Source organism: Chelon labrosus (assembly GCF_963514085.1).
Source record: "Chelon labrosus genome assembly, chromosome: 15".
Lineage (NCBI taxonomy): Eukaryota > Metazoa > Chordata > Actinopteri > Mugiliformes > Mugilidae > Chelon > Chelon labrosus.
Window position 1 is genome coordinate 29131223 of NC_140348.1, and position 72089 is coordinate 29203311.

General features: G+C 41.3%; 3 protein-coding genes across 5 annotated transcripts; all 3 read left to right on the top strand.

Annotated features, from left to right (window-relative positions):
• Positions 1-1010: 1010 nt before the first annotated feature.
• Positions 1011-2522, top strand: LOC311500430 (voltage-gated potassium channel regulatory subunit KCNG3-like; the record flags this gene model as incomplete). Its single annotated transcript, XM_084561838.1, has 2 exons — positions 1011-1776; positions 1877-2522. The coding sequence occupies exons 1-2, from the start codon at positions 1202-1204 to the stop codon at positions 2520-2522; spliced, it is 1221 nt and encodes a 406-aa protein (XP_084417964.1). The 5' UTR covers positions 1011-1201.
• A 10147-nt stretch (positions 2523-12669) lies between these two features.
• On the top strand, positions 12670-28736 carry tspan14 (tetraspanin 14). Of its 3 annotated transcripts, XR_014699484.1 has the most exons (10): positions 12691-12838; positions 13337-13417; positions 25298-25348; positions 25423-25569; positions 25642-25812; positions 26101-26226; positions 26313-26363; positions 26470-26583; positions 26678-28184; positions 28375-28736. XR_014699484.1 is itself a non-coding variant. In XM_084561843.1 (9 exons), exons 2-9 carry the CDS (start codon positions 13337-13339, stop codon positions 26741-26743), a joined length of 804 nt encoding a protein of 267 aa, XP_084417969.1. In that variant the 5' UTR covers positions 12670-12838; the 3' UTR covers positions 26744-28736. The 3 variants fall into 3 exon arrangements, 2 of the variants coding, with proteins under 2 accessions (XP_084417969.1, XP_084417968.1); XM_084561843.1 differs by having other exon boundaries at positions 12670-12838; positions 26473-26583; positions 26678-28736; XM_084561842.1 differs by having other exon boundaries at positions 26678-28736.
• A 297-nt stretch (positions 28737-29033) lies between these two features.
• On the top strand, positions 29034-46960 carry eml4 (EMAP like 4). The gene is made up of 24 exons (XM_084561824.1): positions 29034-29267; positions 31453-31635; positions 31745-31865; positions 32134-32331; positions 33180-33320; positions 33525-33550; positions 33769-33804; positions 34401-34524; positions 35986-36135; positions 36212-36281; positions 37596-37706; positions 37795-37890; positions 37982-38116; positions 38259-38394; positions 39268-39416; positions 39763-39888; positions 40925-41056; positions 41146-41213; positions 41287-41375; positions 41465-41562; positions 42197-42284; positions 43453-43551; positions 43631-43761; positions 45142-46960. The coding sequence occupies exons 1-24, from the start codon at positions 29243-29245 to the stop codon at positions 45595-45597; spliced, it is 2988 nt and encodes a 995-aa protein (XP_084417950.1). The 5' UTR covers positions 29034-29242; the 3' UTR covers positions 45598-46960.
• Positions 46961-72089: the final 25129 nt, after the last annotated feature.

Sequence of the window (72089 nt, forward strand, 5' to 3'; positions counted from 1 at the left end):
TCATTTGGCCAGCAGTTCACTCAATAAAGAATCCTGATGATTCAAAACTTCTTCAGTTTCACAGTTATTGGCTTCACTGAGTTCTTGGAGCGCTCAGAGATTCAGAAACGTTTCTTTCACGACTTCATGGTTCAGGTTTGGTTGTTCAGTAAAAAGACTGTTGCATCTTACCTTAACAGTTGTGTCTTTCTGTCCAGTCAAATTGGCACAGGTGGAATCAGGTAAAGACCAAGATAAATCCAACAAACCTGGAGAATCTATAACATATTTATTAATTATAAAATACTGAGTTGAGGTTGACGAGAACCCATTCCTGTTCTTGTTTTTGTGATTCATGTAAACGTTAAAGAAATAAAAAGGTTTCACTTACTCCAGCAGAGGGAACCATTTCTACAGAATTAAGTCTGGGGGTTAGTAATGAATTAATAAAATCATTATTTATATCAGGCTTTGACGTTCACTCAAACATAAAAATCATAATTAAGTTGATTAAATGTTTAATTAGAGATGATGGAGGTGAAGCAGAAGGATGAGGAGAGGTTGAAGAAAATTCTGTTTCTGAATCATAGTATGCAGACTGAATCATCGACGGATCAACCTCCAGTCAGACAGGAGGAGGAGGAGGAGGAGGAAGAGGATGAGGAAGAGGATGAGGAGGGGGAGGAGGAGGAGGAGGATGTTCTGCTCCTGTTGACTCTCAGATTCAGTCGTGAAAAGAAAAGAAGCAGAAGTCAAACAGAATCTGTGGAGGTGATTTATTCTGTGGGTGGATTTAAATGTTGGAGCTTCATGTTCAACGCTGATTTCTGGTGAGTGTTTAAACTGCAGCTCAGAGATGAAAATGTGATTCAGTGTCTCCAGTTTGACCGAGAATATATAAAGATGATCGTTTCAACCAGACATAAATCTACCTCGTGTTGTTGGTTCTGACACATTTTATTTGCATTATAGAGCTGAAGATGTTTGGAAGCAGATGATGTTTTTGCAGGAAGATTAAAATGTGACTTTTTATTCGGGATGAATGCTAGAGTCAGAAAACAGAGTTAAACAGCTGTAACAGCTGTAGCTAAAGGTTGGAGCTTCTCCAACAGAAGACACCTGAGGACTAACCCTAACCCTAGACTGGTGGCTGAGTCTCTAACCTCTGAACTTTAAACCAGCGCAATCTTAAATTTGGAGGCAGCTTTTAAATGACAGTGAGATGAAGGTTGGAAGCAGTCTTTGCACCCTGAACGTTGGTGGTCGCAGGTTTTCCTTCTCTCCGGAGCTGATGAAACACCTTCCTCTCAGCAGACTCAGTCGGCTGCATCGCTGCGGGTCAGAGAGCGAGCTGTTGGAGCTCTGCGATGACTACGACCGAGACAGAAACGAATTCTTCTTCGACCGCCATGCCGAGGCCTTCAGCTTCATCATGCTGTACCTGCAGCACGGGAAGCTGCGCTTTGTGCCGCACATGTGTGAACTGTCCTTCTACAATGAGATGTTGTACTGGGGCCTGGAGAGCTCTGACCTGCTGCCCTGCTGCCAGCGTCGCCTCGATGACCGCATGTCCGACTGCTTCGTTCACTTCTTCCCTGAGGAGGAGCCTCGGGGCACCGAGGAGCCCCAGAGTCGCTGGCTGGAGAAGATGAGGAGGACATTTGAGGAGCCCACATCCTCGCTAGCGGCACAGATACTAGCATCGGTGTCAGTTCTGTTCGTGGTCATTTCCATGGTTATGCTGTGTGCTAGCACCTTACCGGACTGGAAGGCTTCAGAGACCATGGATCAACACAGGTGAGGACCCATATACGTTTAACAGTTGACTGACATCTCCAGCTGTAATTGGTCTAGTCCATGTATGAGATCTGTCCTCTGATTGGCTTCCCCTCTGCAGGATCATCGAGGCTGTGTGTATTGGCTGGTTCACCGCTGAGTGTATCGTCCGTTTCCTTGTGTCTCGGGATAAATGTGAGTTTGTGCGTCGTCCTCTGAATCTCATCGACCTGTTGGCCATCATGCCATACTACATCTCTGTTACCGTGACGATCCTGACGGGGGAGAACTCCCAGCTTCAGCGGGCTGGAGTCATGCTGCGCATCCTGCGCATGATGCGCATCTTCTGGGTGATCAAGTTGGCGCGTCACTTTTTGGGTCTGCAGACTCTCGGCCTGACGTTACGCCGCTGCTACCGTGAGATGATGATGCTGTTGGTCTTCATCTGTGTTGCCATGGTGATCTTCAGCGCACTGGCCCAGCTGCTGGAGCATGGCCTGGACCTAGAGGCCAGAAACCAGGACTACGCCAGCATCCCCGCCGCCTGCTGGTGGGTCATCATTTCCATGACGACGGTGGGATACGGGGACATGTACCCGGTGACAGTAGCGGGCCGCGTGTTGGGCGCCATCTGTGTAGTGAGCGGCATCGTGCTGCTGGCGCTGCCCATCACTTTTATCTACCACAGCTTCGTCCAGTGCTACCACGAGCTCAAGGTTCGCTCTGTTCGCTGCAGCCACAGCCTTTCGGCCGAATTCATCGACTGACCCAACTCTGCTACTGCAGAAGAACCGATTCAAACAATGACTGTAAACATGAAGAATCGGTCCAAACAATCCAAACCACGACTCTAACCGGGAAGAAATTGTCTTAGTTTCATTCATGGATGACCTTCAAAATAAATTCATGTTCAAAAGGTTTCAGTGATAGGTTCCGGACCAGGACTCATGTCTGGTTTACATGTATGCATCAGTTCTGTTTGTTTGAAACCTACAATCCACAGAACGAAGAAGCTAGCTAACTTAGCTGTTGTCTTGGTGACAGTGTTACACCTATCAACCTAAATACAGTCATGAGTCAGTGTCAGCATGAGAAGTATTCACTGATGTTGAAAGATGAATTGATTAATTAGTTAAAGCAGATAAACAGTTTTAATACATGAACCAGCTCCAGTCAGTCTGTCCTTCGACCATTCTGTTCCCCAGGGCATGGACACCAACCTCGGTTTCCATGACAACATTAGACTCAGAGACTGGAAGTTAAAGTGTTAGAAACACTTGGTTTGAATGTCAAGACAGAGCAGTGTGGAATATCTCACTTCTTCTGTGGTGTGGAAAAGTGGTAGGAAAAAAAACTTCTGTCTTTCTGTTTCCTTCTTTTCTTTTCAGTGTCTTTGTTCTGGGCAGCACAGTGCGAGGTGGTTAGCACTGATGCCTCACAGCACGAAGATCCCAGGTTCGAATCCACAGGCCGACTGGTTCCTTTCTGTGTGTAGTCTGCATGTTCTCCCTGTGTCTGCATGGGTTCTCTCCAGGTTCTCCAGCTTCCTCCCACCGTCCAAAGACATGCTGGTTAGGTTCATTGGTGATTCTAAATTGGCCGTAGGTGTGAGTGTCTCTCTGTGTTAGCCCTGTGATAGACTGGAGACCTGTCCGGGGTGGACCCCCCCTCTAGACCAATGACAGCTGGGATAGGCTCCAGCAGACAGGAACACAGAAGATGAATGAATGAATGTCTTTGTTCTCATTTCATCAATAAATCAGGTTTCCAGCTGTTTTTCATGTTAAATGTGTCCTGGGGTTCAGGGTCATGTCCGTTGAGATTTAAGTTGATCAGGACAGAAACACAGTCTATTGTTATCACATTAAATTAAAGATATCTTTGACAAACCCGGAGGACCGGATTTTTTATTTTATCATAAAAGAGAAAAGCACCAGTTTCTAAAGTATATTCGGTTTCAGGCCGGGTTTTTGTAAAGCGTCTTGAGACGATTTGTATTGTTATTGACGCTATATAAATAAAATTGAATTGAATTGAATGTATGTGTGGATCAAACATGAGTGGATAAAAAAACTAATAATGTTAATAATGTCACTAAGAGACGCTCCAAACCTTTAAAACATCAGCCCAAACAAAATAAAGTGCTGATAAACTACAAACTTAAATTCTTATTAAAGTCCTCATGTATTAAATTATAAAATATTAAATTATAAAGTATAATATTTAATTATATTCCCCATCACCTCTGACCTATAGTGTTGATTATCCTATGGGGAGCAGGTGTGGGTCTCAGGTGTTAGAGGTATGGTCAAACATGATCAATAACTGATCAATAACTGTCTCAGATGTTGTCACAGGGATGGATCTGATCGACAGGTTTTTATTTGTCACATGCACAGTTATACATAGTACAATGCACAGTGAAATATATTCTTGTACCTGCAGCCAGTAGTAAAAAATAAGTACTACAGTAAAACAGCAGTCATTGCAAATGTCTTAACACACAAGGTAAACAATATAAGTGTAAATGTACACTGAGAAAAATAGAATAAAATATAGACTGTAATATAGAATAAAATATAGACGGTAAACTCAAGTGTAAACGTAGGGGGCGGGGTTTGTATATATACACACATTTATATTGAGCAGCTATGTGAGTAAAGTGCAGTGGTGCAGTGATATTTAAGTCCAGTTAAGGCTCAGAGTTGAGCAGGTGGATGGCATGAGGATTAAAACTCTTCTTCAGCCTCTCAGTCTTTGTCCTCAGGCAACGGAAACGCCGACCTGATGGCAGTAGAGAGAAGAGAGAGTGTCCGGGGTGACTGGGCTGTTTCAGGATCTTCTTGGCCCTTAACCTGCAACGTTTGGTGTAAATGTCCTGCAGGTTGGGGAGGGGGGTTCTGATGGTCCGCTCTGCTGAACGGACCACCCTTTTGAGGGCCAGGAAGTCCTGCCTGGTGCAGTCACTCCCAGGTATCTGAAGGTGTCCACTCTTTCCACCTCAGAGCCACAGATCATGAATCATGTCCTGGATCCGGACAAACAGAACTGACAGACAGTGGGTAGTTCACCAGATACTTGTCCATCCCTGATACACTCCATGATTGCAGTGTCGTCTGAGAACTTCTGCATGTGACATGTACAGGGTGAATAGGACGGGGGAGAGCACAGTCTCGTGTGGTGGTCCAGTGCTGCTGACGATAGTTCCCCAACCTGATATACTGAGGTCTCCCAGTGACTGTCATGGTTTGTGCTTAGTTTTCCTGGGTTTCTGTTTCCTGTTTTATTTTGTTAAGTTTCCTGTCTTGTGTTACACCCTGTGTTTTCCCCTTTTGATTGTCATTGGTTTCTCCTTGTGTGCTCCGCCTTGGATTTGTTTCACCTGTGTCTCATCACCCCTTTGTCCCTTGTGTATATATATAGCCCTGCTTTCCCCTTTATTTGCTGTCATATCATACTCATCGTTTGTCTCATAGTTTAATGTCGTCATGATTAGTTCACTTGTCCGTATACTTGTCACCAGTGTTGGGTATAGTTACTTTGGAAAGTAGTTAGTTAGGTTACAACGTTACCATCAATTAAAGGTAATCCGTTACGTTACAGCGTTACCTATAAATAAAAGTAACGCGTTAGAGTACTCATACGTTACCAGAAATTAAAAGCCGTTTGCAGCGCCTCGCACATGCTGCAACTCAGTGACACACAGCCTCCTTTAAATGCACCGAGAAGTCCTGACAGTGAATAACGTCATTCATCCAACCAAATTAACTCTACAGGATAACAATACCAGGGTGATAGAGTGGTGCTTCTTGGATACAAGATGGTTTTTTAAATTGGAAGTGGAATTTTTTGCGATCAACAGAAGCTTTTCACCCACGCAGAGTGAGCATTTTACCGTTATGTTGTTCTTGTCCTTTTCGCTGGCGAATTGAAAATAATGTGCGTACTTCCACGATTCAAAAGCTGTCCTCTCTGCGATCAACACACACACACACACACGCACACACACAGGTAACATAGGTCAGCAGGGCACAGACGCATCACCTCCTCCGCTGACACATCTGCAGGTGGCACAGTACTGTCTGACAAAAAGCAGCTGTAGTGGGAATTTTTCTTTCCTTATCCGGAGAAATTAAAGTAACGGATTACTTTTTTAAAAAAAATAACGAAGTTACTGAAACTAATGCGTTACGTTACAAGTTACACGAAAAAAGTAATTAGAGTACTCCACACCACTGCTTGTCACCCTGCCATGTTCATGTCTTGTAGTTTTGTCTCATCATGTTCAGATTACCTGCCGTCTCTGCAGCGTTTTTTGTTTAGTCATGTTTCTGTTCATTAAATACTTTTTTGCCAACTCCTGCCTCAGCCGCTCTGTCCTCCATTTGGGTCCAACCCCCATATCTGGCAAACCTTCTTGACGGTGAGATAGTCCACTATCCAGGAAGTGAGGTGTGAGTCCACTCCCATCTCAGTTAGTGTGTCTTTCAGCAGGAGTGGATGGATGATGTTGAACAAGTAGAAAGTTGGACAGGATCCCTTCAGTGTATTTTATATATATATTGGTGTTTACTAGAGTCTGGACTGCCACTGGTGATGAGGAGAAAACTGATTTAAATGTAAAAGAGTCCTGAGCTTAACACCAACATTATTGTCTTGGTCCCAGCAGGATACTCATGGATCTCTGAGGATTATCTGTTCTCTCTGACTCCAGCTTTTATAATCTGTTTTTAGATTTATTTATTAGTTCAGGTCTTCCACTCACTACTGATAATAATGAACAATAGCAACAGCCCAGTAACGTTGTTACGTTGGTCTTTACAGGAAATCAGCATGGAGGACTGTGATTGGTTGGGTGTCAACATCATAGGTAACATTTATAAAGTTCATGTTTCTCTGGTGGTGGGTTTGTTTTCCTCACCCAAACCGAAAAATAAAAATTGATTTAAAACCAACTGTTTCTATCTCTGTGAGGACCTTCCACTGACAAAATGCATTCAATGACCATAACCCTCTGATCCCCCCAGTCCTAAAGCCCCCCCAGAGCCCCCAACTCCAACCCTAACAATGCCACTCTCAAGTTCATTCATTCATTCATTCATCTTCTGTACCTGCTTATTCCTGGTAAGGGTCGCGGAGTCTGCTGGAGCCTATCCCAGCTGTCATCGGGCGAGAGGCTGTCCACCCTGGACAGGTCTCTAGTCTATCACAGGGCTTCTACACCAAGTTTGAAATCCAAATAAATAAATAAATAAATGTAATAGGTCAACAGAACACAGTGAAAAAAATGACTCCTCCTGAGTCATTAAGAACAAAAATGTCCATGTAAAAAAACTGCTATAAAAACTTAACTGATACATTTTTTTCAGCTTTGCCTGCACACATATCTTAAACCACTTCAGCATTTTACAAAACTACCAGAAATACCAGGAGAAGTGCAGTAAGAAGGGGCCCATGTTTTTATTTTCTTGAAAGAGTGCATGTGTGGTTGTGAATACACACACAGACCTTAAAATAACCTGCTAAGCTCAATAACACCAGCACAAAAACTAATGAAATAACAAACATTTATTCATAGGTCCTATAATGGGGAAATGGCTGACTTTAGTGTTGAACACTAAACATGACAAATTTGACCATTTTTCTCATAAATGAAACCCTGATATTGCAGACTGAATGTTTTATTATGTCATGGCTGAGAGATTAAAAATGATGGTTATAATGGGAGTCAGTTTGACTTTTTGTCCGCTAAGGTCACAAGAGGGTAGTACATTTTAAATCGGATGCTACACAAAAACTAATAATAAGGCAATCAAGTCAATATTTTAGATAATTGTGGTCATATCCAAGACTGATTTAAAAAAAAAAAAACAGCCTCCCAACATTAGTTTTATGGAAAATAAAAACAACAGTGACTTTAAGTAATCAAACTGGCTTTTAAAAGGTTAAAATCCTCAAAATGATTGAATTTTTGGTAGTTTTGTAAAGTGCTGAAGTGGGAGTTAAGTTTTTATAACATTTTTTTTTTGTCCTTAATGACTCAAGAGGATAGTGAATGAAACTGATACCTGAGGGTTAAGAACATGTGATGATCAATACTTCACATTCTGTGTTGGATGTCAGGCTTGTCCATCTTTATGGGGACTCTGGTCCTCTTATCCATCTTTATGGGGACTCTGGTCCTCTCAAGTTCATGAACTTTACTGTGTTCTTACTAAAACTCACACTGATGAGACAGTGCCATATTACTGGCTCTGTTACCATGGAGATAGTGATGGGATGCTTGAGGTAGTGTCACGGTAACGGATCACACACACACGAAGGCTCACTGTGTCGTTGTTATTTTTGTCAAACTCTTTGTTGACAGTTATTTGTTCTGTAGGTCATGTGACCTTGTCTTGCTCTCTGATTGGCTGCAGCCTTTATTTAATTTCACCTCAGTCTGAATCATCTGGACTTTGTTTATGTCCAGCTGATTTTCACTGACCCAGAATCCAGTTTCATCATCACCATGGTGACAGAGAACATCAGGTTGCTGTCCCCATGGAAACAGCAGGGTTAAGGTTACCGTGGCAACAGTGATAAACTGTGATCCTGTGACCCGGCTCCTCACTTTGTCAACAGCATCTCAGAGCAGTGATTGGCTGTTGTCACGGTAACACAATCGGTCATCACAAGATTAGAGAGCCATCCATTGATCAATACCTTCCCTCACTGATCGTCCAGGAGTTAGTCCAACATGGAGTCAAAGAAACTCAACACATGGAAGTCTGTCGCCCTCTAGTCGTTCATCGAGGTAACTACAACTATCAGACAGATCAGGCTGCAGCTGTGGACGCTAATACACCTGAAAACTGACTTCAAGCAGCGCAGCTTGCATTAATAAATGTATTTAATTATTAAGATGCATTATTTATAATCACATAGATATATTTATAATGATATATAAAGCATTCATGATTGTATATATACACGAGGAAGTGTGATGGTCTGGGGCTGTTCTGCTGGATCCAGGGTCGGTGACTTGTACAGAGTGAGAGGCATCCTGAACCAAAACGGCTACCACAGCATTCTGCAGCGCCATGCCCACAGCAAGATAATGACCCAACACACAAGTCCAAGCTCTGCCAGAACTACCTCAGGAAAAAGGAACAAGATGGTCAGCTTGAAAACATGGAGTGGCCAGAACAGTCTCCAGACTTAAACCCCATGGAGCTGGTTTGGGATGAACTGGACAGAAGAGTGAAAGCCAAGCAACCTACAAGAGCCAAACATGTATGAGAACTTCTGCAACAGACTTGGGAAGAACTTTCTGGAGAATATGTGATTTCTATTGTAGAAAGAAAGCCACGAGTGTGTTCAGCTGTTATATCTGCCAAAGGTGGCTACTCTGATGAGTCAAAGGTTTAGAAAACATTTTGGTCTATAAATTGATTTCATGATTTCTTTTTCAACTCAAATTGCTTATTTGTTTTATGCTTTCATTTCAGAGTGCAATGATACACTAAACTGAATAATTTTCAGTAAAATGGAAATGGAAAAAGTGTGGTGTTCTAAAACTTTTGACTGTTAGTATATATATACACTCCTGATCAAAATTTTAAGACCAGTTGAAAAATTGCAAGAATTTACATTTTGCACTGTTGGATCTTAAGAAGGTTCTAAGTAGTGCTTCAAAATGCAAAAAGAAGAAATGGGAGTGAGACAAGAAAAAAATTTGAGTAAGCAATTTATTGCAAACAACCATTAAACTGAAATAGACTGTTCATCAGCTGATCAAAAGTTTAAGACCACTTCTCAAAGAAAACCCAAAACCCCCTAAAACAGAAATAAAATTTTCAAAAAAGGACTCAGTAATGAGTAGCTGCTCCATTCGTGTTAATCACCTCAAAAATTCGTTTCGGCATGCTTGATGCTAGTGTTTCCAGGAGGCTAGTGGGAATGTTGCTGCAAGTGGTGAAGATGGCTTCACGGAGGGCATCTACTGTCTGGAACTGGTGTCCATTTTTGTAAACTTCCCTTGCCATCCAACCCCAAATGTTCTCAATTGGATTTAGATCAGGGGAACATGCAGGATGGTTCAAAAGAGTGATGTTATTTCTCTGGAAGAAGTCCTTTGTCAGGCGGGCATTGTGACCTGCAGCGTTGTCCTGTTGAAAAACCCAGTCATTACCACACAGACGATGGCCTTCAGTCATGAGGGATGCCCCCTGCAACATCTCCACATAGCCAGCTGCCGTTTGACGCCTCTGCACAACCTGAAGCTCCATTGTTCCATTGAAGGAAAAAGCCCCCCAGATCATGATGGCGCCCCCTCCACTGTGCCGTGTAGAAAACATCTCAGGTGGGATCTTCTTGTCATGCCAGTAACGTTGGAAGCCATCAGGACCGTCAAGGTTAAATTTTTTTCTCATCAGAGAATAAAACTTTCTTCCACCTTTCAATGTCCCATGTTTGGTGCTCTCGTGCAAACTCCAAACGGGCAATTTTGTGCCACTGAAGGAGACGAGGTCTTTGAAGACGTTTTTGTTCTTAAAACCCTTCTCTCACAGATGCCGTCTAATGGTTATGGGACTGCAGTTGGCACCAGTGACAAGCTTAATTTGGGCCGAGGATCGTCCCGTGTCTTGACGGACAGCCAATTGGAACCTCCGGCTCAGGGACGGTGACATTTTTTTGGGTCTACCACTTGGACTTTTTTTTCCCCATAACCCTCAGGATCTTTTAAGAAGTTTAAAATGACTGTCTTACTGCGTCCAACCTCAGCAGCAATGGCACGCTGCGAGAGGCCTTGCTGATGCAGCTCAACAATCCGACCGCGTTCAAAGAGAGAAAGCTTTTTTTGCTTTTGCCATCAGGAGGTCATGACAGTGTGGGTACCTGACAGAAAATGACACTGAATTCACATTTTTGCGAAGATTTGGGCTTCTAAAGGCTGTGGTCTTAAACTTTTGATCAGCTGATGAACAGTCTATTTCAGTTTAATGGTTGTTTGCAATAAATTGCTTACTCAAATTTTTTTTTTGTCTCACTCCCATTTCTTCTTTTTGCATTCTGAAGCACTACTTAGAACCTTCTTAAGATCCAACAGTGCAAAATGTAAATTCTTGCAATTTTTCAACTGGTCTTAAAATTTTGATCAGGAGTGTATACACATACTATAGCATGCCGTTCAGGAAATTAATCTTTGAATATATGGAATGAAACTTTGAATATATGGAATGAAACTTGAATATATTGAATGAAACTTTGAATATACTGAATGAAACTTGACTGACGTCAGACTTCACGGCAGTGCCTGCGGCCATCTTGTTTAATGTGTGGATGCTGCAGCAAAAAGTGACAGAGTGACAATGAGTCAGGCCGCTCGCAATCTCATTACAGCAATATTAAACAATGAGGACATGATCAACACACTGGCGAATGCGTGTACGGGCCAAAATCCTCCCGATACCCCTGCCCAATACCCTGCCCGTTCTTCTAAGAAGTTTGCTCCTTTTTAACCGTGGCAGAGCTACAACAGGCCAGGCAGCTGTTTATCAGGCCAACGTCAGCATGCCTTCAACCTCACAGGAGTGTCCCACAACAGCCCCTGTGTACAATCTCTGCCCGTACACAAGAAAGGGCCCAAGACTCAAGATGTAAGAATAGCTAGGCTTTATTTAAAACTAGATGAGGGCTCTCAGTAGAGTGCATATAAAGATATAGATCATATTCTATATCTCGGTGCAGCTATGATGAGCCCTGGTAACAGGGCGTCTCCTTCATAAAAAGCAGAACTATTAACGGACCACTCTGCTGTGTGTAGAGGTCTGTATGTAGGTCTGTATGGTTAGCTTGATATAGTTTTCAGGTGATTTAATGAAGGTAAAACACAGTGAATGGCCGTGCGTAACGGCACTGCGCTCCGACGCGGCTCTTCTCCGGGACTGGAGAAGCTGCTGCGGCTACAGGGATTTTGTGAACTGAAAGAGAAGCTCTTCATATATTGTTTAGATGCAATAAGAATCACCCACATTCATAGACCAATGCAGGCTGAATATTTAGTTTAGTATTGAACGTATTTGATGATCGGCGACACATTGTCACCTTTGGGCACGTTACTCACACAGGGGACTGCAAAAAGGAGCAAACTTCTTAGAAGAACGGGCAGGGTATTGGGCAGGGGTTTCGGGAGGATTTTGGCCCGTACACGCATTCGCCAGTGTGTTTATCATGTCCTCATTGTTTAATATTGCTGTAATGAGATTGCGAGCGGCCTGACTCATTGTCACTCTGTCACTTTTTGCTGCAGCATCCACACATTAAACAAGATGGCCGCAGGCACTGCCGTGAAGTTTGACGTCAGTCAACTTTCATTCAATATATTCAAAGTTTCATTCCATATATTCAAAGATTAATTTCCTGAACGGCATGCCATAATATACATATATACATATAGAATTAGAAATTAAGTCCTGTCCCACCATCACTAGTTTTAAAAAAAAATTAAAGACCCATCTATTTTCTTTGGCCTAAAATGTCCATTAATTTCTCCCCTTGTTTGTTTATTTATCTTATTTCTATTTCTTTTCAGTATTATATTAACTGGCATCTTTAACTTTACTGTACATTCTTTCTCTAGTAGTAATAGTTTCAGTAACCATATGTTTTTAATCTACAATCATAATCTGTTTATTATTATTATTATTATTATTATTTTGTATTTTCATTTATTTTATGTTTTATTTATTTTATTTTTTGTCATTTATAATTTTGTTTTTATTACTGTATACATTTTATTTCTGTGAGCACCTTGGGTCAATTACATTGCGTTTAAGTGTGCTATATAAATAAACGTGACTTGACTATATATTTTAAATTCTAGATATTCCTAATGGCTCTTTAACTCGGGACCGTTCCTCCAACGCAGCAGGCGGCGCTAACTCTCCTCTAACTGTTGAACCAGCTGCCATTAAGCGACAGACGAAGAAGAAAAAGTATCAGCTGCCTGTGAAGAAGAAGAAGTTTCGTTTTGAGCTGGGTGTGTTGTTGTGGTTCAGGATTCGGAAGAACCAGAACCTGTTGATCCGACGGATCTGAGGTGAGTCGGACCGTCTGCTGATCTGGTACCGTTTGATTCGGTTCGTCTCAGTCCGCTGGTTCCGCTTCATCTCCGTTTATCCACTTGTTGTTACTCGATTAGCTTCAGACTGCTAGCCTAGCATTAGCCACTTCCTGTTCGCTCCGGTTCGAAGAAAACAAGCGGCTCAATAACTGATCAGTGTCAGAACCAATAAGAGAAGACATCGATTATTGATTGACTCGAAACCATCCAGCTGATACGACTGATCCGGATCAGACTCATCGATACTGCGTCTCTGCATCAGCTGTTGTTGTTGTTGTTCTGTTTTTATTGTGTGTTTATTGTAGGTTTGTTGTGTTTATCGTGTGTTTATCGTGTTTATTGTCTATATCATGTGTTTATCGTGTGTTTATCGTGTTTATTGTCTATATCATGTGTTTATCGTGTGTTTATTGTGTGTTTATCGTGTGTTTATCGTGTGTTTATCGTGTGTTGACCGTGTGCTCCCTGTCACAGATGTACTACTACCGCTATGAAAACACTGAGGTCAGCTGTTGCTACAAATACCTCATGTTCAGCTACAACATCATCTTCTGGGTGAGTCGTCTTTGAACATACATGAACACATGAACATACATGAACACATGAACATACATGAATACATGAACATACATGAACATACATGAACACATGAACATACATGAACATACATGAACACATGAACACATGAACACATGAACATACATGAATACATGAACATACATGAACATACATGAACACATGAACATACATGAACATACATGAACACATGAACACATGAACATACATGAACCCATGAAAACATGAACATACATGAACATACATGAACACATGAAAACATGAACACATGAACACATGAAAACATGAACATACATGAACACATGAACATACATGAACACATGAAAACATGAACATACATGAACATACATGAACATACATGAACACATGAACATACATGAACACATGAATACATGAACACACATGAACACATGAACATACATGAACACACATGAACATACATGAACACATGAAAACATGAAAACATGAACACATGAACACATGAACATACATGAACACATGAACACATGAAAACATGAACACATGAACACATGAACACATGAAAACATGTACATACATGAACACATGAACACACATGAACACATGAAAACATGACCATACATGAACACATGAACACATGAACACATGAAAACATGAACACATGAACACATGAACATACATGAACACATGAACATACATGAACATACATGAACACATGAACATACATGAACACATGAACACATGAACACATGAACATACATGAACACATGAACATACATGAACACATGAACATACATGAACATACCTGAACACATGAACATACATGAACATACATGAACATACATGAACACATGAACATACATGAACATACCTGAACACATGAACACATGAACATACATGAACATACATGAACACACATGAACACATGAATACACCTGAACATACATGAACTCAGAGACAACCTGCAGCGATGGAGAGATCAGAGCATCCAGAGGTAAAGAGGAAGTATAGTCACTACTTTAACCTCATTGATGAAGTATAATCACAACTTTAACCTTACTGATGAAGTATAATCACAACTTTAACCTCATTGATGAAGTATAATCACTACTTTAACCTCACTGATGAAGTATAGTCACTACTTTAACCTCATTGATGAAGTATAATCACAACTTTAACCTCACTGATGAAGTATAATCACAACTTTAACCTCATTGATGAAGTATAGTCACTACTTTAACCTCACTGATGAAGTATAGTCACTACTTTAACCTCATTGATGAAGTATAATCACAACTTTAACCTCATCGATGAAGTATAGTCACTACTTTAACCTCACTGATGAAGTATAATCACAACTTTAACCTCATTGATGAAGTATAGTCACTACTTTAACCTCATCGATGAAGTATAATCACAACTTTAACCTCATTGATGAAGTATAGTCACTACTTTAACCTCACTGATGAAGTATAGTCACTACTTTAACCTCATTGATGAAGTATAATCACTACTTTAACCTCATTGATGAAGTATAATCACTACTTTAACCTCACTGATGAAGTATAATCACAACTTTAACCTCATTGATGAAGTATAGTCACTACTTTAACCTCACTGATGAAGTATAGTCACTACTTTAACCTCATTGATGAAGTATAATCACAACTTTAACCTCACTGATGAAGTATAGTCACTACTTTAACCTCATTGATGAAGTATAATCACAACTTTAACCTCATCGATGAAGTATAGTCACTACTTTAACCTCACTGATGAAGTATAATCACAACTTTAACCTCATTGATGAAGTATAGTCACTACTTTAACCTCATTGATGAAGTATAGTCACTACTTTAACCTCACTGATGAAGTATAGTCACTACTTTAACCTCATTGATGAAGTATAATCACAACTTTAACCTCATCGATGAAGTATAGTCACTACTTTAACCTCACTGATGAAGTATAATCACAACTTTAACCTCATTGATGAAGTATAGTCACTACTTTAACCTCATCGATGAAGTATAATCACAACTTTAACCTCATTGATGAAGTATAGTCACTACTTTAACCTCACTGATGAAGTATAGTCACTACTTTAACCTCATTGATGAAGTATAATCACAACTTTAACCTCATCGATGAAGTATAGTCACTACTTTAACCTCACTGATGAAGTATAATCACAACTTTAACCTCATTGATGAAGTATAGTCACTACTTTAACCTCACTGATGAAGTATAATCACTACTTTAACCTCACTGATGAAGTATAATCACAACTTTAACCTCATTGATGAAGTATAGTCACTACTTTAACCTCACTGATGAAGTATAGTCACTACTTTAACCTCACTGATGAAGTATAGTCACTACTTTAACCTCACTGATGAAGTATAATCACTACTTTAACCTCACTGATGAAGTATAATCACTACTTTAACCTCACTGATGAAGTATAATCACAACTTTAACCTCATCAATGAAGTATAGTCACTACTTTAACCTCACTGATGAAGTATAATCACTACTTTAACCTCATCGATGAAGTATAGTCACTACTTTAACCTCACTGATGAAGTATAGTCACTACTTTAACCTCACTGATGAAGTATAGTCACTACTTTAACCTCACTGATGAAGTATAGTCACTACTTTAACCTCACTGATGAAGTATAGTCACAACTTTAACCTCACTGATGAAGTATAGTCACTACTTTAACCTCACTGATGAAGTATAATCACTACTTTAACCTCACTGATGAAGTATAGTCACTACTTTAACCTCACTGATGAAGTATAATCACTACTTTAACCTTACTGATGAAGTATAATCACTACTTTAACCTCATCGATGAAGTATAATCACTACTTTAACCTCACTGATGAAGTATAGTCACTACTTTAACCTCACAGATGAAGTATAGTCACTACTTTAACCTCACTGATGAAGTATAGTCACTACTTTAACCTCACTGATGAAGTATAATCACTACTTTAACCTCATCGATGAAGTATAGTCACTACTTTAACCTCACTGATGAAGTATAATCACTACTTTAACCTCACTGATGAAGTATAATCACTACTTTAACCTCATTGATGAAGTATAGTCACTACTTTAACCTCACTGATGAAGTATAGTCACTACTTTAACCTCACTGATGAAGTATAATCACTACTTTAACCTCATCGATGAAGTATAATCACTACTTTAACCTCACTGATGAAGTATAATCACTACTTTAACCTCACTGATGAAGTATAATCACAACTTTAACCTCACTGATGAAGTATAATCACTACTTTAACCTCATCGATGAAGTATAGTCACTACTTTAACCTCACTGATGAAGTATAATCACAACTTTAACCTCACTGATGAAGTATAGTCACTACTTTAACCTCACTGATGAAGTATAGTCACTACTTTAACCTCATTGATGAAGTATAGTCACTACTTTAACCTCACTGATGAAGTATAATCACTACTTTAACCTCACTGATGAAGTATAATCACTACTTTAACCTCATTGATGAAGTATAGTCACTACTTTAACCTCACTGATGAAGTATAATCACTACTTTAACCTCACTGATGAAGTATAATCACTACTTTAACCTCATCGATGAAGTATAGTCACTACTTTAACCTCATTGATGAAGTATAATCACTACTTTAACCTCACTGATGAAGTATAATCACTACTTTAACCTCATCGATGAAGTATAGTCACTACTTTAACCTCACTGATGAAGTATAATCACTACTTTAACCTCACTGATGAAGTATAATCACTACTTTAACCTCATCGATGAAGCATAATCACTACTTTAACCTCATTGATGAAGTATAGTCACTACTTTAACCTCATTGATGAAGTATAGGTTAAAGTAGTAGTATAGTAGTATAGTCACTACTTTAATCACTACTTTAATCACTACTTTAACCTCATCGATGAAGTATAGTCACTACTTTAACCTCATCGATGAAGTATAATCACTACTTTAACCTCACTGATGAAGTATAATCACTACTTTTTTTTTTTTTAAACTCTTTATTTAGTCGTTTTTGTATATATATATACATATTTTTGTAAACGGCATGAACCGGGGCAGTACTTAACATCAAAAAAAAAAAAAAAAAAAGTCAAATAATACAAGAGGGGGCATACATATTTTCATTGAGTTGAGTGAGCATTGTCTTTGTCCTTGAATAATGTCCATTTTCTCCAGTTTTGTGTAAAGTCACCTGCTTTGATTCGCAGATGGAAGGTCATTTTCTCCATCGCGTAAATCTCCTCCATAATGTCCATCCAATGTCCTGTTTGTGGAGCGTCACTCTTCAGCCAGTTTCTTGTAATGGCCTTCTTATAGGCAACTGTCATTATTTTGAAGAGGTACCTATCTTCTTTCATGACAACTCCTTCTGGGATCAATCCCAGATACAGAACCCGTGGGTCCCTAGGGACCTTATAATTTAAAATGACCTCCAAAAGTGTAATATTGTCTTCCCAGAAAGATTGTAATTTGGCACATGACCAGAAAATGTGACTGTGATTGGCGTTATAGCTTCCACATTGTCTCCAACATTTTTGTTGTAGTCCAGTCTGTTTGCTTTTAATTTGAGGCGTGACAAAGAAACGCGTCAGATTTTTCCATCCAAATTCTCTCCAACGTTTGGAGCTTGTAGAGCTATGTTGTGTTTTGCATATTAAGTTCCAATCACACTCTGAAATTTCGGTCTGTAATTCACCTTCCCATTTAGATTTTATATACCATGAAGTGTTACCATTACATTTCTGTAGACATGTGTATAGTTTGGAGACAGCTTTGGAGGGCATTTCCTTGTAGGCATCCGTCATCATTTTAATCAACACATTACTCTCTGATGATATAACAGTTTTTACCTTTGTATCAAAAAAGTGTCTTAGTTGTAAGAAGCGAAACAAGTCTTTGTTTTCTAGTTCAAATTCTTTTTTAACCCTTTCAAATGATTTAAAGATATTACCTTCTGTCAGGGTGCATATGGCTGTAATACCTCTATCTGTCCATGTTGTAAAGGTTTTGTCAGTTTGTCCTGGTCTGAAAAGAGTTGTCCGTGAAGGCCATAGCAATAACCTACAGTCTCCTTCAAGTTTATATTTCCTGACTATATCCGTCCATGTTTTTAGTGTTTCGGAAACCGTGAAGTTGTCATCTTCCTGGTGTCTGTAGTGTTTTTCTCCTAACCTGGTCTGAGGTAGACTTTTGCTCTGGATGAGCTCTATATTCTTCCATTTAGCATAGTATTCTGGAGAACACCAACATACCATGTATTTCAGCTGAGCAGCGTAAAAGTATTCTCTTAAATTGGGTAGCGCAAGGCCTCCGTTTAGTTTCTCCAATTGAAGTGTTTTGAATTTGACTCTGGGTCTTTTGCCTTCCCAAATGAATCGAGATATCTGCCTATCCCATGTTGTAAATTGAGAGTCTGGGATCCGAACAGGTAGGGAGAGGAATAGGTATAACAGTCTTGGTAGTATATTCAGCTTTATTGCCTCAATTTTTGAACTGAAATCTAAGGTTATTAATAACCATCTTGACAGGTCTTTCTGTATGTTGTTGTTGATTTTATGGTAATTTATCTCATAGAGCTCATCCAGGTCTCGTGTAATAAAGACTCCAAGATATTTCATATTACCCAAATCCCATGTTAATTTATATTTCTGTCTGATGGAGCTGCTCGGTGTGTAGTTCACACACAGGACCTGTGTTTTATTTATATTAAGTTTGTACCCCGATTTCTGGCCGAAATTATCCAGGATTGACAGAAGTTTAGGAAATGTTGAGTCTGGGTTCTTTAAGTATATGACGATATCGTCAGCAAATAATCCTATTTTATGTTCTTCTTGTGCTATCATAATTCCTTTAAGTTCCTCATTTTGTCTAATTTCCTGGGCCAGCGGTTCCATGAAAAGAGCGAATAGAGTGGGGCTCAGACAGCATCCCTGCCGGGTGCCTCTGTAAAGTGTAAAATTATCTGTTAAGGTGCCGTTGATCTTAATTCTAGCAGTTGGCTCATTATAGAGGGCTTGGATACATTTAATGAATTGACTGCTGAAGCCCATCCTCTCCAACACAGAGAAAAGAAAGGGCCAGCTGACACGATCAAAGGCCTTCTCTGCGTCGAGGCTGATTAAGACTGCACTTGTTTTTTGTTTATTAATTGTATCTATTAATTGTATTGTCCTTCTAATATTATCTTGGGTTTGTCGACCTTTTATGAAACCTGTCTGGTCTTCATCCACCAGCTCTGGCAGTAGATGTTCCAACCTTTTGGAAATTATCGAAGTAAATAATTTGTAATCGACATTGAGGACAGAGATTGGTCGGTACGACTCACAGTACTCTTTATTTCTACCTTCCTTAGGGATTACGGATATGACCGCTTCGTTCCAGGAAGGGGGGATTTCAGCGTGTTTGAGTGTCCAGTTAAAAGACTCCAACAGTAAAGAGGAGATCTCCTGCCTAAAGATTCTATACCACTCATTTGGGTATCCATCGCTCCCGGGGCTTTTATTGGTCTTTAGTTTACTGATGGCCTTGTCTAGTTCTTCTTTTGTTATAGGACAGGTTAGAGCTCCGTTTTGGTTAGTACCTATGGAGGGAAGATCTAGTTTTAACAAATAGTTTTTAATCTCCATCTCGTTTATATTCTCAGGCGGCGAGTACAGCATTTTGTAGTAATCTTTGAAGGTTTTTTGAATTATGTCTGGTTCATATATTATTTCATTACCGGTTGGTTCCCTGATTTTATGTATTGAGTGTTTAATTTTTTGTGTTCTGAGGCGCTTTGCCAGGATCTTTGTGGCTTTGGGTCCGGATTCATAGAATATTTGTTTTGTAAATCGTAATTTCTTCTCCTCTTCTTCAGATGCCATATTATTTATGTCTTTTTTAACTATTTTTATTTGTTCTGCCAGCTCGTCGCTATGGTCGGTTTGTTGCTGTTTTTCTAATTTCCTTAATTGTTGTTGTAATTTGTCATATTTAAGCCTTTTCATTTTGTTTATATAGGATGTCCTTGAGATCAGGCGACCTCTTATTACTGCTTTGACAGTATCCCAGACTATTGTTGGGGCAACCTCATTGTCTCTATTTATGTTAATACATTCTTTTAATTCTCTCTTTATATCTTCCACATTTGTCGTATTGTTTAGAATTCCTAAATTCAATCTCCATAGAGTTTTTTTATTTATGTTGTCCAGGTGTATGGTTAAATAGATTGCGCTATGGTCCGATATGTCTGCAGTCCCTATGTTACATTCTTTAATCCTGTGTCTATCTGTGGTATTCATCAGAAAATAATCTATTCTGGAGTGTACTTTGTGAGTTGCTGAATAGTGTGTAAAGTCCCTCTCTAGTGGATGCAGGTCCCTCCACACGTCAAACAGACTGGATTCCTTAATTAGCTTGTTCAGGCTTTTGGACAGGTTGTGTTTGTGTCTTCTACTACTTGTTGTATCCATATTATAGTTTAAAATAACGTTCCAGTCTCCTGCACAGATTATGATTCCCTCACTCACTGATTCAATTTTATCAAAAATAGATTTTAGAAATGTTCTGTCGCTCTCCGGTGGAGCGTATATATTAATTAGGGAGACTAAAACACTGTCTATCCTACCCTTGACCATCACGTATCTGCCCTCTCCATCGGTTTCTTCTTTGATTAATTCAAAATTAACATAGTTGGGTATCAATGTTATTACCCCTCTTCTTCTACTATTCTTACATGAGCTGTGAAAGGAGTTCACATATCCCAACTTTTTAAACTTTTCATGTTCTTTTTTTGATAAATGTGTTTCTTGCAGAAACACTACACTTGGTTTGGCCTTTCTCAGTTTTGCTATAACCTTGCTTCGCTTTATAGGGTTACCAAGGCCATTCACGTTTAAAGATATTATTTTATGTGCTACACTCATTTAAAGTAAAAAGAAATCAGTCGCCCCGTAAACATAGAAAACACAGTAACTTCATCAGTAGAACAACTGACTCTAACATAACACACATACCTGGAACTCCAAAGGGGGAGGAGATTTCTCTCCTCTTCCATGACCCCGTTGGTGGGTCTAGGGTAAAACCTATCACATGGGAAGGGCCCTATGAGGTGGTTCAGTAGTCTACCTACTACCATCCTATGTGTCCAACGGTCTCAATTTTGTCCTCGGAGCCGCTCCCAGCTCAAAAATGTTAATTCAGAAAGTGAATTGCGTGTCTGACATATTACTGCTCTCAAAGCCGACTTTCCTGTCACTCCGTGGGGCTCCTCTGGAACCCCCGGAGTTTCTCCTTAGCTCTATCCGCCGCGGTAGGTGCCCCTCCCTGCGGGTTCTTGCCTTGTCGCTGCCAGCCCAGCAGCTCTTTCAGCCGGGTCACACCGGGGTCCTCCTCGTCCTTAGCGGCTGGCACCTCCACACTGTAGCCCCGTCTCTGTAGCTCCCGTCCCGCGTCATGTGCGCTGGTGTAGGTCCGGACTCCGCTGTCCCAGTGGATTCTCATGGCGGTGTAGGGGGTCTGGAAACGTATACCCTTCGCCTTCAGGCATTTTTTAATCTCGTTGTATTCCCTACGCTTCTGCACGATCTCTGCAGCGTAGTCATGATCGAAGAATAGCGGGCGGTTAGCGAGCTGAATTTTACCCTTCTTCCAGGCTTCTCTTAACACGGTTTCTTTAGTTGTGAATTCCTGGAAGTTGATAATGAGGGGTCTTGGGGGGGCCTCTGGTCTTGGTTTCGGGGCGAGGGAGCGGTGAGCGCGCTGTATCTTTAGGTCCATGTCTGGGGGTAGCGGCAGTTCACGTTTAAGAAAGTCTGAGACGAAGCGCATCACGGAGCTTCCCTCTTCACCCTCTGCAACTCCAAAGATGCGGATGTTGTTTCTTCTTGACCTAGACTCTAAATCTGTGACTTTTTGTTGCAGAGCCTTTTGGCGTTTTATAGTTGCTGTGAGCGCTTCGGTCATTTCCACAGCCAAGTCCTCCACTTGCCCCACTCGTGTCTCCATCTCACCCATTCGCTCCCCCAGCCCCTGCATCTCTTCGGCCAAACCATCGAGTTTACTGCTCACCTCTGTGTGAAACGAGTTAATGTCTTTTCTCAAATTGTCGTTGTCCCCCTTCATCTCGGATTTTAAGTCTTTTATCGCTTCAAGTAGGTCTCCCGGCGTTATGCTCGTTCCGGGGTGTCCTGTAGCTCCACATGGGTTGCCGCTAGCTTGCGATGTTGTTTTGCTAACTTTGGTAGCGGAGCTGTTTTTGTCTTGAGTTTTCGGCATTGTGGCTTTTATCCGTTGAGTCTTATTGTTTCAGCTTTTTTTATCTATCTAGATTTTCACTTTCTGCTAGGATAACGGGTTCTTAATTAAAGTTATTGAATCTGCGCTGGGGAGCCTCTCCGCGCACATCCTTCTACTCCATCATGTTCCCGGAAGTCTTCATAATCACTACTTTAACCTCACTGATGAAGTATAGTCACTACTTTAACCTCACTGATGAAGTATAATCACAACTTTAACCTCACTGATGAAGTATAATCACTACTTTAACCTCATCGATGAAGTATAGTCACTACTTTAACCTCATCGATGAAATATAGTCACTACTTTAACCTCACTGATGAAGTATAGTCACTACTTTAACCTCACTGATGAAGTATAGTCACTACTTTAACCTCATTGATGAAGTATAGTCACTACTTTAACCTCGTCGATGAAGTATAGTCACTACTTTAACCTCGTCGATGAAGTATAGTCACTACTTTAACCTCACTGATGAAGTATAGTCACTACTTTAACCTCATTGATGAAGTATAGTCACTACTTTAACCTCGTTGATGAAGTATAGTCACTACTTTAACCTCACTGATGAAGTATAGTCACTACTTTAACCTCATTGATGAAGTATAATCACTACTTTAACCTCATTGATGAAGTATAGTCACTACTTTAACCTCATCGATGAAGTATAGTCACTACTTTAACCTCATTGATGAAGTATAATCACTACTTTAACCTCACTGATGAAGTATAGTCACTACTTTAACCTTGTCGATGAAGTATAGTCACTACTTTAACCTCACTGATGAAGTATAGTCACTACTTTAACCTCATCGATGAAGTATAGTCACTACTTTAACCTCATCGATGAAGTATAGTCACTACTTTAACCTCATTGATGAAGTATAGTCACTACTTTAACCTCATCGATGAAGTATAGTCACTACTTTAACCTCACTGATGAAGTATAGTCACTACTTTAACCTCACTGATGAAGTATAGTCACTACTTTAACCTCATCGATGAAGTATAGTCACTACTTTAACCTCATTGATGAAGTATAATCACTACTTTAACCTCATCGATGAAGTCACTACTTTAACCTCACTGATGAAGTATAGTCACTACTTTAACCTCATTGATGAAGTATAGTCACTACTTTAACCTTGTCGATGAAGTATAGTCACTACTTTAACCTCATCGATGAAGTATAGTCACTACTTTAACCTCACTGATGAAGTATAATCACTACTTTAACCTCATTGATGAAGTATAGTCACTACTTTAACCTCATCGATGAAGTATAGTCACTACTTTAACCTCATTGATGAAGTATAGTCACTACTTTAACCTCACTGATGAAGTATAGTCACTACTTTAACGTCATCGATGAAGTATAGTCACTACTTTAACCTCACTGATGAAGTATAGTCACTACTTTAACCTCATTGATGAAGTATAGTCACTACTTTAACCTCATCGATGAAGTATAGTCACTACTTTAACCTCACTGATGAAGTATAGTCACTACTTTAACCTCATCGATGAAGTATAATCACTACTTTAACCTCATCGATGAAGTATAATCACTACTTTAACCTCATTGATGAAGTATAGTCACTACTTTAACCTCATCGATGAAGTATAGTCACTACTTTAACCTCATTGATGAAGTATAGTCACTACTTTAACCTCATCGATGAAGTATAGTCACTACTTTAACCTCACTGATGAAGTATAGTCACTACTTTAACCTCATCGATGAAGTATAATCACTACTTTAACCTCATCGATGAAGTATAATCACTACTTTAACCTCATCGCTGAAGTATAGTCACTACTTTAACCTCACTGAGGTAAAAGACAAGAACGTACACATGAAGTGAACATTACACTCTTATTCTTAGACGTATTTAAACATATATTTTTTAAAAAAGTAACACAATAGTTACTAGTAACTAGTTACTTTTATAGTGGAGTAATTCAGTTACGAACTCAGTTACTTTTTAGGAGAAGTAACTAATAACTATAACTAATTACTTTTTAAAAGTAACGTGCCCAACACTGTACATGAACACATGAACATGTTAACAAACATAAACATACATTAGTGAACACATGAACTTGTCATTAAGCTAGGCTCTAGGTTTTATCTCTGATTGGTTCCTGTGATGAAATCATTTCCTGGGTCACGGCCCGGTTCCCCAGGACAGAGACATGAACTTGGTCCTGGTTTGGTTGGATCTGGTTCGTGGCTCAGGCCTCTGAATGAAATCCACCAACAGTAAACTGGAGTTCAGACGTGTTTTCTCTGAAATCTGTTTCCTCTCTCTGTTAACAGGAAATGACATCACTGACTTCCTGTGTTCAGGGAACAGGAAGTGAGATGTCATGGGTTAATCAGTCAGATGATGCTTTTATCAGTGAGCGGCTGGTAGAACAGTTCCTGTCAGACGTTTCTCTGAGTTCCTGGAACAGAACAAAAGTTTAGAGAACATGTTGTGGCATCAGAACAACTGACATGTCAGTTCTAACCGGTCTGTTCTGTTCTGTTTGCAGTTGGCTGGAGCTGCTTTCATCGCGGTAGGATTCTGGGCCTGGAGTGAAAAGGTGAATGAACGCATGAAAAAACAGATTAAAGACACGTCAACCTCCACTGTTCTCACCCCTTTGCTGGTTCTCAGGGGGTTCTATTGGACCTGACTCAGGTGACCCAGCTGCATGGCTTTGACCCAGTCTGGCTGGTCCTGGTGGTGGGTGGAGTCACCTTCATCCTGGGATTTGCTGGCTGTGTGGGAGCGCTGAGAGAAAACATTTGTCTACTGAAGTTTGTAGGTTAAACCCTTCCAGGTTCTGTTAGAATGTTTCTGGTGTTTCACAATAAAACGTTCTCTGTTCTCCAGTTCTCAGGCGTGATCGGTTTGATCTTCTTCCTGGAGCTGACGGCGGCTGTTCTGGCCGTGGTCTTTCAGGGTCAAGTCCGAGAGTGGCTCAACAAGTTCTTTCTGACCAACGTCAAAGCGTACCGGGACGACATCGACCTGCAGAACCTCATCGACTCTTTGCAGAGGATGGTACAATCAGAACCGTTCTTATTTATTCCGACTTCACAGAGACCACAGAGAAAAATGTTTTCATCTCAAACATTTATAACGTCTGCTTCCTTTTCAACAGAACAATATTAATAATCTTCATTAACCTTCATTGATCCCTCACGGAGAACGTCTTTCTCTGCATTCTACCCATCCATTCTTTCACACTCAGATTAGAACCACATCTTTAACAGAACCTTTAGCGGAACCAGGACTTTGACTGTGTTCTCCACACAGCACCAGGACATTAACTCTGTGTTCTCCAAACAGAACCACTGCTGTGGCGCTCAGGGTCCAGACGACTGGGATCTCAACGTTTACTTCAGCTGCAATGGAACCCATCGCAGCAGAGAGAAGTGTGGGGTTCCTTTCTCCTGCTGCATCACTGATCCAGCTGTAAGTACCGATCACTGTGATGAATACGAGTCAGTGGCGAAGGTCAAAGGTCAAACTGAACCACCTTTTTGTTCTGTTTGGGTCAGGACTCGGTGGTGAATACTCAGTGTGGCTACGATGTGAGAAACAAACCAAAGGTGAGTTCACTTCCTGGTTCCAGTTGACACACCTGCTGTACAAAAGGGTTGGGGTGGGCCTTCTGGTTCTGGACTGATAAAGAGAACATGTACTCTTCCTGTTCAGAAGGACTGGAGTGACCACATCTTCACTAAAGGCTGCATCACAGCATTGGAGGACTGGTTACCTGGAAATCTCTACACGGTGGCCTTCGTCTTCATCGTCATCTCTCTGCTGCAGGTACAACAACAGTGTCATTACTGTTACTAACCATGTCTGATCTGACCTGGTCTGACCTGGTCTGATCTGGTCTAATCTGGTCTGGTTTCTTCAGATGGTGGGCATCTACCTTGCCAGGACTCTGATCGCCGACATTGAGAAAGCCAAGTTCAGTTACTGAAGCTTGCACCTGTTGGACCAAGTTGCTTCTCTCAGATGTGCCTTCTCCATCTTCTTCATCTTCATCACCTTTTTCTTCACTTCTCGTCATTGGTGCAGTCTACCTCTGACGATGTTGTTGCCATGGTAACGTGGCATTATGTCTGGAAGTCCTGAAGTAAAGTGATTTATTTAGTGTTTTTTTTTTGTCATGTGATCTTCACCTTTCCTGCCATTTATCAAGCTCCTCCCTTCCTGTTCATTGAACCAGTGTGACCTTTGAACTGATTGGCTGTTTACCGTTCAGTGCCTCCTTCATCATCATCATCATCATCATCATCATCATCAGGTCTTCTCATCTCAGTTGATCAAATGATCATTTTCTGCATCTATTAATCAGTCGACAACAACTTATTGAACGATCAAGAATTTGACCTGAAACACAGCGAATGAGAATCTGGAAAAAGAATCACTGATTAACTAATTAACTGCAGGTGAACTCAGGTTGTCTCCAAGATACCTGTCAGTAATTTACTCTCATAGTAGAGATCTGATCTGATCAGGTCTGATCTGATCTGATCTGGTCTGATCTGGTCAGGTCAGGTCTGATCTGATCTGATCTGGTCTGATCTGGTCAGGTCAGGTCAGGTCAGGTCTGATCTGAGCTGGTCTGATCTGATCTGATCTGATCTGATCTGATCTGGTCTTGTCAGGTCTGATCTGGTCTGATCTGATCTGGTCTGATCTGAGCTGGTCTGATCTGATCTGGTCTTGTCAGGTCTGATCTGATCTGGTCAGGTCTGGTCTGGTCTGGTCTGGTCTTGTCAGGTCTGATCTGATCTGGTCAGGTCTGGTCTGGTCTGGTCTGGTCAGGTCTGATCTGATCTGATCTGATCTGGTCTGGTCAGGTCTGGTCTGGTCTGGTCTGATCTGATCTGATCTGGTCTGGTCTGGTCTTGTCAGATCTGATCTGGTCTTGTCAGGTCTGGTCTGGTCTGGTCTGGTCTGGTCTGGTCTTGTCAGGTCTGATCTGATCTGGTCAGGTCTGGTCTGGTCTGGTCTGGTCTGGTCTGATCTGATCTGGTCAGGTCTGGTCTGGTCTGATCTGATCTGATCTGATCTGATCTGGTCTGGTCTGGTCTTGTCAGATCTGATCTGGTCTTGTCAGGTCTGATCTGATCTGGTCAGGTCTGGTCTGGTCTGGTCTGATCTGGTCTGGTCTGGTCTGGTCTGGTCTGATCTGGTCTGGTCTGGTCTGGTCAGGTCAGGTCAGGTCTGGTCTGGTCTTCTCAGGTCTGATCTGATCTGATCTGATCTGGTCTGGTCTGGTCAGGTCTGATCTGGTCTGGTCTGGTCTGGTCTGGTCTGGTCAGGTCTGGTCTGGTCTGGTCTGGTCTTGTCAGGTCAGGTCAGGTCAGGTCAGGTCAGGTCAGGTCTGATCTGATCTGATCTGGTCTGGTCTGGTCTGGTCTGGTCAGGTCTGATCTGATCTGATCTGATCTGGTCTGGTCTGGTCAGGTCTGATCTGGTCTGGTCTGGTCTGGTCTGGTCAGGTCTGGTCTGGTCTGGTCTGGTCTTGTCAGGTCTTGTCAGGTCAGGTCAGGTCTGATCTGATCTGATCTGGTCTGGTCTGGTCTGGTCAGGTCTGGCCAGGTCTGATCTGATCTGGCCTGATCTGATCTGATCTGGTCTGGTCTGGTCTGGTCAGGCCAGGCCAGGTTGCAGGAGAAGAACTCATCTTCATCATCATCATCATCATCATCATCATGATTGTTGAGACTTCCTGTAAATGACTGGAGGTCATGTGATTCTGTGATAGATATTAAACTTTATTGACACTGGATTGATGTAAAGAAGTTTTGAATAAAGTTGTGTTTGATGTTTAAGGACGTTTGATCGAAACTACAGTATTTTTCTGCTTTAATTTAGTTTCCTCGTTCTGATTTAAAGCTTTTATTCTGAAAAGATTGTTTTTTATAAAGTGATTTTTTTACCAAAATAAAAGTTTGGTCTGAGTTTGTTTCCTGTGATGATTGAAGCTGGTTTCATGGATCAGCTGATGAATGTGCGTTTGATTGTGTATACGTTGAGTGGCCGCTGGCTGGCGCTGCAGCACCGAGCGGAGAGGAGCGGGGGTGACTCCAGGTATCTACAGTGAAACCTGAGCCGTCTCCGTCCTCCCCCTCTCTCCTCCTCCCCTCCGGGGGAAGCGTGCGCTGCCAGAGCGGGCGGAGTCGGAAACGCGCAGCAGCGTCGGTCCGTCGTGTCTGCGGCTCCGAGCTTCTCTCGCTTCTCTCGGTGTCGGATCCTCAGGAGCTTCTTCCTCCCGGTCCCAGGACAGCGGCGGATCTTCGGCCTCGCGGACGGACGGATCTGGCGGGCAGCGCGGCGGGGACAGTCCCGGCTCGGCTCGGCTCCTCCTCCTCCCCCCGCTGCGGTGGAAAATCCCGGACGGAGGGCCGCAGTGTGTGCTCAGCCTCCCGCAGGCCTCCGGCCCGGACTCCCGCTTTTCTCCCGGAAAATGGACGGATTCACCGGCAGTTTAGGTGAGTCCCGACCGCCGCTCGCTTCCCGCACATCACCTGGTCACCTGTATGCCTGCGGCAGGGTGGCGGGAGCAGCACGCGCCTCTGGCGGCTTTACACGTGTCACTGCTGTATTTATCAAAAACACTCTGCACCGCCCATCCGGCGGCTGCAGGGCCACAAAACTAACGGCTCCTCGTGAAGGCGCCTCTTCAGAGTCCTGGACCTCCGGACCTAAAGACCTGGACCCGGTAGAGTCCTGTGAGGTTTGATCATGGACCCTGTAGGTCCTTGGACCACATGTTGGACACCACTGTGAGTGTTGTTATCAGGTGTCTATCTAGCTATCTAAACAGGAAATGATTTATTGATTCAGTCTCTGTTTGAAAGTCTATTAAACATTATTAATGAAGTATAAAATATAATCTATAAACACTGAGATGTTTAACTGGTTCACTGATAAACTGGACATTTTTAATAATGAGAAGTTTAAAGACAATAACAGAATTATTAGAAACACAAACAGTAAACATATGTTTTATCCGTCTCTCCTGTCTCTACCTGGTCTGGTTCTGGTTCTGGTTCTGGTTCCTTATTGTTTAAGTTCTTCTTGGAGGTTCAGACTCTGGGTTCTGCACTCAGTACAGATATTATTGACTTGGCATGAAGGAAGTTAATCTGGGGTAGGTCTGTACCCAGGTAGAACCTGTTAGAACCAGGTAGATCAATGTAGAACCAGGCAGAACCAGGCAGAACCAGGTAGATCAATGTAGAACCAGGCAGAACCTGGTAGAACTATGTAGATTCAGGTGGAACTAGGTAGAATCTGGTTGAACACTGAAGCATGAACGTTGAAGGTTGACCAGCTCATGTTTGATGGTTTCCAGCTTCAGTGACTGTTTCTCTGTTTCTCTGGAGGCTGTTCTTCTGTAATTGTGAGGACTAGTTGTTGTACCAAATAGTCGACTAGTCGACTTCACTGCTGTGCTGTGATGCTTTAAGCAGGAAGTCGATCTGATCACGTGACAATAACATGTACGCCTCCTAGAAGACAGATGGTTCATCAAGTGTGTAGAAATACTTCACTAAAGATGAAGCCCATACTACCGTGACATGTCAGTCCTGAAATACAACTAAAGTACTACAGCAAAAGAGACATGCTAATGCTAACGCTAGCAGAGGAACAGTCCAAATCCTCTGGACAGCAGTCAGTTAACAACTTGACCAAACGTCCTGTGGTAACAGAGAGAAGGAGGCTGCACATCAACTATCTGATAAAGTTATTAGACCTTTAGCTGCTACACTATCCCATCTAACAACACGCTGTGGAGGACTATTAAATGCTACTGATGGTGCTGAGGTGCTGCCTGTTTTATACAGACTATACATATCTGTAGAGCACAGTAGTGATAAGCTCATGTGTTCATGTTCTGCTTTATTGTGTTGTGTTAGTTGACTTTGTTGCTGTGGTTGTAGAACGTGTTTTTTTGTTTATTTTTTTTGCTGAGCGAGAGCCAGACTGACGGTGCTGATGTGGTCTACGGTCGACAGCAGTTTCTGTTCAAGCTGTACAATATGTTTTCAGTGCAATGATATAGATTTCATTACTTTCTACTGTGTTTTTATGTGTGATGTCATCAACTAGTCGACGTCGACTCAACTTTCATCACATATTAGTCGACTATAAAAAATCTGAAGTCGTTCAGCCCCTAGTGAGGACAGATGTTTTATCTGGAATGTGAACAGTTTTCACAATCTGAGGAGTGTTGGAAGATTTCAGGTTAGAATCAGAAAGACTGGGAAAGACTGGGCTGTGGGGTCCTCCCAAGTTTAGGAAGACAAACGTGTGTGTCTTGATAAAAATGTGTTGTTGGAGTCAGCTGAACTGAATTACAGACCTCATGGTGTGAGTTGCAGTAAAACAGACATGCAGACACATGCAGCAGAGTCTCATCAACATTCAGTCTCCTGTTCAGACGGGTTTAATCTGCTTCATCGTCCTGAGTCAGGATGGGGGTGGGGCCTTTGTCTTTATTACTGGTCATCATGTTAGCATTCTGTTAGCATTCTGCTAATGGTTGACTTCATGCTGTGAGTTTATAAAGAGGTGTGATGTCTAAATGATGATTCTTCAGTTGTTCTAAGTTCATGTCAACATCCAGTGTCTCGTAGTGGACATTCAGATCCAGTGTCTCTGTCTCTGTAGATGACAGCATGTCTGGAGCGAGTGTCTCGGATGTCAACGATCGACTCTCTGCACTGGAGCTTCGTGTCCAGCAGCAAGAGGACGAGTTGACGGTGATGAAAGCTGCTCTAGCTGATGTCCTTCGTCGTCTCGCTGCCTCTGAAGACTCAGCTGCCTCAACCAAGAAACAGCATTCAGGAAAGAGTGAGCACCACAGGAAAATTAAAATAAAAAAACATCAACAAGGATAATTTAAATGATCACTTAATGTCCGGAGTGTTGTTCACTAATGGAGGTTTCTGTTTCCCTGCAGGTGGAGCTTCCCTGCGTGAAGCCTACTCTATGTCTTGTATCGCTAATGGAGGCACATCTGGACGCAAGAGAGACTCCACCTCTGTCTCCAGGAAGGAGACAGTGTCCTCTGCCGCTAAGAGGTAAAAACACAGAAACACGTGAGACTGTTCAACGGAGACACCCAGAGGATGGACCGGGTCACTTCTAGTCAGTGTCTAGTGGTTTTTCTTCTGTCTTTATGTCTGTGCTCTTTCTCTCAGGTTTGTGTCAGGTTCAGGTTCCAGAGTGTCGGCAGGGATAGCATGCGTATAAGCATTACAATAGCTGTTTGAATGACTTTGGGATAATGCAGTGGAGGTGGACATGGACTCCACCAGACGTGTCTCATGGTCCTGGTTTTGTCCACAGTGGAGCAGAAAGGAAGAAGGAGGTCAGCAGCCAGCGATCTCAGATGGAGGAGATCCAGGAGAACGTGGAACTTCCTCACCCGAAGGACATGTCCCCCTGTCCTTCCTCCCCTCACCCTCCTCAGACTCCACAGACCCCTCAGCCACAGAGACCAGCCCAGTCCGTTGACGGCAGTAAAGGCCACGCCCCCCTCAAAAGGTTCCAGTTTGTGATTTGTAGCTGAACGCACTTTCTGCTGATGCTGCTCTGACACCTGTCGGCAGCTACTAACCCTAACCCAGGCCCCACATTCCAAACCTGAGTCCTTTCACCTGGTTCTGATTGTCCTGGATGTACCTGGGCACCATGTACGACAAACAGGGACAATGGAAGACAAACAGGACTGGGAACCCATACGTCTCTTGACTCGTTGTCTCCTCTGGCTTTTGTTTCCTCTTTGCTGCTAAAAACCTCCGGCTGCTTGTGTTTGATCAAAGCTACTAACGTTGTCCTCCAAGCTTCTCCTGAGGACATGTCCTCTCTTATGTCCTCTCTAACTGCTTCTGTCTCCTCCAGCAGACCTCGTTCAGCTTGGGCCTTGAGTTTCTTTTTTAGTTTGGGTTGTTTGTTTGATGAGTTGGTTCTTGTGGGGTCTCTGATCTGACTTAAATCTGCAGAATCTCACCGATATAAATAAAGGCTTGACAAGCTTTTTTTTTCTTTTTTTTTTATAAGGTTATTTTTTATGTGCCATCTCAGAATGCCACCAAAGCCTTTATATTCACACAAGAGTATTCCAGTGAAATCTAATCTTCTATAATCAGCTAAAGTAAAGATGAAAATAGGCTGACAGACACATTCAGATACTTCAGTACACCAGAGACAGCGTGGTCCATTGGTCTGTCCATAGTTCCTACATGTTTAGTTAAAATGATAAAATAACTAAACTGCATTGAAGTCTGAGCAGATTTATATCAGGACAGAAACCACCTTGAACACATAGTGACCAGAGTTTGGTCCAAAGTAACTGGACAGTAACTCATCAGCGATGGTGTCTCTGCGTTCAGGGGTCCCAGCGTGAAGAGGTCCTCGGGTATGGAGCGTTCTCAGAGTAGCACATGGGACAGTTCAGAGGACAACCGGAACAAACTGGTGAAAGCTGCATCCACCTCCAAACTGTTGGCAAAGGTCATCAAGAATACCGACAGGTATGTTTACTCAACCACATGTAGATACAGAATTAAGTTCTTTGTAATTTACAGTGTTACACTGCAGTTCCTCTAATGTCCACCAGAGTTATTGACGGGAGAAATTGAAAACGAACTTTAAGACTTTAAACTTGAATCACAACCAGGAATAATTAGTCGTCTGGCTAATTAATAACAGGTGATCAGCTGCTTTGTTTCTTTCAGACACAAAGACCCTGTGGTCAGCCAAGGTAAGCATAGTCTTCATCATCGATGTACTGAAGTTATTACCCTCATCCTCATCATCATCATCTTCATCATTGTAATGCCAATTCCAAGGCTCCTGCACCAACGACACCTCTGACACATGAATGCGTGTTTATTGGTTTCTGGAGTTTGCCGTGTCGTGTTGTTGTGTTGTTGTTTTTATTAGTGGTTGTTTAGTGATGATGTCTTTGTCTCAAACCAGCCAAAATGTCAACCAGAGAGAAAAACAGCCAAGCTGGTAAGTGGTGATGAGTTCTCATAAAGAGCTAGCAGGCTAACGTGCTAACAATGACTGGCTGTGTTTCTATGCTTTGAGTCATCAGCCTCGGTCGCCCACCTACTCTCCTTCTCCTCACTTTTCAGGCGAAGTCACACCTGTCTGTGGCTTCGCGTACTCCATCATTTACCTCCATATAAGGTCAAGGCGTGGTAAATAAAGTGTAACTTTCTGTCAGGATTACTGTTGGATAATGTCAAATCATTAAAGTGCCCCCTCAGTGTAAAAATATGATTGGACACCAGCTGACATTTATTGATGAGCCCTTTAACATCAAAGACCAGAGTTACTTTATTTACAGCGGTACCTGTGGAGTTAAACATCTGTTTCTGTCTGAGCTACTTAAACTGCACGGCATCAACGTCTCTTCACCTGTCCTTCATCTATCCAATGCCTGTCCTTCACCTGTCCGACGCCTGTCCCTGTCTTGTCTGTCTAAGGGTTTGTGTTGTTGGTTGAATTAGCTGACTTTAATGTTACCTTTACTGCTTTCTGATTAGATGGAGCTCCTGTATCTGAACAGTCAGAGACTAAATGTGTCTTTGCTGTTGTTACAGAGGGAAATCATATCAAGATGTTCATGCGAGGTCGACCTATCACCATGTTCATCCCTTCAGATGTGGATAACTATGAAGATGTTCGGACTGAACTTCCTTCAGAAAGACTCAAGCTGGAATGGGTGTATCCTTCGATCTGCACACAGGGGGCGCTCTGACGGAAACTCTATTGGTTGTTGTTAATGTTTTCAACATCAGGAGAACTGGACCAGCACAGGACTAGAACCTCTAGAACCTTTAGAATACAGCAGCTGGGCTGTGACCTGTAGATCCTGTGTCCCTCATGTTAATTTAGAGCAGGAAGCTGAGCCCAGTCTCGTCTGCATAGATGAGAAAGATCTCTGTGGTTCTACCTCAAGTCTGGTGACAACACTGTGGGAGATGTATCTACCAATCAGCCACAACATTATGACCATGATTATGGCCTAATATTATGCAGGTCTCCCTTGTGCTGACTCATCAGAGAATGGACATGGTCCTTCTGAGGGTGTCCTGTTGTTAGTGGGGGGGGCCTTTGAGGGGAGGGGCCTCTGTGGACCATCCCACAGATACTTGATCAGTTTGGGATCTAGTGAATGTGGAGGCCAGGTCAACACCTTGTGCTGTTCTTCATGGTTTTTTTTTAGTTGTTCCTAAAGTGTTTTCGTGTGTGTGTCTGTGTCAGGCTGCATCCTGCTGGGGATGGCTGCTGCCATCAAGGAGTGTCATTGCTATGGGGTGGGGGGGCCTGGTCTGGTCTAGGTGGGTGCTACATGTCTAAGTAACATCCACACCAATGAATGCCAGGTCCAGAAGTTTCCCAGCAGAACATTGAGCTGTCACAAGATGGTTTAGATGTTATTCACTCCTCCTGTCAGTGGTCATAATGTTGTGGCTGATCAGTGTATGTCAACACTGTTAATAATTAATAATGCAGACTCATGTTTGATTGTAGAAATGCCAGCCACCTTTAATGTGTTTATGTGAGTGAGACCCATGCAACAGTTCAGGCTACAGCAGTTAAATGCTGTGATCATGTTTTATTATTGTGGTGGAAAAGTGACTGTATGGTCTCCAAGGTTTATAAATGCAGGATCAGTACATTTCTTCTGTAAATTTATCTTTCCCATGACATTGTGTTTAAAAACTAAATTGATATATTGAATATACCTCAGTATCGTTAAAGATCAGGACTAATATAAACAACAAGGAACAAACGACAGGGACGTTGAACACACAAGACCTTCAGTAGATTCTTAGTAGATCTCCTGATGATGTAGAGGTACTTCCTTGTCTTTGTAAAGGTACAGTTACCATTGTGAATGTCTAAAGCTTAGTATATCCTCAGCAGCCCTTCAATAAATGCTCAGTGGATTCTCAGTAAATCCTCAGTAGATCCTAAGTAAACCATCAGTAAAGCCTCAGAAGATCTCCGGTAAGACCTCATCAGATCCTCAGTAAACCCTAAGTAGGTCGTCAGTAATCCCGAAGTAGATCTGAAATACTGTAGATCCTCAGTAGATCTGTAATAGATCCTCAGTAAACCGTTAGTAGATCTTGAGTTGTTGTCCAGCTGTTGTCCAGGTGTTTCCTTGACGTCATGCAGGTATGGTTACCGGGGCAGGGACTGCAGAGCAAATGTCTACCTCCTTCCAACCGGAGAGATCGTCTACTTCATTGCGTCCGTGGTGGTTCTGTTTAACTATGAAGAACGGACCCAGAGACATTACCTGGGACACACCGACTGTGTCAAGTGGTGAGAAAACACTCTGCTGATCTGCTATTAGCTGGTTTGGGACGACAGGTGAGTGACGTCTCTCTTTGTCTTTCAGTCTGGCCATCCATCCTGATAAGATCCGAATTGCTACGGGACAAATCGCAGGAGTGGACAAAGATGGACGGGTAAGGACAAACACCCTCTGAGTCTGGAGTTACATTTTCTGACTGAACCGAAGTAAAAATCGGGAAGAAAAACTATAACATGAAAACATTAAAGAAGTTGTTCACAACCAGAACCAAAACTATGTAGTTTACATTTGTAATGATGTTTAATGATGTTTAAAGATGAACAATAATATAAGACTAATGTCCTAATCACATACAGACAGACCCCTGTATCCATGGTACTGTGTTTGTTTTTTTAAAACTTAGTTTTCATTTCAGTTTCATTCAAAATCATACATACAGAATCATATTCAACATATCTGCTGCTTTTTCAAGTTCTTCAATACAATGTAGTACTCATAAAGACATGATTACAATTATGACCCAACAAAGGGGATGGAGACTGTAATGACAGAAAGAAGGAAATAGAATAAAAATAAGTCAATCAATAAATATCAGATTAATAATACAGATCAGATTCATACTGTATGGATCCCTCACTATAACAGTATACCCATGGCAGGGCTCCACCTTCTAGTGAATATTTCTTTGTGGAGTCTCGAGGACTATGATATTTGTTCCGTTTGATATAATTCCTTTATGTTTTCTGTTCACATATTATATGTTGGAGGGTCAGGCTTCAGCCACCTTACTGTAATGCGTTTAATTGCTGTTGCTAGTAGTATCTGTGAAAGATATTTTTGGCTCTTCCTTCTATGCCTTTTGGTAATAGACCTAGTAGAGCCACCGTTGGTCCCACTGAAACACTCACTGAAGTATTTGGTGGAAATATTACAAACACTTCTTCCCAGAACGTTTTCAGTTTCGGGCATAACCCGTAAAAGTATATGAATCTGCCAATGTGTGGGCCACAGTTTCTCCAGCATTTATGTGAGTGTGTAATGCCAAATTTAGCCGTAATTTCAGGTGTCCGAAAGAACCTCATGATTACCTTCCACTTAAATTCCCTCCATACATTCGAATTAGTAAAAAATGTACTTCAGTATATATGTCTTCCCACATATCATGTGATATGTTGGAATTAATTTCAGTTTCCCATCTCCCTGTAATCTGTGCAGTATTATTCAAATTCATGCCCAGAAATATTTGGTAAGCAATAGCTTATTAATTTACTTATCCCACTTTCTTTTTTGTACTTTTAGCAATTTTTCGTCAATTAGTGTTGGTTTAGCAACTTTGACCCAGTCTTGGTGGCTTAAATTCCTCCAATATCTGTGCAAATGATTTGAAGTTGGCAGCATCGTGGAGTTGGTGTAAGTTGGTGAGGCCGTACTTCATGGTACTGGTGTTAATAACGGTCGTGTCTTTCAGGCGCTGCAGCCTCATGTTCGTGTCTGGGACAGCGTCAGTCTGACGACTCTGCAGGTCCTCGGTTTGGGAACATTCGAACGAGGTGTTGGTTCACTAGCATTCTCCAAAGCTGTGAGTATAGTCCAGGTGCATGATGAGAACTGGAGTACAGTACTGACCGAGATGTTGATCCTCCTGTCTTTTGTGGTCTTCCTGTCAGGACACTGGTCAGCACCTGAGTGTCATTGATGACTGTAATGATCACATGTTGACAGTCTGGGACTGGCAGAAGAAGTCAAAGATTGCTGAGATCAAGGTGAGTTCATATTTATGTATTGCTTTACGGTCATTGACTGCTCAGATTGTCTGAGATATGCTTTAACTGGTCCCTGATTGTACCATCACAGACCACTAACGAGGTGGTCTTAGCTGTAGAGTTCCACCCCACTGACCCAAACACCATTGTCACCTGTGGAAAGTCCCACATCTTCTTCTGGACCTGGACTGGGACCTCTCTGGCTCGGAAACAGGGAATCTTTGGGGTGAGTCCATCGACTTTAAAACATCCAACATGAAACAAAATCCATAATGTGTAACCAAGGAAACCGATGCTTGCTGAGTTGAATGAAACTCATATATCAATAATAAACGTAGTAACCCTTGAGGATCTTTTGGTGCTTTCAGAAATACGAGAAACCAAAGTTTGTTCAGTGTCTGGCCTTCCTGAGTACTGGAGACATCCTGACTGGAGACTCTGGAGGAGTCCTTCTGGTCTGGACCAGGAACTCCGCTGAGACCCCAACTGGCAAGGGACCGCGAGGTGGGAGAGGGGGCTGAGGAGTCTGTGTTGGTGTATCATTTGTCCTGTCAAAACTCAGATAAGCTTCTTTACTCACTCATAGACTAGAAGAGTTAAACCTGACCCTACATGTCAGGCTTCCAGCTGCTGGGAGACTGATCCTAACAGGTCTTAAGCTTTTCACCAGAAAGGTGAATGTAACACGAGTCCTGTTTTACTGATTGTGGTTCACAGAGCTGTACTAACCTGGGATCAGTTGTAGCAGCAGGGAGTGCTTTGGCTCAGGTACTGTAATGATTTTAGTGTCATGTTGTTGAACTGGTTTGAGAAGGACTCATGCCAAGAATTAAACGTTTTTCTGGCGAACGTCTACACTGGAGTCATATGAGTTCAGAGAATCAGATTAATCAGGGTGTTAATGAGATGACACATTGACATGTTAAGACCAATACAGTCAACAAATGAAGTCTACAACACTTAATGAAACTCAAGCAGCAGATTTCTTCACACAGGAAGCGTTAGGAAAATGTTTTCAGAGGAAACCCATAGAATCAGGAACTGTTTTTGTCGATTTGCTGCCTCCTGCTGGTTGCTGTGGGAAGTGCAGCTCACTCAACATTAATGCTGACAAATGTGAAGACATGTTTAAAGCTGCATATGTCCTTCTGTTATTATTTATGTGTCAATTTAATTTCCGATTTTTCTGGAAAATTAGTGTTTGTGTCTTTTACATGAAGAAATCCGTTGTCTGTTTCTGATAGATTTAACTGTGGCCGTCTTACAGTCCTACTGTGTAATAATTATAATAATAACACTGACTGGTCTGAGAATAAAACCTGTCAATCGAAGCAGCTTGTAGGTGACTCATGTGTTGCCATGTTTGCTCATGTGTAGCTTTTCAGATCAGTCGTCAGGTCAAAGGTCATGAAGGAAGTATTTTCTGTCTGTGTGAGATGAGGAGCGGTACTCTGCTGACGGGAGGAGGAAAAGACCGAAAGATTATTCTCTGGGACCACGAACTGAGAGCTGACCGAGACATCGAGGTAACGCAACACACACAACAACATCAAAAACACAACAACACGACTACAACACAGACAAATGGAAACAATAGCAGGATGTGCTGAGGTTAAATTGGCTTTAGGATCACTGCAGTTTAATTTTAATTATAGAAAGTAAGTTCTGGTAGTCTTCCTGGTGTTAGGGGTAACGCTTTGTGTCGGGGGTGTAGTTTTTGGTTGTGGGTTATGTTTAGACTGTGATGTCTGGTGTCCTTCCAGAATAAAAGTCTATGAATCAAATAACTTCTTGTTATGAGTTCCCTCCTGCTTTTTATTTGTTTTTGTTTTCTGGTCATATGACTGAGGTCACTCCACTGCGTGTCCACAGGTCCCAGATCAGTATGGAACCATCAGAGCCGTGTCTGAGGGGAAGGGGGATGAGTTCCTGGTGGGAACGTCTCGTAACTTCATCCTGAGAGGAACCTTCAACGATGGCTTTCTGGTGGCGGTCCAGGTGAGATCACATGACAATATCTTGTTAATGAAGGAGGCAGGTGAGGCCTGAACATTCCTGAAAGTTCAACATCTGATTGTGGAGTTGCACCTATGAACCCATATTTGTTAACTTCCACACACATTTTAAATTGTGTCACTGTGAATACACGTTTACATTACTGTACCACTTAAGGGTACCATATATGGTAATTTCATTGACCTTGATTTCTACACAAAAATGAACAATTTTGAAATATGTCCTACAATAACACTCCAGGGTTAAAATGAGCGTCCTATAAAGGGTTAATGTGTGTGGATGGATCATCTGATGAATTTAAGGTTTTGTGGACTTGAAAATGTGGGAGTTTTGGAAACAGATTGGACAGACATCACGGTGACTGACGTGTGTTATTGAACTTCTAGTTAGTTTCGATGTCATCTGCGTCTCCTCAGGAGAAGCCCTAGCGCAGACGTTCAGCATCACAGTTAAAGAATTAACATTATCCAATAAGACGTCAGGGAGGAGATGTTGATATAAGGCCTGTATGTGCTGATGGATGGATGGATGAGCTCTGCCCTGGCTAGCAGGTAGTGATTGTGTACTAGCAACAGTCATGGCTGAACATGAACACACCAGAGTTTTATTGATTCATTGAGACCAGACCACCTCCCTTGAGACCTCGGACCAGTTGGCCATGGTTGAGACATCCAGTCCAGCTTTATCTGATAGAGATCTGTTCTGACAGCCGACCAGCACCAGGACAGTCCAGCTACTGATGATCTGACCGTCTGTGGTCAGCCTCATCTTTACTGTGTTGGTGTATTTGGTCTTAAGGTGCCAAAAAACTGGTGAGGCAGCTATGTGGGGGAGATGGAAGTGTGGAGGAAGAGACTGAGAAGAGCATGAGAGGGAAGCATAGTGGACAGAGATAAACTCATTGTGGAGCAGTTGATATTATGATGGGAAGCTACAAGTAAACAAATACAGGGCAAACATGTGGTCTCTGTATCTCGGTGGTGTGTTCAGGGTCTCTGTATTTTTGTGGTGTATTCAGGGACACACAGATGAGCTGTGGGGTTTGGCATCCCACCCCTCCAGAGAGATGTTTCTGACATGCGCCCAGGACCGACTTGTCTGCCTCTGGAACTCGCTGGATCACAGTCTTCACTGGAGTCGTACTCTGGAGGTGAGGGGGGTGGGGCTTACTGACTGACAGCTGATTGTTTGACCATTGATTGATGATTGGTTCACTGGCCAATAATCTTTGTCCTCCAGGAACATGGACACTGTGCAGATTTCCATCCTAGTGGACTGGTGGTTGCCATAGGAACGCACTCAGGAAAGTGAGTCGGATCATTTATGGACGAACGTGTCCACCCATAGTCGTCCCATGTCCTGAATGTGTCTCTGTCTCAGGTGGTATGTCCTGGACGCCGAGACCACTGACCTGGTGGCGATCCACACAGATGGCAACGAGCAGCTGTCAGTGATGCGCTTCTCTGTCGGTGGGTGTACTTGACTCGATGTTAGAAAGTGAAAACATATGAGAAAACTACATGTCCCAGCAAGCCCCTCTCTTTCCATGTGTCTGCAGATGGCAGTCTGCTGGCCGTTGGTTCCCATGACAACTTTATTTACCTCTACACCGTCTCGGAGCAAGGACGCAAGTACAGCCGATATGGGAAGTGCACAGTGAGTTAATAATCCCGAGTCTAAACTTTGAATTTATTTTTACATGTATGAAACATGATGAGTCGTCTGTACGTCGACGTGTTTCATTCAGTAATAATGTCTTTATGTATTTGCGACACTTTTAAGAATGAGGTGTCGTCCACTTTTCTACACATTTATTTTCTGTAGAAAACATTAAACTGATATTGTTAGCTTCACAGGCGCTCCCTGTAGCGTTTACACTTGGCTCCACTACTGGCTGCTTCCATAGCGCCCTCTACTGACAAACCCAACAGGATAACTTGACTGACACAAAACATTCAGAGCATCTTGTGATGCAGTCGTAGAATCTAGTTTTCTTGTTTTCAGACGTAGGCTTTAGCTCAGTATAAAGTTTAAAGGTGCGACCAAACATTACCACTGACCTTATGTTTAATCCATCTAATCTGGTGTCTGCTTCGCTCAGTCACTCTCAACATGTCCATCAGTTCCTATCAATGTTATTCCCCCATAAGCCTTCACTCAGAACACCAGGGAATGTGTCTTTTCATTTAACCGGCAACAAGGACGCTTGTGAATAAATACCTGAAGGGTGTTCTGTGGGGAGCTCTGATTGGTCCTGGTGTCTTCATGAGTTACACAACTGTCTCCACAGGGACATTCCAGCTACATCACCCACCTGGACTGGTCCCCTGATAACAACTTCATCATGTCCAACTCTGGAGACTACGAGATCCTCTACTGTGAGTACTTCACTACTACACTATTGGTTCACTACTACACTATTGGTTCACTACTACACTATCGGTTCACTACTAGGGCTGGGCGATATATCAATATAAAAAATATATCGATATATTTTTTAAAGTGATATGGAATTAAACCATATCGCATATATCGATATAGTTCAGATTTGCGCTGTGATCCTTGCACCAGTCAAGCTGCTGACCTGGAGCTCTCTGCACTGCTCCTCCTCTTTCATGCACAGAGGAGGAGCAACAACGTCTGCGGAGTGCGCGGAGGAGAGAAAAAGCAGTGGTTGGTTCGGATTCAAAGTATGAGATGAGCAACAAAATTACGTTATATGCAGAGGTTGTCTGTCATTTTGGCTGACAGGGTCATAAAAATCCCGTTATAATCTATTTTTACCCGTCACTTTAATTTTTTATATACATATATACATGTCTATGGTTAGCAGAGCTCTGACGTGTGCATCAGTATAATCGGTGTACCAGGAAATCGTGCACTGATAAAAATTCCACGATGTTTGGAATGAAAACTGTGATTAGAGACAAGAGCCAATTAATAAGGTCACTCGCCACCAAGTGGTCAGAGGTGTGAACTGCAGTCTGTCAAAATGACAGATGGCCTTCAGATTTTTCTGTCACAGTTTTAAAAAAACGGTCAATGACGGAAAATATTCGGTTAACGTGACCCCTGGTTATACGTAGATAGTGCCATAAACAAGTTACAGCCAGGGGTGGAAGCACTACAAATCTTTTTCACCACCTAAAACAGTGGCACAAACTGCAGTATGAAGAGTGTGTGAAACTGCTCGCTGCAGAAGCCCCAGTCACGAGCCATCCACAACCAGAAAATATCAGGATATATCCCATAAATGGATATTCAGGCTGAATATCCATTTATGGGATATGACTTTTGGTCCATATCGCCCAGCCCTATTCACTACTATATTATTATTTCACCACTACACTATCAGTTCAATACTACTGTATTAGTTAACTACACTATCATTTTACTACTACACTATCCTATTAGTTCACCACTATAGTATTAGTAAGCCTTGGCCTTGGTGTAGAAAGACTGGCATGTGTCCCTGGTACTGTGTAGTACTGTGCAGTATTATTTTGGGTGTGTTTAGTAGAGTGTAGTAACAGGTATGTGTTGCAGGGGATGTCCCTAACGGCTGTAAGCTGATCAGAAACCGCTCCGAGTGTAAAGACATCGACTGGGCGTCCTACACCTGTGTCCTGGGATTCCACGTGTTTGGTCAGTTCCCGTCTGACTATGTTGCTGTTTCCAGATATTTCTATGTTGAATCATTAAAGAGTTTCTTCTTGTGTCTCAGGTGTTTGGCCCGAAGGTTCAGATGGAACTGACATCAATGCTCTGATCAGATCTCACAACAGGAAGGTGATCGCTCTGGCTGATGACTTCTGTAAAGTTCACCTGTTCAGCTACCCATGCTCCACCCCCAAGGTACTCACATTAACACACACACATTAACACACATTAGAGGGGTGAAAATGTCACTGCAGGAATTCACACGAGTCCATTCGGGTTTAGGATAATGATTGTGAAAAGATGAGAGAGACTTTCTGCTGTCCATGAAGAAACCGAGGACATGTCAGTCACAGCGAGGGTCTCATCACAACACTATGGTCTGTCTGAACTACAGCCGCTGTGTGTCACTGTCTGACCTCTTAAACAACACAGATCACACTTTACCCTGTACCTGAACACCTCTTGTATAGACTCTGCTAAACCAGCTGCTCTCTAGACTTTGTGTGTGAACATAAACACCTGTTAACATCTGTGTCACTGACTCAGAGCTTGTGACCTCTAGTGAGGACAGGAAATAGAGTCAGCGTCTCTTTGTGGTTCACTTCCTTCTTCACTATAACAGACTGGAGCAGATGGTTGTCATGGTACTGGAGGTAGACATTAGTTGTAAACTGTGTACACCATGCTTGACTGGTATCAGGTGTCCACGGTGTCCAACAGAAGTGGACTGTGGACAGACAGGTTGTCTTGTAGGTGTTCATAGATGTCTGTATATGTCTGCAGGTGTCAGTAGGTGTCCATAGTTGTCCACAGGTGTCCTCAGGTTTCTGGAAGCCAACATGATCTTCTGTTTTAGTCTGTCCACCTCAGTGTTGGATGCCGTCTGAGTTGTGGTGTCCTTCCTGTCACCTCGAAACATATTGACCCCAAATGTTTTTACACCAAACAGTTTTTATGAGACAGTTCTGTTGAAAGTCGAGCACCTTAAGAAACAAACCAGAATAAAGTCATGAAATAGTCGAATTTCTCCTCATTCTGATGTTAAACTGAACTCTTGTACCTGTATCTGCATACTGCCATGTGATTGGCTGCAGGAATGACCAGGGGCCTCATGTACAAAGGCTGCGTGTGCACAAAAACGTTCCGTACGTACTTGTTGACGGAAAAGTTCAGATGTATCAAGAGTGAAATGACGTGAACTTGTCCGTTCCTTCACCAACGTCATGTCTGGCGTACGCTGGCTTCTACAGCTGTTGGTCCTCTGGAGACACTTAGAGGTGATGCTGGGAAACTGTCATCAATGTGAAAACTATTAGTCCGACCGGTCGACCCTGAGCAGAGCCATGCCAGCCGTGTGGGGCGGAGTTATCCTCATGTCAGCCAGGTGTATCAAATACCCACAATGCATCTGAACAGGTCTGAGCGTACACCACGTTTTAGAAGGAAATCCACACAAGTCTTCGTACATTAGCCCCCTGGTGTTACAGTGAGAATTATTTATTTGAGCCCAGATTTAATAACTTTTCTAGCCCTTGTTATAAACCAATGGATTAATGAATGTGTTTTTGTGTGCAGGCCCCCAGCTATAAGTACAGTGCCCACAGCAGTCATGTGACCAACGTCACCTTCCTCTATAATGACAGTCACCTGATCTCGACGGGGGGGAAGGACACCAGCATCATGCAGTGGCGTTTGGTGGAGAAGTCATCGCTGTCTCTCACCGATGGCCTCCTCTCTAACTCCGGCCCCCGGCGGGCAGATCCGGTCTTTGCCCCACCCGCTCCCACAACAACCACACCTATACAGGAAGCCCAACACCCCCCGACAGCCAATGGGACCCAGGAACCCTTTCCGCAAACCCCGCCCCCTATAGAAGTAGCCCCACCTGCATCAGCGCTAACCCCACCTCGATCTGAGTCGACACCACCCCCCTCCGACAGCACAGTGAGCCTGAAGGACAGCCTGGAGCCGAGCGACGACACGGCCACGCCCAGCGATGAGGGGCTGCCCCCCCTGACTCCCCCCTCATAGGCGTCCGGCGTGGGCTCTGCTGTCTTTGTGGGGACCAGGGCGACTTTACAGAGTGATGACAGTTGGATCCTCTGTTGATGTTGGATGTTAGTTCACACTCGGTTTAAGGTTTAGTTTCAGTTCATGATGGGTCGTAAGGATTAATATCAATCAGCTCTTAACTCAGATATGAATTATGACGTTTATATTTTCACTTCCTTAGGGCTTTATTACCTCTGATGTCCAACAGAATAATCCTTCTGAAATCCATTTAGTGAATACGACCCATCAGAACCAGCCTCAGAACCTCTTTCTTTTACTTCATCGCAGTCCTACGTTGATCGATGTCTGTACATCCATGATACACTCCAAACCGGAGCTGCTCATGGCTCAACCAATTTAAAAAACTAAAAATGAGTAAACAAGTAAATTTCAGCTTTTTAAATCCAGTTGTTTAATTTTTACTAAACAGGCATGATGAAAACTATTACAGGTAAGACAGGTACGTCTAGGTCAGGTCAACCTTCAAGTCTTAAAGGGCTTTTAGAGTCTTTTTTTTATTCTTTGGCGACAACTCCAATATATTTTCATTTACTCCTTATAATGATAAGCCGTTTATCATGAACCCAACCCAGTTATTAATGAGGCCAAGCCTTTGTTTTTTTTTCTGATGGTTTCATTGATTTGACTTGACTGGCTCAACTGTAGAGCTGTAGAACAGTAAAACACTTTTAATGTGAAACATACAGGACGTACTCTCACCCTAATTCTAGAGGACAAAGCAGAAAACGGTTTCAGATTAGCACAGATTTAAAATAAACCTAGAGAAAATCAGAATGTGGTTCTTTGATAAGAATTTGACTCGGGTCGTTCAGGTTTTGAATCTGTGTCAAACATTTGGTCCAGTGCAACTTGGTCCAAACACTAGTGGTGGTTGTTTGAACAGTATGTCATGTGGTGTATTTCAGTCCAGGAACCAAAGCTGAACGTGAACTCAAACTGGTGTAAATCCATCTCCAGTTTAGACATGAGTGACATTTTGTTTTTAATAATCTGACTCAAAAGTTGACGGAGAACTGATCAGAGTGACACATCTCTTCTGACTGAGGATCTGCAGCAGCTGTTTGTATATACTGCAGAGATCTGTGTGTATATTTCTGGTCACCATTAGGGGGCAGCAGCTCCTCAGCAACACTGTAAAAATGCTTCGCCGCCATCACGTTCAGTAGACACATCTCTTATCCAATCAGGTGACAGGAAATCCTTCCTCAGTGACTCACTGAATGACTGATGCTGATGTTTTTGTCTCTTCTGGACCATTTTTATTCAGAACGTTTTCTGAATGTCAGAATGACGATGTCCCTCTGGGGGCGGGGCTTATCAGGTGTAGGAGGGGGGCATCGGGGGTGTTTGGGTGGGTTCTTCATGTCGTTGCCTTTTTAATACTCGTCTGTCTTTTCTATGCTCGTGTCTCTGGCTTTTAAAAAGACCAGGAACTCACATGGACGCGGGGAGGGGGGTGGGGCGGGGGGGTTCGGGGAGGGATGGGGGTGGGTTGGTAGGGGGTACAGTGGAATGGGAGTGTTGAGGGTTCTGGATTAAAGTGATTATTTTCAGCATTCAGTAATGATATCGATACTCATGATGATGTTGTTCATGTGACTGTTTTGAGCCAATCTCGTCTTCTCACATGCATTCCTGTCGCAGGACAGACTGTACTGAAGATTCAACAAAAAAAATCAAATAAAATCTTTGAAAAGTCACAACTGATCAGGTCCATGTTTTTCTAGTTGTGCCTGCGGTGACGTCATCTCAGTGCCGTCTTCAGTGTGCAGTGTTAATGTCAGAGGAAGTTCTGAGAATTATTTGCTGTAACAGTCACAGTTTAACTTTGTAAGCCTTTCAGATCCACAGCTTCTGACCTCTAGTTCTAGACTCAGTGATTATCTCCTCCTGCCGTAGGGTTAGCGATGAGAGGGTTAGGGTTAGGGTTATGGAACATGATCACATGAACTGTGCTTTTATTTCTTCTTTGTTTGAACATACATGGAACACAAAATGTGAATATGTGTTATCGGTTAAAGTTCAGACACATCACCCACACGTGATTCATTGTTCACAAAGTGTATATTTTTAAATCCATCTTTCAGTTTTATCTAACATCATGTATTTTGATGAGATCATTGTTTCATGTGATTGTCTCAGGCATTGCAGCGGTTTGTGTGGCAGCAGGTCCATCCAGGTTTAGAGCAGAACTTCAACTCGGTGCAGCCTTTTTCTCCGGTGACTGTGAGGAGGAAACACATCAGACACTCAGAGGCTTTTAAACTGACGTTTTAGTTACAAAGATCCTACTGTTCAGTCCTTATCAATAATAATATGAAGCTTTTCAATAATTTTGTAAAACTATATATACAAATATTTGAAAGTATTACTGTATTATAGATGTGAAAGAGAAGGTGGTTCTAGAACTGGGAGCCAGGCAACAGGCAGAGTCTACAAAGAGGCTGGAAGCTCACCTGGGCCTTGTCTCACACCTGAGAGAACACCTGTGTCCAGCTGCCTCAGTATGTCAGCCAATAAGGTATGTTCAGTCAGAATGGAGACACTTTCAAATAAGTTGTAAATATTGATTCTAGGCATTTGTCTCCAACTGGGGGAGTGGACTTTGTTCCAATCAACCAATACATATTTATTTCTGTCTCGTGTTCAGTAAAATGTTCAACATTTTTCTTATTTAAATGAATGTCCTTTTATTTCAGTTTTTAAATCTAGATTCTACTAGCTGTACCCATCACTGAGATCAGATTATTATTAAATTAGCTGTGGTAGAATTAATGTAGTTTAAGTATAGATTGGTGTCTATGGCTGGTCTTTCCTATTTATTGCTCACACATATTGAAAATTACATAAGTACTTTTGAGTAATTTTGAATTTAAAAGTAATTTGACAACATTTAATGGTGAAATGTTTACACGTGGTGAAACATTAATGGCTTTTTAAAAATTTAATTATAAAAACTCCCCAAAGACTTACCTGGTTAGACTATGACTTTACAGTCATGACTGTAGCTCTGCTGGTTTAAAATGGAGCCTCTGCTCTTTATTTAACTGTTAAACCCATATTGAATAAACTCTGGAACTGGTTTAATCTCTAACCCCTTCTCAACAAGGTCAGAATCAAATAGTTGATCCTGATCCCAAGTATTGATTCCTGCACAGGGTTAGGATTAGGATGTTTGTGTCCTACAACACTTACTTCTGGTGTAGCATGCCTGTTGGATTTCGCTACTGCATGGCAGCATGCGGTCGGGCATCAGGTAGTCCCGACCATAACACTCGATGTCAAACCTACCTGCAGCACAAACACGTTCTAATGTCAAAACTAGAGGCATCACGTCAAATCACAGATGTCATGTGTTATAGTATCAGGATTTAATTAATATCTGTGAGTTGAGCGTCAATTGAATTTGAAAAAAAATGTGCTAAAATAATGACTTATGATTCTGTGTTACATGACTACATAAACTGACATACCTCTTTTCATCTGCACTGATTGTATCCTGATTTTTGATGATCATAGCTGAGTTGTTTTGATTATGAGTTACATTCTTAAAGTTAAACCTAATACAACAGAGTAGCATAAGTAAAATAACATCACCTGGAAAGTGTGGTTCTTATCCTCTGAGCATAAATAAAGAAATCGGTCTACTGCAGGTGTCAACAACTTCTAACACATCTAACGCAAAGTGCAGCAAATTTCATTTCATATTTCTTCACTGCTTATTTCCTGGCAGTTTGATTCTGTATGTCCTGTCTGATGATCTGTGTAGAGTCATAGGTGTGAGGGTTTACCTGAGCAGAGAGGTAGCAGTAGAAGCAGCAGCAGATAAAACTTCATGTTTTCTAGTTTTGAGTCAATGCAACCCAACGAGCAGCAAAAAAATGACACAAGCAGAACCAAGCTGGACTTTTATCCTGTGCTAAAACAAATATACAAATATACAAAGGTGAAGTAAGCTGAAAACAAACTGTACTGAACTCATGTTGGGTCAAAGATGACATTGCTGTTATTGATCTAAACTTTGTCCAATGCAGACTCATCAGAATTTTAGCTGAGTCACGAAATTAGTTGATTCACTGATTGGTAGGGTTAGGGGAAGGGAAGGGAACCTCCCCTAGAGGCACAGGATGTGATTTTTAAACTGAATTGAAGCAAGAAACTTAATGTGTGAGTTTGTAAACAAACTTATTTTCTATCCCTTTAATTCATAAGTGCAAATGTGAAGGTCTGCAAAGGCCTTGCAGTAAGAACCAATTTCTATTTATTTTCAGTGGGCTGGCTTAACAAGGGTTTGTTATTCTGGCCTGATCAGTACCCGATCGGAAAAACAAAAATCCAGCAGGTGGTGCTTTTCTTTTTTTTATCCTTGTTAAGCCATACAAATGAGTGATATTTTCAGTATACACATTTATGAGGCATAACTGTGGAACTAAAATGATAGGTGGTGCTGTTCTTGCTTCGGATAATGACGTGAGGGCGGGAGTAGCTCCTCGTTCACGGCTGCGGCTGATGTCATTAACGATCGAGCCAGAGTGGTGCTTGCTGGAGAGAACACAGGAGCAGAGCAGAAATCTTTGGAGTACTTTTTTATGTTTTTCAGGACAAATCTACAATTTTAACACAATTTCTGTGGAGGGTCTGCTGCTGTTCAATTGGAAAATTCAATGTTTGCACGGTAAGCTTCACATTTAGCCTACTTTTTCCGAGACCAACAAAAATGTGTGCTGAAACCACAGAATGACGATGTCCCTCTGGGGGCGGGGCTTATCATGTGTTGGAGGGGGGCATCGGGGGTGTTTGGGTGGGTTCTTCATGTCGTTGCCTTTTTAATACTCGTCTGTCTTTTCTATGCTCGTGTCTCTGGCTTTTAAAAAGACCAGGAACTCACATGGAAGCGGGGGGGGGGGGGGGGGTTCGGGGAGGGATGGGGGGGGGTTGGTAGGGGGTACAGTGGAATGGGAGTGTTGAGGGTTCTGGATTAAAGTGATTATTTTCAGCATTCAGTAATGATATCGATACTCATGATGATGTTGTTCATGTGACTGTTTTGAGCCAATCTCGTCTTCTCACATGCATTCCTGTCGCAGGACAGACTGTACTGAAGATTCAACAAAAAAAATCAAATAAAATCTTTGAAAAGTCACAACTGATCAGGTCCATGTTTTTCTAGTTGTGCCTGCGGTGACGTCATCTCAGTGCCGTCTTCAGTGTGCAGTGTTAATGTCAGAGGAAGTTCTGAGAATTATTTGCTGTAACAGTCACAGTTTAACTTTGTAAGCCTTTCAGATCCACAGCTTCTGACCTCTAGTTCTAGACTCAGTGATTATCTCCTCCTGCCGTAGGGTTAGCGATGAGAGGGTTAGGGTTATGGAACATGATCACATGAACTGTGCTTTTATTTCTTCTTTGTTTGAACATACATGGAACACAAAATGTGAATATGTGTTATCGGTTAAAGTTCAGACACATCACCCACACGTGATTCATTGTTCACAAAGTGTATATTTTTAAATCCATCTTTCAGTTTTATCTAACATCATGTATTTTGATGAGATCATTGTTTCATGTGATTGTCTCAGGCATTGCAGCGGTTTGTGTGGCAGCAGGTCCATCCAGGTTTAGAGCAGAACTTCAACTCGGTGCAGCCTTTTTCTCCGGTGACTGTGAGGAGGAAACACATCAGACACTCAGAGGCTTTTAAACTGACGTTTTAGTTACAAAGATCCTACTGTTCAGTCCTTATCAATAATAATATGAAGCTTTTCAATAATTTTGTAAAACTATATATACAAATATTTGAAAGTATTACTGTATTATAGATGTGAAAGAGAAGGTGGTTCTAGAACTGGGAGCCAGGCAACAGGCAGAGTCTACAAAGAGGCTGGAAGCTCACCTGGGCCTTGTCTCACACCTGAGAGAACACCTGTGTCCAGCTGCCTCAGTATGTCAGCCAATAAGGTATGTTCAGTCAGAATGGAGACACTTTCAAATAAGTTGTAAATATTGATTCTAGGCATTTGTCTCCAACTGGGGGAGTGGACTTTGTTCCAATCAACCAATACATATTAATTTCTGTCTCATGTTCAGTAAAATGTTCAACATTTTTCTTATTTAAATGAATGTCCTTTTATTTCAGTTTTTAAATCTAGATTCTACTAGCTGTACCCATCACTGAGATCAGATTATTATTAAATTAGCTGTGGTAGAATTAATGTAGTTTAAGTATAGATTGGTGTCTATGGCTGGTCTTTCCTATTTATTGCTCACACATATTGAAAATTACATAAGTACTTTTGAGTAATTTTGAATTTAAAAGTAATTTGACAACATTTAATGGTGAAATGTTTACACGTGGTGAAACATTAATGGCTTTTTAAAAATTTAATTATAAAAACTCCCCAAAGACTTACCTGGTTAGACTATGACTTTACAGTCATGACTGTAGCTCTGCTGGTTTAAAATGGAGCCTCTGCTCTTTATTTAACTGTTAAACCCATATTGAATAAACTCTGGAACTGGTTTAATCTCTAACCCCTTCTCAACAAGGTCAGAATCAAATAGTTGATCCTGATCCCAAGTATTGATTCCTGCACAGGGTTAGGATTAGGATGTTTGTGTCCTACAACACTTACTTCTGGTGTAGCATGCCTGTTGGATTTCGCTACTGCAGTGCAGCATGCCGTCGAGCATCAGGTAGTCCCGACCATAACACTCGATGTCAAACTTAGCTGCAGCACAAACACGTTCTAATGTCAAAACTAGAGGCATCACGTCAAATCACAGATGTCATGTTTTATAGTATCAGGATTTAATTAATATCTGTGAGTTGAGCGTCAATTGAATTTGAAAAAAAATGTGCTAAAATAATGACTTATGATTCTGTTTTACATGACTACATAAACTGACATACCTCTTTTCATCTGCACTGATTGTATCCTGATTTTTGATGATCATAGCTGAGTTGTTTTGATTATGAGTTACATTCTTAAAGTTAAACCTAATACAACAGAGTAGCATAAGTAAAAAAACATCACCTGGAAAGTGTGGTTCTTATCCTCTGAGCATAAATAAAGAAATTGGTCTACTGCAGGTGTCAACAACTTCTAACACATCTAACACAAAGTGCAGCAAATTTCATTTCATATTTCTTCACTGCTTATTTCCTGGCAGTTTGATTCTGTATGTCCTGTCTGATGATCTGTGTAGAGTCATAGGTGTGAGAGTTTACCTGAGCAGAGAGGTAGCAGTAGAAGCAGCAGCAGATAAAACTTCATGTTTTCTAGTTTTGAGTCAATGCAACCCAACGAGCAGCAAAAAAATGACACAAGCAGAACCAAGCTGGACTTTTATCCTGTGCTAAAACAAATATACAAATATACAAAGGTGAAGTAAGCTGAAAACAAACTGTACTGAACTCATGTTGGGTCAAAGATGACATTGCTGTTATTGATCTAAACTTTGTCCAATGCAGACTCATCAGAATTTTAGCTGAGTCACGAAATGAGTTGATTCACTGATTGGTAGGATTAGGGGAAGGGAAGGGAACCTCCCCTAGAGGCACAGGATGTGATTTTTAAACTGAATTGAAGCAAGAAACTTAATGTGTGAGTTTGTAAACAAACTTATTTTCTATCCCTTTAATTCATAAGTGCAAATGTGAAGGTCTGCAAAGGCCTTGCAGTAAGAACCAATTTCTATTTATTTTCAGTGGGCTGGCTTAACAAGGGTTTGTTATTCTGGCCTGATCAGTACCCGATCGGAAAAACAAAAATCCAGCAGGTGGTGCTTTTCTTTTTTTTATCCTTGTTAAGCCATACAAATGAGTGATATTTTCAGTATACACATTTATGAGGCATAACTGTGGAACTAAAATGATAGGTGGTGCTGTTCTTGCTTCGGATAATGACGTGAGGGCGGGAGTAGTTCCTCGTTCACGGCTGCGGCTGATGTCATTAACGATCGAGCCAGAGTGGTGCTTGCTGGAGAGAACACAGGAGCAGAGCAGAAATCTTTGGAGTACTTTTTTTTTTTTCAGGACAAATCTACAATTTTAACACAATTTCTGTGGAGGGTCTGCTGCTGTTCAGTTGGAAAATTCAATGTTTGCACGGTAAGCTTCACATTTAGCCTACTTTTTCCAAGACCAAACAAAAATGTGTGCTGAAACCACATGGTGTAATCTTGCACCGGTTGATATTTAAGACCAGTAGCTGCTAGTCAGATCAATGTGTGATGCATTTTTTGTAAAAAGAAATTGGATGCATTGAGAGGCTATGTACTGCAGTGCAGAGTGCATAGGAATGAGCCCTGTTGTCTTTTCAAATGTGTTGGCGCCAACTGTAGTCAAACATTTGACACTTACTCAGTGTAGTGTCAGGTCCTATACTTGGCCGCTACCAGCTGATAGTGGGCTTGAAGCTGTTAAAATGTGTAGTCAGCTTAAAAGAAACGAATAAACCAATAGTCCGTTTTTCATGATTTACTTCAATTATCCTTTTATTTCTCATGATGGTGCCTTTGGTTATAATGAAAACAAGTACTTCAACTGTTAGGCTCCTTCCACTTCAGCAAACAAACCCGTAATTAACCCAAACACCTGGAGCCATCTTCGGCCCACATGACATTCAACCACTGCATGACGTTTTGCTGTCCCCTGGTGGCTCGGAGGAAAACAACCCTCTTACAAAGAATATGTGGCTTTTACACTCAGTTTTCAAGGGCCACTTTTATCGTGTGCACAATGCACCTGCATGGCAAGCTGCTATAGCTGTTGCTGCAGATTTAAAATGTGCAGTTTCATGATGTGCCTGCCATTTTCACATGGTCAAAGAGCTAACGTCTCACTTAGATGATCATATTTGAGAGCACAGGTCTGTGTTGTGTCCAGTAAGTGGTTGTAAGCACGTTCACACTCTGTACTTGTTCTGCTAGATCTTAGTGCTGCATTTGACACTATTGATCATAATATTTTACTACAGAGACTTGAAAGTGAGGTCAAGATTAAAGGAACTGCATTAGACTGGTTTGAATCCTATCTATCTGACAGATTCCAGTTTGTTCATGTCAATAATGATTCCTCTACTTATACAAAAGTAAGTTACGGAGTTCCTCAGGGTTCTGTGCTAGGACCAATACTCTTCACGTTATACATGTTGCCATTAGGCAAGATTATTAGAAAACATGGCATAAACTTTCATTGCTATGCAGACGACACCCAGCTATATTTATCCATGAAATCAGATGAAACTAATCAGATGGTTAAACTCCAAGCATGCCTTAAAGACATAAAGGCTTGGATGACCTGTAATTTCCTACTCTTAAACTCAGACAAAACAGAAGTTATTGTATTCGGTCCTAAGGATCTCAGAGATTCATTATCTAATCACGTGGTGTCTTTGGATGGCATTACCTTGGCCTCCAGTACTACTGTAAAAAACCTTGGTGTCATATTTGATGAGGATATGTCCTTTAAATGTCACATAAAGCAAGTGACCAGGACTGCCTTCTTTCACCTGCGTAATATCGTCAAAATTAGGAACATCCTGTCTGAGAGTGATGCTGAAAAACTAGTTCATGCATTTGTGTCTTCCAGGCTGGATTACTGTAATTCATTACTGTCTGGTTGTACAAATAGCTCTTTAAAAAGCCTCCAATTGATTCAAAATGCCGCAGCAAGAGCATTGACAGGAATTAGCAAGAGAGATCATATTACTCCAGTTTTAGCTTCTCTTCACTGGCTCCCTTTAAAGTCTAGAATAGAATTTAAAATCCTCCTCCTTACATACAAGGCCCTTAAAGGCCTAGCTCCATCGTATCTTAAAGACCTCATTGTACCGTATCATCCCAACAGATCACTTCGGTCTGAAAGTGCAGGCCTACTTGTGGTTCCTAGAATTTCAAAAAGTAGAATGGGAGGTAGAGCTTTCAGCCCTCAGGCTCCTCTCCTGTGGAACCAGCTCCCAGTTTGGGTTCGGGAGGCAGACACTCTCTCTATTTTTAAGGTCAGGCTTAAGACTTTCCTTTTTGATCAAGCTTATAGTTAGGGCTGGACTAAACCATCCCTTAGTTATGCTGCTATAGGCCTAGGCTGCTGGGGGACGATGCACCAAACACATGTCCTCCTTTCTTCTCTCTCCTCTCTTGCATCCTCCACTTTCTTTTCTCTGGCACAGAGCTCTTGCCCTCTAATTTCCTATCTACTACTAGTCATGCAATTCTGTGCTATTACTATGTAGAATGTTTACTGCTGTGTGTGTCCCACCCCCCTTCCCCCCCCTTCCCCCCTCTCCCCCCCTCTTCTTGTGAGTATCTCTGGCCTGGAGTGGTGTGTTTCCTGTGGAGCTCTATACTACATCTGTTGTCGTGGTCTCATCAGCCTGCCCAGTCTTCATGGAGTCCTGCAGTTATCCACTCCTACCTGAATGAACAATTCTCAAACCTGCCTATGATTCCTCTTACATTTTCAAACTGTCATGTAACATCATCAGTTTGTATCATAAGATTCCACATGTATGCTTTAGTCAGATATGTGTCTCTATGACAGATGTATGTTTATCTTGCTGTTCTCTTCTCTTCTCTCTTTGCTGTTCTCTTCTCTCTTTCTTCTGTCTGTACCCGGCTGGCCTTAGGCAGATGTGTCCCTCCATATGAGCTGGGTTCTGCTCGAGGTTTCTTCCTGTTAAAAGGGATTTTTTCCTTGCCACCGTTGCCTTCAGGCTTGCTCTGGGGGTTTCAGGCCGGGATTTTGTAAAGCGTCTTGAGACGATTTGTATTGTTATTGACGCTATATAAACAAAATTGAATTGAATGTTTACAAAAAAGTCATTATTTACTTCTCACATGTGTAGGAAACACAAAGCATGCTACTCTGATAGAGGCTTGATAACATCCTGTCTCAGAGTGATGCTGAAAAACTAGTTCATGCATTTGTGTCATCCAGACTGGATTAATGTAATTCATTACTGTCTGGCTCCCAAAACTCTTTAAAAAGCTTCCAATTGATTCAAAATGCCGCGGCAAGAGCATTGACAGGAATTAACCAGAGAGATCATATTACTCCAGTTTTAGCTTCTCTTCATCGCCTCCCTTTACAGTCTACAATAGAATTTAAAATTCTCCTTCCATCCAAGGCCGTTAAAGTCCTAGCTCCATCATATCTTAAAGATCTCATTGTACCTCAGGGATGGGCAACTGGTGGCCCGGGGGCCGCACACGGCCTGTGACCTCACTCAACGTGGCCCTTAGATTAATTTTTGATCATTATAAAAATGTATCCTCTGCGGCACTGAATCAGTTGTAATGACACAGTTGGCCACTAGATGGCCTCTAATGCAGACGCCGCCTCGTACACGCTTCCACCGGGTCTTCTCCACCAGTGAAGAAGAGACGTTAAGCCGTGGCTAAGAGCGGAGGAGAGAGAAAACATGACTGAGAAAATCGTGTCTTTCAGGTGAAAGAAGATTATCTGTTCACAGAATGTAAAAGCAAACCTATGTGCATAGTCTGCTTAGAGATGTTATCTGCCATGAAAGATTTCATTTAAGTTGCCACTACAACACGTTGCACAAAGCTAAATACGAGAAGTATACTGAAGCTGCAAGGGCTGCTATCGTAGCTGTTGGGCCTGGTACTAAGGCACTCAGTATTGGGGTTTGGCTATCATGAATAATTAATAATTATCAAAAATAATTATTTATTATTAAACAATTGGATCTGAATTACTAGATCACCTCGGGGCACCACCCTTCTAGGAAGGGAAAAGATAGCCAATTAATCAAAACAGTCTCATAAATTATACTAAATTGTCAATTTGGAGTTCGGATTAATAATTAACTTAATAACTGTAACCAAAATTACCACGTTAACAACTAGTTGAAGTTGAAGGGATTTGGAGTTCTTGGCAGTGTAGAGGTTGGCAATATTCACTCTTGTGCAATATTAAACAGACAGGTATGTTTAAAAGACATTTATTAACAAGAATAAAATTAAACATACAAGGTAACTACAGTGTACTCAATACTACGTGCGTGTGTGTGTGTGGTTGTGGGCGTGTCAAGATGGCCGCCGGTTGTGGGCGTGCCAAGATGGCCGCTGGTTGTGGGCGTGCCAAGATGGCCGCCGGTTGTGGGCGTGTCAAGATGGCCGCTGGGCCTTGAGGTCTTGAACACAAAGGAACAATGGCTGCTGAGTGGGACACTCAGACCATGTGCTCGCCAGTAGATGTGTGGAATGTGATAAGGGTTTTATGAGGTGCCAGGTTAGAGGAAGAGTGGTTAGTTAAGCATGCAAGACCCTGAGTCTATGTGTTGCACAATTTAAACTAACATCAAACCACTATACTATAAACAACTCAATAAACGTAAATATCACATTCAATCAAAGTTTAAGTTCTATGCTCTGCTTAGCTTAACTAGGCCCAGGTCATACTACCAGTTGGTGGAAAGTCCATTTCTGGTGTGTTGCTCCTTAAGCTGGCTGATGGAAGGGCCGAGCTGGGAAAAGTTGAAGTCCTTGCTGTGTTTTCCTGATGGCAAACGGAGGGAAACCGGCCGCTCCTTGAAGTCCTTTGAAGTGGCTTGTTAGCAGCTCGGTGCTAACTAGCCATGTGGCTCCTGTTCTTTGAGAGTTTAGCCTGCAAAGCTTTTGTTTGTTGGCTAAAGAGCTGGTGTAGATTCCTCAGCAGGAACTCGCTTCGCTGCTGTATGGAGAACAGGCCTGCAAGTAGTTGCTCTTTGTTAGCAGACTACCTGGCAGCCAGCTGCAGCTGAGCCGCTCGGGGTCACCACGTGGAGGTGTGGAGTTGAAGAGGTGGAAGAGTAGAGAATAAGAGAGAGAACAAAGGCCAAACGGTGCATTTTATATGACCTGATGACCTCAGAGGTCACATGCCACTGTCAGCCAGTGAACTGCTTGGTCAGTTTTCACACCTAGAGGATTGTGGGATACTGGGGTTTTTCCAGGGCTCCTTTGTTCCCAAGACAAAAGCAGCCATGTGGTTACCTGATTATGCACCACCAGGTTCAGATCCCAACATAGCGAACCTTAAATCAAAAGCATGCAAACAGTGGCTTTTTACCAGTGGCCACTGCTGGTAGTGGTGAGGTAGAGTGGGTATACAGGGGAAATGTTGAACTCTTTATTCGTGTAAAAATGCACAAATTAATTTCAAAAACGAAATCACAGAAAGTGGTTATTTTTTGTTTGCTTCACTAGGCATATATATATATATATATATATATATATAGCGTAGTCTACACCTTTTTAAATGTCTCGTTAGGGCACCACCTCCTGTTATCGTAGGAAGAACACGGTTTAAATCAATTTATCAGTCTCAATTAAATAATTTGCATATCTGAAGGAGTGAATCCTTTACTACAATTTGTACCAGTCATTCTCTGCCGTAAAATAACATCACAAACAACTCCTTAAGTGTGAACAAATATTTATTTAATAAAGTGACAACTATGAATAAATGAGGGACTAATAGAATATAGGAGTGTAATCAAATGAACGAATAAAATTGAATTGAATTGATTTATTTAAACTCGAAAAATCATTGAGGGCTTAGCCCTCATTTACAATAATGTCGAGTAAACACACATATAACACATATACAATATCATGAAAATTAGTAATTAAAAACAAGGGCATGAAAATACAAAATGATCTTTAAGCATGACTTTAAAATTATCAAGAGAAACAAATGAATCAAGTTTAAGGCTGAGTTGCAGGGTATTCCAAGATGAGGGAGCACAATAACTAAAAGCAGTTTTACCAAGCTCAGTGCGCACATGTGGAACTTGCAGCAATAACCTGCTATTCCGAGTTTGGTAGGGGTTGGAATACCCAACTAAAAGGGAAGAAATATACATAGGGAGCTTTCCGGTTAAGGCCTTATAAATAAACAAAAAGAAATGCATATCCCTTCTATGAGATAAGGAAGGCCACCCAACTTTTTCATATAAAATGCAATGATGAGTACTGTAAGCATCATCTGTGATAAACCTAAGAGCTGAATGATAAACGGTGTCAAGAGCTTTAAGAGTAGTGACAGAGGCATGCCTGTAAATCACATCTCCATAGTCCAGAGAAGAAAGAAAAATAGCTTCAACAATCTTTTTCCTACAAAAAACTGGGAAAAGGCCTCTATTTCTAAACAAAAATGACAATTTCTGCCTCAGTTTACCTACAAGACTGTCAATGTGATTTTTGAAAGTAAGTTTTTCATCCAGCCAGATCCCCAAGTATTTGTAATGTGAAACTCTGTCAATATTGGCGCCTTTTAAAGTAGAAATAAGGTATGAAATAGTTGATTTCTGGAGTGATGGTGAGAGATGGAGATAGTTAAGTCCTAAACTAAAGGGAATAGATTTGATATCTAATCTAATCAATCTTCTCTAAAAGATGTCAGCAGGGAGTTTGAAAGTAGTGACACCAACTCTTTGTCTTAAGCGGTAGGAACGATTCAGCCTACTTTTGTAGAGTCTTCTCGGCGTCGGTGATGGCGGCGCGTCGGTATGACGAGATGGTGACGAAGCGGCACAGCTGATGCAGGTCTCTCTGGGACCGGTAGATAGGACTTGTTGCTTGATCTGCAACTCCAACACCCAGCTTTGCTTGAGAGCGTTGTAGGTGTTCAATCGAAGGCAGGAGATGACACTTGGCAATGTCTTTACGTTTGAAGAAAGAAACTGGATCGTCACGTCTTCTTGATGTCGTTGCTATGGCAACAGCTTCTTGATTTCTTGATCCGTCGAAGAGATTGGGTCTTTCTCTGGTATCCCAGCTGTCTACGCTGGCTAACTTATAAACGATGTTGGTTAGTACTTCGGTTCGTAGAATATAAAATGAATAAAGCTAGAAAAATATTTAAGTCACTATAAAAATCGTACGTCGGGAAAAACATCCGACGAGAAACAAACAGAGCTTGAAAAGGACCGTATTGTCAATATTCAAGTTGTTCTTAAAGTTACTAAGTATAAACGTGACTAAGTACGTAAAGAAGACGACTAAAATAAAAGTAAAACGTGAATGGAAAGTGGAAAGTGCAAAAGTCCGGAGAAGTGCAAAGAAGTCTGAAAGTATAAAAGTCCGGAGAAAGAGCGGCGGAAAGAGCGGAGAAAGAGGAGCGTCTCTCTGGTTTTATGAGTTAATTATTCAGGGCGTGTTTTGGATCGGGTTTCCAGAATCTTCGCGCGGAAAGAGAAGAGAACGCCTAGTTCTTTGTTTCGAGATGTCTTATTGCCTGATCTTCTTAACCTATTTTATATTATTTAATTTAACCATTCCATCACTCATCATGACTCGTTAGCAATGTTTTTCGTATGCGACAACACTCAACATTACAAAATGACAAGATGAGGTATCAGAATGACTACATCAAAGTAACTCAAAAGCATCAATAAATTAATAAACTCAAGTTCTCTTTACATTGACATTTTGCTAATAATAAAAGGTTGAGGTTTCTAAGATAACGATTTCAACAGTTATGATTTCAACTAATAGCTACTATTAGTATAAGAACGTACCTAAGTTTCAACATTCTTTAACTTCAACAATTGATTAAAAGAGAGAAAATACTTTTAAAGATAGCCACTTGATGGCAATGTTGATCCATCCTTACTGTGACAAATTGTGAATTTGGGCTAGCATTATCGTACAAGGATCAAAATCGTCTCATTGTGATCGTAAGTACTTCCTGAACAATAATATATAACTTACCAGGTTATTACATTTTTAATAGTCATATTATCAAACTTAGGCTCTTTTTAGAGGAAAATGCAGATCAGAGTCTGGTTCTGGGGAAAGAAAGTTATTTACGACGTTCTTATCTGTGTTCCACTCTCTTGGTCATTCTCGGAGAGGGGGGAGCAAAACCTGTTAAAATGGTATGTTTGCATTTGTCTCTGAAAAGGGAAATTAGTACATCACAAGTGTAAAACATAGATGAACACAACATTAAGGTTTCTAGACTTTGTCCAGAAGAGTCACTTAATTCAATCTTTGTAGTTCCTGACATCGTGTTGATGTTCTTTCGATTCAGGACTAATTAGTCAAGAAACAAGAGTGGGAAATTCCACAAGAAGTGTAAATCTGTCTTTTTGGCTCAGATGGCGTCCTCAGCATCAGGGAGTTCCGATAGCATGGGTCTGTTCAGTGTTTAGACATGGCACCTTTATGGCTAAGGTGTAAAAGGTTGATCTGTTAAAAGAGTTCTTCTGCAAAACAACTTCGTAAATTTAAATTCCAGAGAGGGAGAATTGAGAGGACGCCTGGTTCCCCTACATATACACATATAAACATATTTAAAATGGCAGTTTTATCTGGTTAAGTGTGCAGTCCTACACTGTAACATATTACCAGGATTTCACAACATTTAACTGTAATATTTCACCATAAATTACTGTCTTTTCACATTACAAGATTATACTGTAATATAATACTGTCGTTTAGTATAATATTGTGAAATTGATGCTTGCAAAGTAAATTACTGTGAACATGTTTTTGCCTGAATTTCACAAAATTTTACTGTATTTTTGCACGGTAAAATACTGTATTCAAACATCCTTTATGATAACACAACACATTACTGTAAAATTAGAATTTGCACCTGAACCGCCTTGTATTGTGAGACCAAGGCTGAGCAACAGTGAACCACATGCATGCACTTGCACACCCACAGGAAGAGGACAGCAAAAAGGTAAGGTGAACATCATTTAAAATATTAGACCGCTTGTTATCACGTGCTGTCAGGTGTGTAAGGTTGTACATGCCCCCACATGTCGATGGGAGGTATATAGGGTTTTTACGATCGTCATACAAAGTCATAACTCTTGATAGGAAGGTCCTAGAGACTTGAAACCATGCTCTACCCCCATGTATGACAGGTCAGGGAGTCCAGCGGTACCACCCATTTCGCTCTACTACCTTCTGTTCCGGAGATAGCTCAATCTTGGTCCTAGAGACTCGCGACCACTTCCAGCGTGTTCAGCGTGGCCGATATAGTGGGGGTAGAGCCCAGTTTGAAGTGTGTGGGAGGGTTAGGGGAAATGCACGGTCCTTCCCCCTGGTCACCCCCACTCCCCAGCCCTCCAAAGGCCAGTCCTGGCATTGAGTTTGGGGTCGAAGGTCAAAGGTTCGCTTACGGGAGCGACCCCGTCTCCCGTAGCGAACCGGCTGCCATCCTCCATCACTATCAGCCATGATGGAAGAATAAAGTGTTTGTTCTCTATAATTTTTTTGTTTTGTTAATTCGTTTTTGAATTTTTTGTTGATTTTTCAGTTTTAACTTTCTTTAATTTTTAATAATCAAAAAATGCCTCTTCAAAAGATTAAAAAAACTAAAAATGTGCCCTTGTGGCAACGTTTCGACCGCAACCGGTCTTCTTCAGGCCTGGGCACCTTGTCTAACTAAAAAAGTCTCTACACGGACTGTTCACTGTGTCTCCAAAAAGAGCTAAAACTAAAAATGAACATCAAACGCTTTCAAAGACTGTGCTTCAACTGCTCAATGTCTCTCCCAAGAGCTCCAAACTCAAAGTGAATCTTCTCTCTCGCCTCCCTCCTATATACCCTCACAGACTCCGCCCCCTCGACTTTTTCCTCTTTTAAATTTTTAACTTATAATTCCAAAATGCAATTATGAAATCTAAATTGTAACTTAACTTTTTACTGACATAACCCCATCCATGAAATTAAATTATTTTATAATCCTTTTGTACTTTAATATAATAATAATTTTTCAAAAATGTTTTTAAATTACTCCAAAGTATTTATTACACAAGATCTTAAATCAAATCTTCAACCATATACAAGGGCTAATACGACGGATTGGGGTCATGGTTAGGTGTAAGAAAGTTATCTCGATGGCTCACCCTGTGTCATCTGATGACTCCACAGTTTGGTGTAGTGGGCCAACGGCAAGGCACGGGCCGGCGCATGTCACTCAGAAATCCCCCCACAAAAGATGGGTCCCCGTGATCCTCGCTGCTATGGGTTGCAAGTAGTTAAGGTTAGGACAAGGAACAGGAAAAGGATAAATCATTAGATTGAGGAACCGATGGAGTTTGACCTGATACAAGGATTATTCATAAACTGAAGCACTCATCCACAAATCATATCTGTCCCACTAATAGTATCCAGCTCAGAGTTAAAAGTGGTTAGGGTTAGGGCAAGGTACAGGGAGAGGTTCGGCCTGATATAAGGATTATTCATAAACAGAAGTACTCCTCTACCAATCCTACCTGTCCCACTAATAGTATCCAGCTCAGAGTTAGGAGTGGTTAGGGTTAGGGCAAGGTACAGGGAGAGGTTCAATAATTAAGTTAAGGACCCGATGGAGTTCGGCCTGTCGCAAGGATTATTCTTATACCAGCCACAAGATAATCTACTGGAATCCCACCCAACCCAAGAGTGAAACGCTATGGGGACAACACCACCACATCATCCAGGATCCCATAGTCAACCGCAATCCATCCCAGTCGCCCCAACCTAAAACACAGTCAAAGCCTCCCCCACCCTCCCAAATACATCCACCCCAGCTCAAGAAAACATAGAACTCAATCGTCAATAGTAAACCTCAGGGCCATAGAGAGTTCATACAGAGTTCAGACCATTCCCATTAGTGGAGCGTAGCTCAGGGTTGGGAGTGGTTAGGTTTAGGGCAAGGGGACAAGGAGTGGTTAGGGTAAGTAAAAACGAACAGGGAGAGGTTAGATGGATGAGTAGGGTTAGGGGTTAGGGGTTAGGGTTTGGGTTATGGGTTATGGGTTTTGGGTTAAACTTAATTTGCACGGGCCTAAAGTATTGTAGAAAGAAAGAGTAGTGAGAAAAGGAGAAGAATGGGGACTCAAGGACAACTAGAGGGTGGAAGAGGGAAAAGAAGGGGGGGGGGTTTGAGTGAAGGAGGGGAATAAGGAGCGAGAGAGAGAAAAAATAAATAAATAAATAAAAAAAATTTTTCTGGAATGTGTGGGACTTGAACCGTGATCTGATGTGTGATGGAGCGATGCTTAAACCAGTGTGCTACGGACGCTTATGGAAATGGATGGAGAGGAAGGGTTGATTGAGGGTAATGGGGTGGGGAGGAGAGAGAGAAAAAAATAAAAATAAAAAATAAATAAATAAATAAATAAATAAGTAAATAAATAAATAAGGGAAGAAGGGAAGGAGGAGGGACGGGTTTGGTTAAAATTGATGACGGTGTCATCAAGGGGGATTGGAATGGTGAGGGAAAAACAAAGGAAAAATAAAGGAAAAGAATCATAATGTGGTGGGAGGGGAGAAGGGATTAGGGATGGTTAAAATTGATGACGGTGTCATCAAAGGGAGTTGGAATGGTGAGGGAAAAACAAAAGAAAATTAAGGGTAAAGAATAATAATGTGGTGGGAGAGGGAAGGGGAGGATGGGTAGGGATGGTTAAAATTGGTGGCGGTGCCACCAAGAGTTAAAATTGACGGCAATGTCGTCAAGGGGAAGGGTGTAGGGGAGGAGGAGAGGAAGGGGTAAACTTAAGAAAAAGAACTTAAATAGATAAAAAGGAAGAGAGATCGGGGGGGGGGGGGGGGGGGGGGGGGAGATAAGGAGGTTTGGGATGTGTGGGGTTTGAACCGGGGTCTGATGAGTGATAGAGCAGTGTGTAAACCAGTATGCTATGGAGACTTATGGCCTGGATGGAGAGGAAGGGGGGATTGAGGGTAATCGGTTGAAAAAATAAAAAAATAATAAAAAATAAAAATAAATAATAAACTTAAGAAAAAGAACTTAAATGGACAAATAAAAAGGAGGAGAGATCAGGGGGGGAGATAAGGAGGTTTGGGATGTGTGGGGTTTGAACCGGGGTCTGATGAGTGATAGAGCAGTGTGTAAACCAGTGTGTTATGGAGACTTATGGCCTTGATGGAGAGGAAAGGTGAATTGAGGGTAATCGGTTGAAAAAAGAACAAAAAGAAAAAAGTAAATAATAAACTTAAGAAGAAGAAGAACTTAAATAGACAAATAAAAAGAAGAGAGGTGGTGGGGGGCAATTTAAAAGGTTTGGGATACTAGGGGTTTGAACCGGGATCTGATGGTTGGTAGAGCAGTGTGTAGACCAGTGTGCTATGGAGGCTTATAGTCTGGACGGAGAGGAAAGGTGGATTGAGGGTAATCGGTTGAAAAAAAGAAAAAAAGGGAAAAGAAAAAAGTAAATAATAAATATAAATAGATAAAAAATAAGAGAATAAGTAGATTAATAATTATATATAAAAAAAAAAATAGAAAGGGGAAGTTTTAGGAGGAAAGGAGGGGGGTTAGGGTTAGGGTTAGGTTGGGGGAACTGAGCCCATCCCCTATTGGAGACGGGGGGTGCTCTCGCCATCCACCCTCCCCCACGGTCCGAAAATGGCTGACGAGCCTGCTGGCGACGTCTGCCGCGTTGGACAGTTGTCCAACCATCGTCAAAATAAAAATCACCCATAATGGGGTTTGTTAAAATAAGTTTTTAAATAAAGGATCAAAAACAATAATAAAAAATAAAAAATAAAAGTTCTTCTTTTCAAAAACTAAAATGCACAAAATGGCAATAAAAAACAAAAGGAGGGTGTGCCCGACAACGTTTCGACCCTTCCTGGGTCTTCCTCAGGTCGATGGCACACTAGAAACGCTCAAGCTGTCAGGTGGCTGCAGAGAGATGTTCGCTGGTCGAGGTCTCAATGAAGAGTGAGCTCTCCTTGGAGCTCCTCCTATAAATAACCTCTGTTTGGTCTTTTAAATTTTGAAAGAAAGTTTTATTTGTGTCCTAGTTTTAACAAAAACAAATCAATATACATAAACTCAACCCTGTATGTAAATGTAACTGTGTATATGTGTATGTATTTAAATGATTTTAATATTTATGAATGTAATTAATGAAATGAATAATTGTTCTTATATTGTTTTTATTATTGAAATTACTGTATTAGCCCCTTGAATTGTAAATGTATGTAAACATAAATGTTGAATTAGTGTAATAAAACAAATAAATAAATAAAGTAAATAAATAAAGTGCCTTGTAAATGAATAAACTTATCGTGCAATAGGGATGGGGCAGGGTTAAGGTTAGGGTAAGGGATTGGGACTGGGGTTAGGATCAGGATTAGGTGTAAGGGCTTTGGTTGGGGACTAGGGTTAGGGTTAGGGATAAGGAAGGGTTAGGGTTTGGGTTATGGGTTATGGGTTATGGGTTTTGGGTTAAAGTTAATTTGCACGGGCCTAAAGTATTGTAGAAAGAAAGAGTAGTGAGAAAAGGAGAAGAATGGGGACTCAAGGACAACTAGAGGGTGGAAGAGGGAAAAGAAGGGGGGGTTTTTTGAGTGAAGGAGGGGAATAAGGAGCGAGAGAGAGAAAATAAATAAATAAATAAATAAATAAAAAATAAAAAAAAAAAAAAATTTTTTTTGGAATGTGTGGGACTTGAACCGTGATCTGATGTGTGATGGAGTGATGCTTAAACCAGTGTGCTACGGACACTTATGGAAATGGATGGAGAGGAAGGGTTGATTGAGGGTAATGGGGTGGGGAGGAGAGAGAGAAAAAAATAAAAATAAAAAATAAAAAATAAATAAATAAATAAGTAAATAAATAAATAAATAAATAAATAAATAAATAAGGGAAGAAGGGAAGGAGGAGGGACGGGTTTGGTTAAAATTGATGACGGTGTCATCAAGGGGGATTGGAATGGTGAGGGAAAAACAAAGGAAAAATAAAGGAAAAGAATCATAATGTGGTTAGGTTAGGGGACAAAGCAGTAATCTTCCTCGTTAAGAGGAAGTTACTAAGTGCACAGGCGCTGGTTATCTCTTTTATAAATTAAAACCAGACAGTTTGAGATGCTCCTCCTTCCTTCACATGAAATAATCCAAATACATTTTTATAAATTTAATTTAGGGACCCTCAGGAAGGGTCAACCAACAAAGGCCATCCAGTGTAACCACTCCAACAGTTTAAAAATAAAGTTGGTTAGGGTTAGGCATAAAGTTCAAAAAGCTGGTTAAGATTAGGCATAAGGTTCAACAATTGGTTAGGGTTAGGCATAAAATTCAAGCTGGTTAAGGTTAGGCATTAAATCGGAAAATGGTTAGGGTTAGGCATTAAGCTCCAAATGGTTAAGGTCAGGGCAATCGGTCACAGGGTAAGGAAATCAAAATATGTCTAAATTAGGATAAAGAAAAACCCTTTAGAAAGAATATGCTAAATCAGGGTTAGGAACTCGAGGTTGTGCCCGAGCCCTAAAAGGGCCGGGAGGTGCACTGTCCGTCCCTCGCTCAAAACCGGAATCCCTGTTCTGGTTCCGTGGACGGAAGCGCTGGCGCCTCCGTCCAGAACGGACCGTGGTCCATTGTCCATCCTCAGGACCCATAGTGGGTCTCTGTACAGTCAAGTCGCCTTTGGTATCTTATTTAAATACAATAACTATATAAAAAGATATGAAATAAATATATATTCTAATTATCTTGTTTTTAAATAAAAGTTTTTAACCTTCCCAATGTGTTTTTAATGTGTTTTTATTTATTTATCTTTATATAAAATCAAATAAAGAAAATCAAACAAAACAAACAAAACAAACTAAAAATGCACTCTCAATGTGCTTCCCAAAAACAAAACAAATTAAAAATGCAAAACAAACTAAAAATGCACTCTCAATGTGCTTCCAAAAACCAAACAAATTAAAAAACCAAAATGCACTTCACTGTGCTGTAAAACTAGTTCTTCAAAATAAAGCTGCTTGCTTTAATCAAAAAAGGTTATGTGCCTGCGCGACGTTTCGACCTGGAGAGGTCTTCTTCAGGCAAGGCACAATAACGAAAAGAGAGAGCTCTGAAAACGATGTTGCTCCTTCGCTGGTCAAAGCAAGAATGAGGGCTTGTGCTCCGCGCTCCTTATATAGGTTTGGTTGTTAAAAAAATAAAAAGAACTCGTATTGGTTTCGAGTATTCCGTATGAACAAAAAACGAGTACAGCCCTTTCCTGACCTTATGTTTTTAACAAAATAAAGTGAATAAATATCCACTACTATATTTTTAACTAAATGAATGTATTTTTAACCAATATTAATGTTTTTGTTAACAAAAATAAATTATATCCATCACTTTGTTTTACCAAACTATCTACGTATTTGTATTTATGTTTTTACTTAACCGTCCTTCATAAAAAAAGTTAAATTAAATTAAAATAATAAAAGAAAAAGAAAAAGAATAGGGATTGGGGTTGGGGAATGAGGTTAGGGTTAGGAAATGGATTGGGGCTGGGGCTGGGATTGGGGAATAGGGTTAGGATTAGGGAAAAGGGTTAGGATTAGGGCTGGGGGACAGGAGTGGTTAGGGTTAGGGCCAGGATAGGGTCAGGGTTAGGGTCAGGGGACAGGGCTGGGATAGGGTTCAGGGTTCAAACAATAAAACGAAGATTTGGATCCAGATAGTTCAAAATAAAGCTAAGAGTCAGGTACCAAACTCGAACTCTGACCCTAAAATTTTTTTTAAAATCAATTCCACTTCTTATTCAATCCAAGTGGTTCTTTGGAATCCAACAAACGGATCCACTTCCTTTCAACTTGCTTCCGTTCTTTGTCTGTCCATAATGAATTACTTTGAATCCCCGAAACTCTGACGGCTGACCAGCCGTGTGTAATAAAGTGTTTTACAAAAGGAGTATCAGTGTGTTTTTTATTTTTTACATTGTATCTGTGTTGCATCATCCTCGTGGAAATTGAGTTACCTGTTTCTCCTATATATTGCATTCCACATTTACAGCAAAAAACAACATACACACAATTTGTAGTGTGTGGACTGAAGCTTTGTGAGATCTTAAACACAGTTTTTCTCTTTCTATTGTATATAAACTGTAATCTTACAAAACTATCTGATAAGATATTGGTTTTAGTTATTAATTGTACTTTTGGGAGTTTTGCCCTGACCAAATAGTCCTTCAAATTTCTATTCCTTCTATATGCTGAAATTATGTGATAATTTTTTAACAGTCCTTGTTTTTCTATGATCTCTTGGAAATTGGTCTTGATCTTACTATTGAGTATTGCACTTACAGATGAAAAACTGGTAATCAGTGGGATCTTTTCCCTTTGATCCCTCGTCACCTGATCCTCAAAGGTTTTAAGACAATGCCTTAAAAAAGGTCTCGAATACCCCCTTGTCCGCAGTGTATCAAAAAGGACTTTTACTGCTTCTCTAAAATCATGGTCCTGGGTACAAATCCTCTTGAACCTGAGCAATTGTGACTTAATTAACCCCCTAAATGTGTGTTTTGGGTGGAAACTTGTTTTAAATAATAAGGCATGTGTATCAGTTTCTTTAAAGTAAACTTTAATGTCCAATTTGTGATCCTGATGAAAAGTCCTCCCCTTGTATACTGTGGTATCAAGAAAATCAATTGAATTTTCTTGAAATTGATATTTCAATCTAATTGACGGATCAAAAGTGTCCAATGTGTTTATGAAATCCTCAAAATCCTCCTTTGAATATGTCCAAATGCCAAAAATGTCGTCCAAATATCGAAGATAGTAAAAGGGCTTCTTGTTACACTTATCCAAGGCCCTTTCCTCCCAGTCAGCCATAAAAATATTGGCATAAGCTGGTGCAAATCTTTTACCCATAGCCGTTCCTTTTATTTGCAAATAATATTCATTATTAAATTCAAAATCATTCTTCGTCAAATTAATTTCCAAAAGTTCCAACAATTCCTTTTCCGGCCTATGGTCTGGGTATTTTTGAAAAATATTTTTAACTGCTCTTAATCCAGCTTGAATGTCAATATTTGTATATAAGCTATCAATATCAATTGTGAAGAAAAATGAGCTAAGGGGAATTTTTAATGTTTTAATCAAACTAATGAAATGATATGTATCCTTAACATATGCTGGATGTCTAACTGACAAAGGATTTAAATAATAATCAATATATTCGGCTGTTTGGTAAGTCTCACTGTTACAGTCCGAGACTATTGGCCTCCCGGGGGGTATCTTAAAAGGCACTGTCCACTTTTCTGGATCTTTGTGGATCTTAGGCAGGATATAAAATCTCCTTGCTCTTGGTTCTTGAGATCCTTGTAAATATTTCTTTTGTTTGGCACTAATGAAGCCTTGTTTGTATAAACTGTCCAAAATTCCACGGACTATGGGAACAGTCCTCAAATAAATTGGTTCGTCCAACTTAGTATAATAATTTGTATCACTTAATTGTCGAGTGACCTCAAAAATATATTGTTCTCTGCCTAGGATAACCACTGCACTACCCTTATCAGCGGGCTTAATCACTATATGTTTATTTTGCATTAATTCCTTAATTGCCTCCTCCTCTTCCTGTGACAAATTAGGTTGTTCCCTCCAATTTTTAAAATGTCTATGAAATTCTTTTTGATCTTCTTTAATTAAAATATTAACTTCTGGAGGTAATTTGTCAAGAGAAGGTGTCCAATCTGAAGTCCCCATGAAATGTGCCAATAGTCTCTTCCTATTCCCAAAATATAAGGCTAATTTTATTCTCCGATGATAACTTTGAAGGTCAAATTGAAGTTGTGCTTTTTGATTTCTGCTCAAGTCCATCACAGGAATGAATGCTAGTCCTCGATTCAAAACATCCCTTTGTGCTTGAGAAAGACTGAAATTTTCAGCTAATACCACTACATTCTGAGACACAAGGGACTTTGGTCCCTCGCTCGTCCCCTCCTCCAAGAGGCTTATGGGGCATTTAAGTTTAAAAATGAAACCCAATGATCTAGTATCCTCTTGGCTGTGTCACGCGTCCAGTGAATACGATCTTTCTCTGTGTGGAAATCGGTGCTCTTGAGTGCTGGAATATATGGCATGTTTTTCAGAATATGAGCGTTCAATGTGTGTAATGACGTCCTCTCCCCACTCGGCAAAAAGGATGAAAAATTAATCACCGGAATCCAAATTTCCGCATTTGGAAACTTCGTTTTTGCTGTCCTAACCGCAGCCTGCATCTGCTTAACTGAGGTTTCTTTGGCCCTCTGTTCCCTGCAGTTGATGCCAAAGGACAACACTATTTTTTCCACCACCACACTACTCAAGCTTTTTGCAATGAGTGCCTGAGCATGGCGGAAGTTGGCTCCCGGGTAGCTCTCAATCTGTAGGTCCGGGATAGCGTACCCCGGAAACCTAGCAAGATTGGAGTCCCCTATGATGAGCCATTTCTTCCCCACACTCAGACCCCAGTCGATCATTTTACGATCCGTATTAATGTGTCTTGTCACTTTACAGCGTTGTTGCTTTGGAGTGGAAACCAACAAACCACCCTCCTGGGATGTTTGGGCATCTGCCTCCGCATGGACCTGAACTATGCCTTCCACCGCAGATGATACCTGTCCCGTGGGGAAAGCTAAATCTCGCATAGGTGCCAAACATGGACTCTCCACGATTTGCTCCCCAACCTCTTCATCAAGGAGCCAACTCCCAGGGCTC

Coding starts and splice junctions, on each gene's coding strand:
- tspan14 (XM_084561842.1), top strand. CDS start 13,337: ATGTACTACTACCGCTATGAAAACACTGAGGTCAGCTGTTGCTACAAA. Junction 25,813..26,100: donor TCGACTCTTTGCAGAGGATG/GTACAATCAGAA, acceptor TTCTCCAAACAG/AACCACTGCTGTGGCGCTCA. Junction 26,584..26,677: donor TCGTCATCTCTCTGCTGCAG/GTACAACAACAG, acceptor TGGTTTCTTCAG/ATGGTGGGCATCTACCTTGC.
- eml4 (XM_084561824.1), top strand. CDS start 29,243: ATGGACGGATTCACCGGCAGTTTAG. Junction 37,891..37,981: donor CAAAGATTGCTGAGATCAAG/GTGAGTTCATAT, acceptor GTACCATCACAG/ACCACTAACGAGGTGGTCTT. Junction 41,057..41,145: donor ACTGGAGTCGTACTCTGGAG/GTGAGGGGGGTG, acceptor TTTGTCCTCCAG/GAACATGGACACTGTGCAGA.